Raw genomic sequence first — 70,691 nt, 5'->3', positions numbered from 1 at the left:
AAATTGTTACAGTCAAAAAGTTGTCTCTAATACTATAACAGTTTAAACATGGTCTTGGCCATGTCATTTGGAACCATGTAATGATCCAAAGAGAACTGGTCAATGAAGACTTTCTCCAATATTGAATTCTTAATGTAATAAGTAAACTTTAATGTGCAATATATTATTATCTCTCCTTCTAGAGTTTCATTTCAAATTGAATATATTAAGAGACTTCACCCAGCGTTAACCGTCACCGTAACATGATTAATTAATTAGTATTGTTTTAAAGTTTATAATAGAGCCTCCAAAATGGATGACATGTCAGAAACATTCAATCAAACAGTGAACACAGAAGTACGACCATGAAAATGAACAAGTCAGATAAAAGAGAGGAGAGAATGGTTACGCATTTAACAGTTTCCAATCATTACTTTCCCTCTGCTTTGTCTGGATATTACTATAATATTCAAATGAACTTTATACATAAAATTAAGATATCAAACAGCTACACCAGATAGACATTGGACCTAAAAAAAATACTGTCATTTAAGAAATATAATTGAAATTCAATAAAAAGTCTGTTTAAATTTTATTATATCATCAAGTTTAGTTAAAATTTAGTAATAAATTGCACAAAACTACAATTTATTATGAAAATAGTTAGTAAAACTATATATAAGTTTTTTTTCTACAATATTTATTTAAAATTAAAATAAACCTAAAATGAAGATGATTAAGAAAAAGTGTAGTCCAATATGAATTGAATTCAAATGCTCACCCTATTAATTTGCAACACAAATAATCTATATTCTATTAACTTGTAATCGGAGACATTGAATTCAAATTTAGTTGGATTGATCAAGTTGAGTTTGAATGTAAAGCTAACCTGACGTTATAACAATTGTTCATTTTAAAATATAATACATATTAATTCATCTATCTATGATTTTAATAATAAAACAAGTTTTTAATTCCATGCCATTGCCAACAATGTTAACTTACAATAATAATTTATCATTAGGCAACAAACATTCCACAAGTGTAAATGTCATACCTAAGTACCATTAATATTTAAAAAAAAAAAACTCCAATTTATAAAAAAAAAAAGAAGCTAACTTTAAGTCATTACAAGATATTATTATGTGCTATTAATTTTTTGACTTTGAATCTTATCATTTGAACTCCCAAAATCAATAATAACAAGGATGCAAAATTAGTGATCAATAATAAGAAAAAGTCGCATAGAGAAGAACGAAAAGAAATTACCTAGACTCGTTGTCAATAAAATAAATTTTTGTTTTTTTTGTTAAGACCGAGAAATAGAACCATCAGAAACAAATATCATTCTCTAATTAGAAAGAACTATCTCTCAATCCATTCACTGTCTATCAAAAACAATTTACAAAGTACAAATTTACTAAATAAAATTCTATAACCACAAGTGAATTTTACGTCTGAAGATAACTTCGTCTGAATGGAGTGTAATTATTATTCGTATATGAAATACAAATCCTACATTCTCTTCCCTATAATTTTACATGAAAATGTTTGGGAAAAAAGATGACATAATTTCTTAGCTGTTTTATACAATTACCTAAAAGTTAAACTTTAAATCTAACTCGATCATTTTATAAAGTGAAATTCAAACTTTACGTAAAATTTTTAACATTTTATATGATCAACTAGACTCAGGTATCGTCTCTAGCGCAGGCATCCACAATCCCCGACCAGATTCATGATCTCTGGTGTTCATTAAACGAAGAAGAACTTGCTCCGCAGAACCTCTCACTACTCTCTTCTTATTTACATGTTGTTGCTTCTCCAACAGTTTTTCCAACTCCTTCTTCGAAATCATTATCTTCACCTTCCCATTCGCATCAGCAGAAGCTCTTAGCGACCCCATAACCTTCAATCTCTGCACTTTCGCTAAACTCAGCACATGCCCACCACTTTCGTCAATCACTTTTCCTGAACTCATCTTCTTCGTCGTCAAATCACTCCAGTCCTCTCCGTCCCACTCCATTGTTGATGATACCGGCTTGCAACAGTTTCCTATTTTTTTCTCAGATCAATAAAATATTGCAGATTGTAATTGTTTGTGATGATGATGATGATAGAGAGATTGGTGAGGTTGAAGCTGATTCAATTTGGTAGTTACGTATATATAGGGATATTTTTCACTATTTCATTCTCATGACGGCTCATACAACTAAAGGTGGCTTCTTGACCAAACATCACGTGTATGTCGTGTACGTGTCCTACGACTAAGCTTTAGGGTTTTCATTTTCACTAACCCAGTGAATGGGAACTTACTATATGCTCATCAAATCTTGGAATTCGGGAATCTTTCGTCTTTCATTAATAACTGTCACTTTTGGATTAATCATGGGGTGTCATCTTTGAATAAACACAAATCTTTATTAAATTCCTATTTAAAGTCAACATTTGAAGCTGCTTAGAATAATAAAATTTTTCTACGTTTTTTTTTTCTTCTTTCACCTAGAAAGACATCCTTAACAAGCTATCAAGAATTGCAAAAACAACAATAATTCTTCACGTAATCTTATTTATCCATCACGGATTCCAAGAAAAGGAAACTATAGGCCACCTTTTTTGTCGGCAAATTTTAACATACGTAGATGCAAATAATGTACAAAGGAAATAATTAAAAGAAACATGACCTAGGTAATTAGTTAGTTACGCTAATACTTTCATACTTCTCTTTTTATACTTGAATGATTGAAATTTTTCGCTGCCGTGATGAGCCACTTAATTAATTTTCACGTAGCCAAATTAAATGACTTTTTGATACAAAGATTCTTGGACAAGTCTAGTAATCTGAACTTAGTTTTATATACATCATACGATCTAATTTTGAAAGAGGAAACAAACACTTAAAATGAAGATAATATCTTTGAATATGAAATTAGATAATATAAGAATTTGTATACATTATGAGTCCAGTAGTTTATATGTTCACTTGTTCTATAACTATCGAAAAATATTTTTAACATAAAATTATGAAGATATTATTGAGCTCAAAACTTAAGATTGGGAAATTATTTAAAATTTTTGAAATTTAAATTCGAAAGTTAAACTCTTAGTAGATTCAAATAATTACTTTATTGAGTGTTTTTTTTGCGTAAAGTATATATGAAGAGGAAATTTTCCTAATATATATTCTAAATTTATATTATCATTTTTCTCACAATTTTTTTAGTAAAAATACATGTACGTAATGTAATGTTTTTAAAATTTATTTAAATCAACAGGTTAAGATTATAGACTTTCAAAACATTGACTTAAAATTCATATCTTAATATAGTGTGTTATTAACAAAGATGCTTTTCTTATTCATTTGACTTCTAGAGGCACTATAACGTAATATTTAATTGTGTTTATTAATAATGGCAAATATCAACATGAAGAGGGAAAATATTGAATCTTTTAAATAGATTTTTTTTCTCATGGTATTGTTTCTTGTGGATTTTCGTTTGACAATTGTCCAACATGTATGTGATGAATCAAATTAGCTTTATGCGGATCCTTTGTCAATTAGACTATAGTAAACTTCTCTTTTTCAATCTAACTGTGTCTTGTTTTTAGAATTTCACAAGTAAGATGAAATTAATATGCAAGTCTCTTATGTTGTGAATCAATTTCACAAAAACATATTTAATCCACTGTATTCTCCTTTGATTTGAATTTCAATTGTGTATTTCTTTTCAATAATCCTATTTTTGTATTTTTTGTATTTAAAGATGAGATGATGTATGACAAGTAAAGAAGATGTAGATGGATTGCAGTGATCAATTAGAAATGTAAATTCTAAGAAACTAAATTACCAAGATGAAAACACAAATTGGTAGAAGAAATCTATGAAAGCAGTGATCTAAATTGAAACAATTATCATTAGATTTGTCATTTTTTTTTCTTTACAATATTTTTAGAGTGTTTGAATTGTAACCACAATCTATCACCCTTTCTTTTATATTTGAATTGTCTATTTATATTTTCTCTATTTTTCTGATACATAAACCACAACATAAAGAAATTTAGATAAATTATAATAATTGTCTCAAAACTACCCACGTTGTATGTGTTTTGCTTACTCAGCCCATGTTTTACGGCAGTTATTCTATACTAACTCCCTTTTTGATCCACTTTTCTTTGATTTTGTTTGATATCTTTCTCGATGCTCTCTTGTTGTATTACTCGAATTTGTAATCATTCTTTGTTTAGCTTTCATTTTGATTGTCTTTCTCGATCTCATACATCTTAATTTCTTTTTAAGTATATTTTTATTTACATTATATCATCTTTACGTAGTGTTTCTTTGTGCGGATTACACTATTCAACCTGATTTGAAGAGACGGATAAATTAAAAAATCATATTCATTTTAGTGAATAAACATGAAAAAGCACAAACAGATTCAAAGAAATACCTCACAAATGAATCTCACTACAAATACGAGATTTGTACAAATACATTAACTTTTACTCTTTTGTCCTCATATTTTATCATCATATTATAATTATTAATAATTATTATTATATTAATTATTATATATATATATTATTAATTATTATAATTTATTATATATATATATATAATAAATTATAATAATAATTAAAATATTATTCAAAATATAATATTTAATATATTAATATATAATAACTAATAATATATATATATATATATATATAAAATGATTATTATTATTATTAATTAATAAAAGCATATAATAATTAATAATTATTATAATATTCTTAAAAACTAATAATATATGTATTTATTATTATTAATTTATATATATATAATAATTAATATATAAAAATATAATTAAAATATTCTTAAATTTTAATTTTTTTCATTCATTCAATTGTAATTTTATTAAATTTTTATTATGAAGGGTATTTTAGTAGATTTCAAATTTTATCTACTATAACTTTTTTAATTTATCATATCAATCAAATCATTCACTAACTTTCATAAAATTATCTTCAAATTCATTCATTTTGCCCTCTAAATCTACTAAAAAAACACACATATTTATCTCTTTAAATTCACATAAATTCATCTTCACACTCTCTCTCATTCATCTTATCATACAACACAGCCTTAATGTCTTCATCCTTCTAGATATTCTCCCTTGTCTCGTTTTTCGATGTCCTCAACAAATATACATATTCTTTCACAAAGAAATTGTTTAAGTATGATATTTTGAAAAAGCCTGCCTTAGTTTATATATATATATATATATATATATATATATATATATATATTCTTTCCTTTATTTTTTTTCTCATTCTTAATATTAAAAAATTATTTAAAAGATGACACATTATTTTGTAAGAGAAAGTTGTCAAAATTTAGTAGTCAAAATATCATTGTTCTATATATATATATATATATATAAAGCGTAAAATTATTAGTACAAATTTAAAATAAACTGAATAAGGGTAATTTTACAAACTTTGAAACTCTATGAAGTGTATTAGTAGCCAGATTCAAGAAATCTTGGTCTCAATACAAACGGATAGTAAGCGTAAGGCGAATTAGGGTTTAAATTCCCAAGTTGTGAGTGGAGTAATATAAATCGAAATGGATTGAAATAATTTATTGATATGTCTATCCTACAACTTTACATGAAAATGAATGGATTCTTAACTGTTCTATACAATTACTGTATGCACAGTTGTAGTGTTGAAGGAATCAACTAACCTCAGGAATAGTCTCTAACACGGGTCTCCACAACTCGTGACGAGAATCCTGATATCTTGCTTTTATCAAGCGAAGCAGAACAGCTTCTGCAGAAGTACTTTTCTTACCCAACAGTTGAGCCAGCTCTTTCTTTGAAATCACCATCTTCACCTTCCCATTCGCATCAGGACACGAACCTCTTACCGCTCCCATAAGCTTCTCCTTCTGCACTTTCCCCAAACACAATCCACGGCCACCGTTAGCACCAGATTCATCACACACCTTCTTCGACTTCAAATCACTCCAGTCCTCGCCGTCCCACTCCATCGATGACGCCGCCACGCAACAGTTTCCCATCTTTTCTTAGATGTTTCTTATAATGAATCCTCTGAGTAGGATGTGTATAATTAATAAAACGAAGATGATTATATCAGCGTTATTAAGTCCTTGCTATATATTATGATGAAGTTTTGTGAGGTGTGTGTGTGTTTGAATGTGATGGGTATATATAGAGGGTGGTGTGAGGGAAATGGATGTGGATGATAATTTATAATTGTTGTGACGGCACCTAGAATGTGGTCTGGTTCTTGGTCGTGTCCGCTGCAGGTGGCTTCCTTGACCAAACACTATCATATTATTAAAACACGTGTATGTTATGTCCATGTCTTAGTGTGTGAAATTAAGGAGTCACTAAATAAATGCATGTCACAAATCTTGGATATGTTTATGGTCCAAATACCTGGTCAATCAAGTTTTCCTCTTCAATTTATCCGATATAAAATTTTTATTAATGTATTATTACGGATATATAAATTAATTGCATTAAAATATTGTTATGGCTGCCCTCAATTAATTTCTCATAATGCGAAGTGGTCTCTTGTTACTTTTTCCGTTAAATTTCTACAGCTTTTATTAATTTAATTTTATTGACATGTACAAGGTCCATTCCTTTTTTAATGGTATTTATTTTCCTTTTCAAAAACATATGTACGTACAAGTTCCTAGTAATTATAACTTTCTTGTAATAATATTAGCATACATTTCAAAGAGAGTTACCTCCTAGGTTGAATATGTTTGAACCTCAAACACTTAGTCCACAAAACGACATCGAAGAGTACGAAGAGAACATTAGAGTGGCCATTAGATTGAGACGCCAAGTAGGAAAAAAAGAAGAGTATGTATATATATAATTAATGAGGCAACATGGGTCATTGAATCATTCACTATTATTCTTATTCTTATCTCAATCCAAACATCATTCAATTCTCCATTATTCGGCCATCCAAAGGGAAGAGGTATTACATTTTCAACGCAAATGTAAATAAAACAGTCAAAAGTATTTTGTTTTTTAAAGCATAATATATGTCTATGTTTTTGTCGTGATGCAGTGAAGTTTAATATTTTACAGATACTGTTTTCCTTGTTCGTAGAGGTCATGTGGGCCTGGTCTAAAATAATAATGTATGAATAATGGTTTATGAAGATGAACATAATAAATGAAAATGTCTCTTACAAGGACCACATATTAAAAACACGGAGTTTCACGTGTTTTTGATCTAGGATTTTTCTTTCCCAATGGCCCAAGTAAACAAAAGCTAAATAACCTACTCATTAAGACATGAACGTAAATCCATTTGTGGTTGAATTACTGGATGAACAGGGGTATGGAATTTATTTTGGAGTTCCTTCCAAGTATGTTTTAGTTAGAAAAGTAATAGATTTTTTTTTTCATTTAATTTTTTTCATATGGGTACATGAACGTGATAATAGTAAGTTAAGTTAGGTCGATGAACTGATTGAGTTTTTTTTTTTTTAATTTCAAATTTTAAAAATTCTGATGCTTTATTATACTATAATTGATTTTGCTTTATGATTGACATATACAATAGTGATTTTTTTTTTTATTTCTTTATTTGTTTGGGTTGAAAATTTTCACTTGGTGATAAATGGGCTCGTTTTAATCTAAAGCATAATTTAGAGGGTTAAGATATTAATTTGTTTTGATACCCTAAGTTAATTGAATACAATAGGATGTCAAAAAAATTCGTACTCACGTATAAAATCCGCAATGAGTAAAAAATTTATGTTCGTGGATAATGGGTATGGGTAATTTTTATATCCATATGTTAACGGAGCAAGTACGGGTATCAGGTATCATTCGTACATGTACATGTAGATACTCGTTTCCGCTATACTTTAATTTAAATTAAAAAAATATTATTAAAATATTAACACATCAATTTTGAATTGGTTATTTTTTATTAATTGGTTTTAAAAAAAATCTTCATTTTTTTGTAAATAGTCAACACTATTTAAATAGAATATTTTCACTTTGTTTAAAATTTATGGATGACATACATTGTATTTTTATTTGAGTTTATGGTTAAAATATATTATTAAATATTAATTTTTTCTTTTATAAATACCCACGGGTACATGTGAATATTATAAAATATACGAGTAACCGTATAAGGGATACCTGCATGGATACAAGTACAGAGTGAATATTTATCTAACAGATCAGGTATATAGGAGCTATTACCCGTATCCTACATATCTGATTGACATTCGTAACATATAATAAGAAGAAAAAGGAAAGAAAATAAAAGATAAAAAAATTGCTACCTTTTGTAGTAAAAAATAAGAAAAAAGTTAAATATGTATATAAAATACCATAAATACTCCTCATAAAAAAAATAAAGTATTAACAAAATAAATTTGTTTTAGGTATTTAATTCATCGAACCATCTTATCAGAAATTTGGTGGAAACGACTTATATTTTTTTCCTCCTTTTTTTAACGAAGTAAAGTGAAAATAAAAGAAAAATACATTTTTTTTTCCTTTTCGTTTATCTTGTTTTCTCGTACCAAATACACTGCAAAAGTATAAAGGTACATATATATCAAACCGTGAGTAAGCATAATTTTTCTTAGCAAAATATATCGCAATAGCAATTACTGCATTATTAGTGAGATTAAGTTATGCACACTTTGTTATACATCATCACTTTTTTCATAGAATTTAATTTTGAGCTATGTTATGTAAGGATAAATAAGAGAATTTTAGATTGTTTTCACATTACCTGAATCTTATCCTTTGTGGTGAATATGAGACTGAAAAACTAAGTTTAAAATTTTAGTATACCATTGTCAAATATATATGGACAAAATTCAGGTATTAAAAAATGATTTGACAGAGTAAGATTTTGGTGAATCTGGGTGAGAAAAGCCCTTGAATTTAAGTTTCTACCAACTGCAGTACTCTATTAGTTGTAGCTATGGTCAGAATTAATTGAAATAGGCAGAATTAAGAGAAAGTAGGTGAACAGTGATACCCAACATACACAGAAAATGCATAATAATATCAGAGAATTAAATGACAAATTTGATTAGGCCTGTTTACTTTCATTCATTTGTATCTAAGAAAGAGAGAAGAGAAAAAGAAAATAAAAAGTAGAGATGTTTTATTCCACTCACCAACTCATTCCATGCCTAAAGTTCCAATCGTAGAAAAAGTGAAGAAATTAAGAAAGTGGTGCAATAATGAAAAAAGCAGTGGTTACCTTACCATTTACACCTGCCATCAAAGTGGGAGTTAACATATCTCTATCACATCTGCCTTTACATTCAAACACTTAATTTTCGATATATAATTTTTTTATAAAATTAAATATGATTTTAGTCTTTTAATATTTAAAGAAAATTAAAATTAGTCTGTTCTTAAAAATTTTGATCAATTTAATTTTTTTATTTTTAAAAATATCTGAACTTAATCATTTTAATCAAATTTTATTGAATTGATTTAACATTTCTAACCCGTTTCATGATAACATTTGAGTTATCTATATTATTTGACATATTTTCGTTTTAATGTTAGCTGTGAAATATGTTTAAAACATAAAATAAATTTAACAAAAATTTAATCGAAATAACTAAATTTACGCATTTCTAACATTTTTAAAAATAAAAAAATTAAATTTATTCAAAATTTTGAAAAAATACCCATTCTTATTTTCACTAAAAAGTTAAGAAACTAAAAATATATTTATCTCTTCTTTAAACAACAAACACCAAGTAATTTTATCAATTAAAGACTAATTTTATTGAAACTATATCGTGATTATTAGGTTGATCCTAATAATTATTAGGTTAGTCCTAAGAATTTACAAGCGTGACTTTAAAGCTGAAAAATTGTTTAATTACTACCTAGTTTATTAAATCAAATTTGTCGAGCAACTTGAGTTTATATTGACCTTTTGTTGGTAAAGAAAATAATTTACAAAAATAAGACGGTAACAAAATAAGAAGTGACAAAAAAGTAGAAACAAAACAAATGATTAAAAATATTTGTGGATAGGAATGGTAAGGGGCGGAAGTTTATCCGCTTTTCGGTTATAAAATTTTATTTCATTAATATTTTATTTTGGTTATAATTATATTCATTTTCTTTATTATTTTAATATTAATTATTATTTTTTATAAAATTAAAAAATAATATAATCTTAAACATTTAATATTGAAAATATTTATAAAAATTATAATTAAATAAAACTAAAATATTATATAAAATATTACGTAATTACAAATAAATAAAATTTTACAAGAACTAATAAAATTTTACAAAAATTAAATTTATTATAAAATATTAATGAAACAAAATTGACAAAATAAAAAATATAAAAAAAATAAATATTTTAATTTAAAATAATTCAAACGTTTTTTAATTTTCACTTTCTAAATTATAATAAAGTTATTTTTATCATTAATCAATTATAATATACTACTTAAATAAATTGTACAAGAAAGAAAATTAAACTAATAATAACTCGAATTTAAATATTAAATTTTTAAATTTTTAAATTTTACGAAAATGATATTAAATTATTATATGAATTTTTTTATATGAGATGAATAATTACTATTATGAAAATGAATTACAAAATAAAAATAAGTATACAAAAAGTTATTAAAATAATATTTTACATGATAAAAAAAATAATAAAAATATTAATAACTAAAAAATATTAAATGTGTGTCATAAAAATATTTAATACACCATTAAAGAAAATAAAAAAATAAAAAAAATATTAATAATTAGAAAAGATCTCTTATAAACGATTTAATACATCAAAATTTCACAATATATAAATATATATATATATATATATATTTATATATATATATAATTAAATGTATGATAAGATAAAAGAAATTAAAAAAATATGATAAAATTTTAAAAATATAAAATAAGTGAAATTATTGAAATATAATGAATATTATTTAAACGAAACAAAATTTAAAGAAAAAAAATAAAAATGATAAGTTTTTATATCATCCAATAAATGAAGGCCTATTGTAAAATAAATAAATAATAAAAACATGAAAAAAAAATATAAATAATCAAATGTAAAACCAAAAGTTATTTGATTAACTGAAATTTATAATATACCATCTAAACATAATTAAACATCAAAACTTGTACTTAATATTATGATAAAATTAAAAATATGAATGAATTTAATGAATATATAACAAAGTAAATAATTAAAAGATAAAGGAACAATGTGTAATAAAAGATTCTTTGTAAAAAAAACGAAACGGAATCAAAGAATACTCATAGTAACGAATCTATTTATCATCCTATAGAGCATTTAAATAATTATTTTAACACTAATAAAAACAAAAAATATACAAATACAATAAATAGTTAACATGTTATAACGTTAAATATTTAACGATATAATTAGATGTTTTTAAAAATAAAATATTCAAAAATTATCACTTATAAGTTATAGATGATTTATATTGAATTTTTAGCTTCATTGTGATGTATCTTGAACTTTTGGGTAAAGCATTTCTCATTACAGTGCTTCTGAAATGGAATTATAGAAGTCATGCCTTCACAATTAATCTTCTCCAGTTAATCTGTAGAGACTATATCTAAACAATTTCATATGCCAAGATGTTAAACCTTTTATTTATTTATTTATTTCTTAGCACTTAACTAAGCAACTAAAGTTTGCTTTTTGGACCACAAAAATCAAAGGGATAAAAACAAATATAAACATCAGAAATATATATGTTTTGTCAACATTTTTTTAAATAGTTTAGAGTTGTTAAAAGCAAATGTTAGATGCAAACCATAAGAAGGGACCATTTTCAAATCCATACTTAGAAAAGTTCAATCAACCTTACTATAAATAAGATTATTTTAGATTGTCGTGATTATAACTTTATTATCATGAATATATTTAGTTAAAAAGAAAAAGGGAAACTATTGGAGACACATTCCACCTTCATGTCCATACAATATTGAAGGACAAAAATTTAAAATGAAATAAAGTAAATATTTAATAATGATTCCATATAATTTTAAAACTAAGAATTAAATAAAGTATATGTAATTAAAAATTAAAAAATAAAATTATGGAAGACTACGGACCTTTTTTATTAATATTTCTGATTTCAGGCTATCTTTTTTAAATAGAATTAAATACTAAAAATAGCGCATGCAAAAGAGTGAGGGGTGTGATGAAATTTATGAATGGACACTAACAGAGAGTGACACATTCATTCTCCAACTAAACCAAACAATGAACTACACTCGCAGCAAACATCCCATTTGTTCCGGTGACGTCCCTTCCGCCACTTCTCCGGTCAATTTCCGCCGCTCCACCCCCAAAATTCATCTCTCCGCCAGGAAGCTCGCGACGCGTTTATGGCACTTCCGCTTCTTCCACCGTTGCTCTTCTCACAAGGTACATATTTCTTCACTTCACAACATTCATATTCGTTCACTTTCATACATTCACAAACCTTATTTTCCGTCAAGCTTCAATCCTCTCCACCACCACCACCACCACGTGTCAAGCGCACAGAGGAAGAGGCCGCACAAGGTGATAGCAGGAAGCTTCTCAGAGACGCCAAGTTAAACGGTGGCTCTGTTGTCTCTGTTCTTCTGTCAGAGCTACTTCGGGCTCAAACCTGCATTAACAACCTCAAATCAGAACGCAAATCGTGTAAGAAAAAGCTGGAGGAGGAAAAGTTCCTCTGGAAGCGTCGGGAACTGAAGAAGAACGAAGCAATGTTGGAGGACTTAAGGGATAAGTTAGCCAGGGAAAGGAGAAGCAAAGAGAGGATGGAATCGCTTAACGCCAAATTGGTACATGAGTTGGCCGAAGCAAAACTATATGCCGAGCAATTTATGATTAACTACAAAGAAGAAAGGAGAAAAAGAGAGATAATAGAGGAAGTGTGCAACGAATTGGCGATGCAAATAGGAGAAGACAGAGCCAAGCTGGAGGGGATTCGTGAGGAGATGGAGGAAGAGAGAAAGATGTTTCATATGGCAGAGATGTGGAGAGAGGAGAGCATTCAGATGAAGCTGCTTGATGCCAAACTTGCCCTGGAAGATAAGTATACCCAGATGATCCACTTGATTGCGCATCTGCAAAGTTTCTTGAGGTCAAGAGGTCATGAACTGGGTGCACCTGAATCGCCCAATGTTGAACTTTCATGTGATTTAACAAACTCAAATCATGTTCTCCACACTTTGAACGAGATCAAAGTTAAAGAGAGGGTGATTGGAGTTGAACCCTGCTTCCTCACCACTCTTACTGCTCCCTCTTCCACCGTCCACATTGTTAGTCTTGACGAAGATCATTGCCTCGACAATAATCTTCACAATGTTGACCAAAACGTGAATGGATCAGTGAGTGAAGCAGAATGTTGTGAAAATTCACAGGATGGTTGTTGCAAACACTCTGACTCTGAAGATCCTACTCTTGGTGAGTGTGAAGGCAGACTTGCAACACGTTCTGTGAAGAACCGTGGGTTCAGGCAATGGGAAATATTGGGACCACGAAATTTTGCAGACTCGATGAATCCACACATCACTCGTGGGATGAAAGGGTGCATAGAATGGCCACGAGGCATGCCCAAAATCAATTCCAGGATAATTCCTGTGGAAGAAAGAGTGCGAAAGGAGAAATCTCAGTTGCAACATCTACGTAAGCCACTTGCTTAAGACCGTGTTTGAAAGAGAACAAGTATACAGACAGATTTGAATAAAACTCCATTAATTTAATTTTGTCTAAGGTGGTTTGTGGACAAAATCTGCAGAAGAAACACCACCTCATCACAGATTTTATCTTATATTGTCGAAAATAGCGTTGTGTTATTCATGAATTATTATAAGTGTATGTTGAATCTGTTGTAGAGAGCAAACCATTTTGATAGCAAGAAGTACTGTTATTCCATGATAGTTTAGATTGGGCATGTTACCTTGAAATGATAAATTGGTTGCCTATGATTATAATGATTATGAGATTGAATTATTAAGAGTGATAAGAAGAATGTTGGAGGAGAAGAATCCGGCGCGCCTGATGATGCGCCTATAATTTTTGGTGTCTTTCTTTGCTGGCAGGTATCTTTATGATGGACCCAGCTAATCCACGCCATGAATACCACGCTGCTTCTTCGTTAACACAATTTTGTCTTTTACTTCAAATATATATGATTTAGTTGAAAAAACAAAACATCCAATATACAATTTTTAATGTTTTTTTTATATCTACTTATGTAAATAACCTACAAAGTGAAGTACATCATTCCTTGGTCCTGTATTCGAGTGAGTGAAGTTAAATCGTTCTCCATTATAATAAGGATATGAAGGTTGTCTCAGACACTGTTTCCTCTGTCTACGTCATTGCTTCCATGCCCTGTGAACCCCACAACGAACAACTTTCCTTTCATTCATTCATATCTCTCTAATTTCCTTTTTGTCTTGAAATCGGTGATTTCATCATTACATTTATTGCATAACTCCAATCTTTTCTTCAGAAATTGATATTTTAATTGATATAGTGACCATGAAGCATCTTCCACAAATGACTTAAATTTATACCGAAACAAAAATATAGAGCGATTATTATGTGCATAAAATTGGTGATGCATAGATGTAGATATGAAAAGTGGTAGTAAAGATGTGTAATATTTGAACGTATTCATTGGTGATAGCTGCAATAGGATTTGGTGGACCAATGTTAAGACTATGAGAATGACACATTTTTTTCATGGCCAACTAAAGGAGCCGAAAGAAGGTTAAAAAATCTATCTCAGGACCCAAAAAAAAGAGAAATGTGATATATTTTACAATAGAATTACTATTAACAAGAAGTGAAAAGACTATGTAGTTACTTCTATTATAAATAATAAAGGTGTTAGTGCAAGTATTAGATGGGATGTGATGTGAAAGAAGAATAAAATGAAATTAATTTTGCATAGGAATGGGAAAAAGTACTCAATTTAAATTCAACCCAAAAAAGTGAATGGAAGTATGACTATACCGAATTTAGAAATGGATAACTTTAAAAAGTAAAATGAGAGGATTAATTTGAGCTATTAAAAAGATAACATAAGATGAAAGAATATAAAAATATTATATTCTGAAACTTATTGAGAAAATATATTTGTTTTCGAAAAGGGGTTGAGGTAAAGGTAGCAAAAGAATGGTTAAAGATGAGACAAGGTATATCCTAGGAGCGACAAAACGGTCGTTAAACTCCATTTGTCTTTAATTTACAAAAATGAGTCTAATTGAACTCATTTATCACAAGAAAATGAAGTAAAAATTGTAAATCGTTTCGGCACACAACGGGTTTACAGGCTAATCCACTACTCTTAATTTATACTTATAAAATTTTAACTATATAAATATTTTTTTAACTTTTAATTTATTAATTAATATTTTTAATTAAATAAAATAAATTAATTATTACATCTATATTAATATATTATAATTAATAATTGAAATCTATATGTTAAATTATTCTATTATAATTTCAATTGAAACGTAATTTATGAATGTTAATTGTTTAAATTATAATAATATTGTATAATTTTATCTTTATAAAAATATAATTTTGTTATGAATTAATGATTGTTCATTTATTTGATACATTTACTTATATGATTCATTACTCTTTATGGTAAATATTTGTATTAACTAAGTTGATTTGTTTCCTTTATGGATTACATATTGTATCTATAAATAAGACTCTTCCTATCAATAATAATACACAAATGAGTTGCTCCCTATTCTCTCATTCTCTATTCTCTCTTGTTTCTTCTCTTCTCTATTATCTGTCGTCATTTTCTATGTTATTCGCTTTATTTCATAACGTTATCAGCATGATGCTCCAACGAATTGAGGACTAGTGGAAGCTTTTTCTCTTTAATGATAGTGTTATGCGTGTCTTAATCCAGGCTCTTTCTAATCCTTTCTCAATTTATAGTTTTACCTTATATTCTTCATCTCTTATGATAAGAATTGTTTGAATTTATCAATTTTTATCTCTGTCTTATTATTTTTATTATGATGGTGATTATTATTATTATTATTATTATTATTATTATTATTATTTTGATGATGATTATTATTAATATTATTATTTTATTAGTTCTAAACACGCGAAACTTTGCAAAATTTAGATTTGTGACCCTTGATATTGCAAGGAAGAATTCCTTATATTGGATTTTAAATGTTGAAATACATTTAAGATACAATGGATATTGGGACACCATTAAATAAAGAAATAAAGCATCTAAGCAACTAAAGGATTCACAAATATTATGAATTTATTTCATGCCTATGTATGGCTGGCTGGACAAAGCAATAAAGCTTTTGATGAAAAATCATGAGATCCGCCTAATCTGCTCCATTCCCAGAAGTGAATGCAGCAATCAATATTATGAATTTATTTCATGCCTTTCTATGGCTGAACAAAGCAATAAGCTTTTGATAAAAAATCATGAAACCTGTCCAAATTGGTTCTGCTCCATCCCTAGAAGTGAATGCAACAACATTTTATTTATATTTTCATGATCGATCATGATCTTGATTTTGGACATGGTTATAAAGAAAATTTCAAAGACACATTTTGTCACCAGAAGTGGCACGATAATGTGAAAAAAGGAAAAGGAAAATGTGAAAATATTGACAAAAAGATGAAGGTATATATTATCATTACGATGGTAAAGGCCATTTGAGTTGTACTTATTGTACACCAAAGCATCTTACAAATAATGAGAAGAACATAGAAACACAATTTGCTTATGAAGATGGTGATTCTGATTATGGCCATATGGATGCTACTCATCTTGATATTGTTATTTTCTTTGCTAAAGAAAATGGAAGCATTGATCACCTCATTGATTATGAGAGTGTTACAAAAAAAACTCATATTGAAATTTACGTTTATATAAAAAATGAATGTTTGCACTAGTATCAAATGTGTCTTATTGATAGTGCAACAACTTATATAATTCTCAAGAGTAATACATTTTTCTCTTGTTTGATAATGCGAGACATCAATGTTTGTATTATTTATAGTACTACAAATATATTTGAAGACTCTATAAGAGCTATTATACTTCTACCAAGAAGTTGAATAAAAACTTATTAAGTTTCAATGATATTTGTCTAAATGGATATTATATTGAGACAAACAATGAAAAAGATATGAAATATCTTTATATCTAGATGATTGAGTTGAAAAAGAAAGTGTATTGGAGAAATTATCAACATTCTCTTATAGTTTGTACTACAAGTTTATTAGTACAATTTAAATGCATGTCATGGTAAACCAGAAGTTTACAAATCAAAATGATTGCCTTGTTTGACATGATCAGTTATTATGATGCGGAAAAAAAAAGGGTTGAAAAACTCATGTGAACACGTTTGAAGCGTGGTAGACCTATTGGTTCCAAAGATAAAAACTCTTGAATGAGAAAATGGGCTAATATGCAAAATAACCTAATCGAAAAGGTTGAAATCCCAAAAGATTCATTTGACATAATTAATGATTTGGTTCCAAAAGAACTTCAGGTACCTGAAATTGTTGAAAATGATGAGATCTCAATAAATTATGTCATGAATCATATAATATGGAACCAAAATGAAGTCAACATTGATGAAACTTTTACATATAATATAGCGATGAATGCTATGAATGACAATGAGGATCAATAGCCAATGATCGTTGAAGATTGTCGACAAAGACATGATTGGCCAAAATGAAAATATGCAAAGAAGCATAATTATATTTGCTTGCTAAACGAAAGTTTGTTGGACGTATAGTTCGCACACTTAAAGTTGTGAAACCTGTTGGGTACAAATGGATTTTTGCGCAAAAATCAAATTAAAAATGATAAAATTGTTAGATACAAAGCATAATTGGTTGCTCAAGGTTATTCACAAAACCTTGTATTGATTAGTGAAAAAACATGTTCACTAGTATTGGATGCAACAACATTACAATATTCGATTATCCTAGTTACACAACAAGGTTTGCATTTACATCTAATGTATGATGTTACAACCTATTCGTACGATCCTTTTGAGAATCATATTTATATGAAAATCCCTGAAGGATTTTATTTGCCCAACAAGACAAATTCTAAAGAGGGTTATTCAATAAAATTGAACATGCTCTTTTATTGATTAAAGCAAGGATGTGTGTGGTATAACCATCTTATTGAGTTCTTATTAAAATAAGGATATGGAAATGATCCTTTTTGTCCTTGTATTTATATGAAAATATTAGAAAATCAATTTTTCATAATTATTGTTTATGTAGATGACATAAACATCGTTGAAACTACTAATGAGCTCACAAGGCAATTGAAAGAATTTGAGATGAATGATCTTTGAAGGGCAAAGTCTTGTTTGAAATTAGAAATTGAGTATTTAAATAAAAGTATTTTTATACATCAAGAGGCTTATATGATTAAGGTGCTTAAAATGTTCTAAATGGACAAGTCATGTCCATTATGCACTTCAATAGTTGTGAGGTCCTTAGATGTTGATAAAGACTCTTCTTAGACCTCAAGAAAATGATGAAGATCTTCTTGGTCTAGAAGCACCATATCTTAGTGTCATAGAAACACTAATGTATCTTGCGAATTATACTCGATCTAATATTGCATTTGCTATAAATTTGTTAAGCAAGATATAGTTCTTCAACTACAAGAAGAAAATGGTTTGGAGTAAAACATATACTTCGTTACTTTAAGGGTACTACGAATATGAGCTTATTCCATCCAAATGATTCAGATTCAGACCAATGGGTTATGGATATGCATGTTATTTTACATATTCTTACAATGTCACAATGGTTGATCACAAACAAGATGTTTGTTCACATGTGGTAGCACAATAGTTTCATGAAGGTATATGAAACAAACCATAGTAGCAACATCGTCTAATCATACAAATTACGAGGAAAGTTGTGAATATGTTTGGTTAAGGTTTATAATTCAACATGTGCAAGAAACTTGTGACTATCCCCGAGAAAGATGGAATCAACAACCATATATGAAGACAATAGTGTATTGTTCAATTGAAAGGATGATATAGATATCCAAAAATTCGTTCATCTGAAAATATGACAAGTCTATTTGTAAAGTTTTTGCCAAGAAAAACTTTTGAGCAAATGACTCACAAATTCGGACTCACCTTAATGATGTAAGTTTACATGAGGGGGAGAAATAGAATATGTGATGAACAATATTGTATTAAAGAATACAGAATGTTGTACTATTTTTCCTTCACTAGGTTTTTTATCCCAAAGGGTTTTTCCTAGTAAGGTTTTAACGAGGCACATTCTTTATCAATGGACACTCAAGGGGGAGTGTTATGAATTAATGATTGTCCATTGATTTGATACATTTACTGATATGATTCATTACTCTTTATGGTAAATATTTGTATTAACTAAGTTGATTTGTTTCCTTTATGGATTACATATTGTATCTATAAATAGGACTCTTCCTATCAATCATAATACACAGATGAGTTGCTCCCTATTCTCTCATTCTCTATTCTCTCTTGTTTCTTCTCTTCTCTATTATCTGTCGTCATTCTCTATGTTATTTGCTTTATTTCATAACAAATTTAAAATTTTTTACTTTTTTAATTTATGTAAAATATTTCATTTTGTTTACGTTCAAAACTTGTTTTTTGCTTACATTCTTTCGGTATTTTTAACACACAGTATTTAAAAGTTAGTTTTAAAAATAAAATATATATTTAATATATTTAAAAAAATAATAATAATAATAGTAGTAGTAGTAATATAATATTTATTAGTATAAAAAAAAAGTAATAATAGTTAAGCTTATTTTAGTAAAAAAAATATTTCAGATAGTTAATGTATTGTATTGATATACGTTTAATTTCTTTTTCATTTAATTTTAAGAATATATTAACCGATTTACTTTACAATCAAGAGAAAAATAATTTTAGAAAAATTAAATATAATATATATTTATTTATCATAAATTATGTAGAATAATATTTTAGTTAAATGTTATTTAATAAAAATAGGTAAAACGATCAATTTTTTCTTTTCAATTTCACTATTATTAGAGAAAGTTGTGAAATATAAGTGTGTATAAAGTTAAAATAACAAATATGAGAGATAAATACTTTATTAGAAATAATTCCAAAACATTTTAGTATACAGAATATTAACTTTAATATACTTTTGTGACTTTAAAATATAAATAAAGAGATTAAGATATTATTATAGATATCTATATATAAAAAGTAAATTTATTCTTCTATGTTCGTATTTCATAATTCTAATTTTATCCTAATAATATAATTATTTGTTATTTTTTTTAAAATTAACAATATTTTTTATAAAATTGTCTATTGTCCCCATTTTTTCTTTTTAATAAACAGTTATTTTTTCATCTTTTATTCATTCATCTCACTTTGTTTTTAATAAATATAATTTTATTTTGTATATTAATTTAATAATATTGCAATATCATCACCTGCTAATATAATATTATGTATATTTAAAAAATGCATACACATGTGCAAATATGTGTAATTTTGGTTTAAATAGTTTTTCCGTCTTAATTTCATTGTTTTTTTCAATTTGATTCTTATTTTTGTTTTTGTTCAATTAGGTCCTAATTTCTGTAATTTTTTTTAGTTTGATCCTTTTTGCTAACAACATCTAAATATTTAAAATTGTAAGCAGTACACACCTTGTGTCAGTACCAAGTAAATAAAATATTTATATAAATAAATTATTTCTCACCTTATATATTAAATGTATTTTCATACCAAATACATTGACTTATTATTTTTTTTAATAATTTTTCTTTTTACAATTTCAATCATTCAATAAAATTTATAAAAATAATTATAAATTTTTGATATATAATTTTATATTACTTTTAACAATAGGGATATTCTGAAAATTAAACTTTTTAAATTTATTAAAAGTTGTTTTTAATATATCACATTAGTCTGTCATAACCTCTTACAAACTTTAGTCTATGATTCATGTTAAAATCACATTCAAATCTCTTAAAAAAAAAACAACACCAACTTCACTCTTTAATTCTATTCATCTCAAAAAAACACGGTCTAAATAACGAAGCATAAATTGTAAACTATCTCACCACACAATGAACTCGTAGACTAACACAACACTTGTAAATAAATGTTAAAGTTAATTAACTATATATATTTTTTAAAAATCAATTAATTCATATTTTTAATTAAATAAATTGAAATAATTATTATATTTACATATTAAATTACTATATTATAAATAATAATTAAAACTCATTTTATAAATATTAATTATTTAAATTATAATAATATTACATAATTTTATCTTTATAGAAATATAATTTATAAATATTAATTATTTAAATCATAATAATATTGCATAATTTTATATTTATAAAAATATAATATAAAAATTTTAATATCATGTAGGATATTTCATTTTGTTTGCCTTCAAAACTTGTTTTTTATTTACATTCTTTCGGTATTTTTAACACACAGCATTTAATAAATATATTAGTTTATTTTTTATATTACCTATTTTAATAGAAGTTAGTTTTAAAAATAAACATATATTTGATATTTTTAATAATAATAAGATAATATTTATTATCATAAAAGCAGCAATAGTTGTTAAATTTATTTTAGTAAAAAAAAATATGTGAGACAGTTAATGTCTATTGTATTGATATACGTTTTATTTTTGTATGTTTAATTTTAAGAACATATTAAAGGACCGATTTACTTTAGAAAAATAATTTTAGAAGAAATAAATACAATATACATTTATTTATGATAAATTATGTAGAATAATATTTTAGTTAAATATTATTTAATCAAAAATAGATAAAACGATCATTTTTTTTTCAATTTCACTATTATCAGAGAAAGTGGTGAAATATAAGTGTGTATAATGTTAAAGTAAGAAATGTGAGAGATAAATAATTTATTAGAAATAATTCCAAAACATTCTAGTATGCAGAACATTAATTTTATTCTACTTTTATGACCTTAAAATAAAAATAAGGAGATGAAGATATTATTATGAATATAATCATTTTTAAATAAATGAACAAATATATTTAACATTTTTAATTCTTTTTTTATTCCCTTTCAATCCAAACAATGAAAAGCGTATTTTTTCTGGGGTACGTTGGTTCTTTTGCTTCTTTGCACACGGAAGTGAAAAAAAAATATACAAATATCATATCAATATTGATAATGTACCTTTTTTTTTATTTATTGTAATTTTTCAATAATATGTATTATAAGTTTATCAATTTAATAGTAATTATAAGAAAATTAACATAATACTTTTGTAAAACTAAAACAACATATATCAAAGGACTAAAACATTAGTAAAAGTTAAAAAAAAAAATACTTAAATTTCAGATTTTAAAAAATACACAAACCAAGATTACAATTAATTAAAGCGCAACAAAAAGAAACCAACCACTAGTCTTTTTTTTTTCATTTAAAACTAATTATTAACATTGAAAATAATTTATTTCGTTCATTTTAAACTGAAAAATATTTTTTATTATAAGAAAATACTTGTCATAGAAAGTACAAGAATACACTGACTCAATTTCATTAATAAAAATGCTTAATAAAAAAATTACATTTATTTATAGAAGACAAAATTGAACGTTATAAAAAGACAAAAAAACATCATTTACACTCCCTTGAAATTAATTTAATAAATTTAAGATAAATGATCAAACTATTTTAAAAATAACTCTAAAAAAGCTGTTAGTTTCTTTTTAACTTAGATCAGTTAAATAGTAATTTATTGTAATTAATAAATTAACAGATGAAAATGAAAAATATTGTATCTACTTTAAAAACAAAACTTGTATAATATATATATATATATATATATATATATATATATATATATATTATTAATAAAGATAATTTTTTTGTGCATATAATTATTTCTTAATTTTACTTTTTAAGTAATAACTTTTTAACATTTAAATAACTACTTCCAATAAAAAATTATATATAATTAAATTATTAAAATTATTTAATTTTTAAATTATCTAATCCATGATAACTAATAATTAACATATTATTGATTTATTAATATTTATATATTTAGTAGTATCATAAAAATGTGCAAAACCTTAGACATTCAAGTTTAAGTCTAAGTCCCACATTGGATAGAAATGATGAAGTATATCACTATATAATAATAAAGACTCATAAATCTCATTGTCTTAAGATTTTGGATCGAGAGTGGTGTCCCTTACCTGATTAGGTTCAGGTCTCATTCATGTTTGTTGTCTCCGGTAATATCCCTCCCTATAAACCTAACGACAAATAATTCTATGTGATCTTAAAATGAAATATAAGATATAAATATATTTAAAGGGTATTTATTTATTAGGTTTTACGTATGAAAAAATAGTTAAAAAGTTGAGTGGCAGTTTGTGGAGTGTCGTTGTTGATAAAGATAAAGAAACATAACAGTGAATGATTCTATGAAGCCGCAATGTCTCAACTTTTTCCTTCATGCACTTTATTTTACCCACTCTTCTTCTTTCACTAACAAAACAAACCTCATTGCTATTGCCAAGTACAAATTTCAATAGATGGCTCAGAACAAAACCACAGCATAGGATGCTTGCTTCCACTGAGAGGTCTAAATCTATCAGAGTTGGACCTATGGCCCAGGGGCCCACTCCTCCCATGTCCAACCATTTCCTGTGCTCTGGCCCACTCCACAATCTTAGGCCCATTCAAAACTTGTCACAAACAAACCAACCATTCTCCTCTCATCAATAATCAATACTGCATTTAAAAGATGGCAGTTTGCAGGCACACGCGGAAACTATCACCCAATCCCGCACTTCCGGACCTAACTACAGTTGGCCATTTGGGAAAACCTTCCTCACTCGAAGCGGGCCTGGGCCCAAAGCCCGTGCTCTTAATTCATAAATGTTTTTTATTATTATTATTTGACAGCACCATAATTGTTGGTTTTTCTGTGAGAATACGACATGTGGCACCGTGTGGGTCCCAGACAGAGTGAAACCAAAATTTGGACCGCTGAATGTGGCTCTCTCACGTTGCTTGCTCTTTCTCGCGATTTTGATTTGGTTTTGAAGAAGATGCCTTTTACAAATCCATGGCCACGTCAGCTCGAAATTGTGTTGTTTTGTGAATTGAATTTGGTGTCATTAGCATGATCGATTAAGTATTTCATTATCTTGATCTTCTTCTTCCGAAATCTGCAACCTTATTTTCACAATAAACTACAACCTGTCATTGTGTAGCCACGTGGAGGAGATTGAGACATCATAAACGGGTCCGTTCTTCCAGAATCTTACACGTGGTGGGTTGTAAGAGGTTGCACACACAACAACATAAACTACCCACGTGGACCCTCCCATCTTTATTGCATCTGGCAATTCAATCGTTGTATCTTTTTAATGATGTTCTTCTATCTGTTGCCACCACTGTAACAGTGTCTCGTTTTAATTAACCAACACTTTACTTCAAGTGTGATTTGGTTTTCAAATATTGTTGATTTCTTTTGAAAATGTGAATCCTCAAGTGACCAGAACTGGAAAAGATAAATCTCTTTATGCGAACTATAGTATAGCCACCAACAACAAAAATGGAAATTTGATGGAAAAACCCAACCTGGGTGTAACACCGCCATTACTGCATTATTTTCTCTTTCTTCGTATATCTATCAATGTCAATTTCTGAAATAAACATTATTTTACAAATTTCTTAGTATAGGATGGAGACATATTTTAAAAGATCCTTATTTGAAATGCTACAACAAGTAAGATACTCCTCATTTTATCTCAATCACTTACTGTCTAGTTTATTTATTTTTTATAATAAAAAATAGGCTTTATGGTAACAAACCAACTCTTTAATTATATATTCACAAAATTAATTTGTTTCACTGTTTATATTACGCGTATTTCACGTTTAGCTGGAAAATAATTTTATGTACATGATTTTGTTTTTTGTGAATAAATAAATCATTTTTAGTTAACTTATTCTTGAAAGATAAAATAGTAAATATGCTAGTAATTTTAAATCATTTTTATGATTAAATATATATACACCAATTATTCCAGAAAGTGTAAAAACCAGTAAATTTTTAAATTTCATTTCTTTATTATTATTAACATTTAATAAAACTTCTAAAATTATGAGTCAGAATTGTAAAGAAAAAGTAAGAGCATAAAATTATGATTTTAAAATATTGTTAAATAAAAAAATATATATTCAAAAGATACTAACATTTCTCTTTTAAAAAATGTGATATTTTTATTCAAATATCTATTGAACAATAATTAAGAAATGAAAATAAATATTTTATCAATAAATATAGTCTTTTTTCCTTGACCAATTTATAATATTAATGAGACTTACTTTATATATGTCCTTTTAAGATACTTCTATGATTTTAGTTTTTTATTTTTCTCATTATAAATAAATAAATCAATACTTATATTGTATCCGTTACTCATATAAATAATTAACTGTTTGTATCCTCTCCTATTCACGATAAACCCCAGTAATCCTGTTAAACAAAGTTTGATCGTTTATTGCTTTTAGTTATATTTAACGGGGATTGAGTAAAAATTAACAGAGTCATTGTTACACTAAATTAAACACTAATATCCCCGTTACTTTTTCTTTTAATTGTTTTGGTTCGTTGGCCAGATTTAGTAATAAGAATAATAAATAATCAGGATTTATTAAATATGATTGTTATGTTTAGTTTGAATGAGAGAAAATCCAAATTCAATAAATGAAGTGACGATTTTTAATTAGAGATATTTCTTAAAAAAATATTATTTATTATTATTATTATTATTATAAACATTTCAAACTGACTCCTTTAAAAAATATAGATGGATTAGAATTATGAGTGTACTTTAAATATGTCCCCTAGTTAATTGTTTGAATAATTGATGTACGGAATTTTATCAAAATCGAGTTAATATAAAACAGTGATAATTTGTAAGAAACAAAAGGTGACACATAAATTAGTAATGTTGTTGAATAAAAAGGGAAGGGAAAGTTTAGTTTTGGTATGTACTTCAAAAAATGTTTAGATTAGTTACTTTTGACGGCTTCAGTTTTAACCGGACAGGATGGGAGGAAATGCAGACAAAATGAAGTTGAAACTCAAATTGAAATGAAATTGGAGAGAGAGAAAAAGAGGCTATATAAACACCTCCACCGCTACGCTCAAAGCTTATGCCAAAGCAAAACCAGGTTCCAAACACCAACAGGAACAAGAAGCGCAAATGGCCAAGGGTCGAAAATTCCCCGCCGTGGCCCGAAGCGAGCGCTTCTTGGGAACAATCTACTCATCCCAGGGCTCCGCCGCCGTCGAACCCTCAGAGTTCCGGGAAGAGGACGTGTGGTCCACGCCGGAAGACCGCGAAGGAGACGTCAATGCCTCGCCGGGCCACTGGGAGCCACGCGAGTGGCCGCGGCGTCGGAACAGCAGGGAACAGCAGGGGCACCGTCACGTGGGGGGTTTGTCGTTGGCGTTCGAGGATCCGAATGGGTCAAGTGGCGGTGGTGGTGGTGGTGGTGGTGGCGCCACGAGAATCGTGCACCACCAGTACCGCCCGCAGCACGACACCGTGTCGTCGTCGCCACGTGGACGCCACCACCAAATGGCCACGTCAGCGCCCGTGAACGTGCCCGACTGGAGCAAGATCCTCCGTGTAGACTCGGTCGAGTTGCTGCACGATATGGACGACGCCTTCGACGACAACGACCCCGAGATGGTACCGCCGCACGAGTACCTGGCGCGCAGCCGCCAGATGGCGGCGAACTCAGTATTCGAGGGCGTGGGGCGCACGTTAAAGGGCCGCGACATGAGACGGGTTCGCGAAGCCGTTTGGAGCCAGACCGGGTTCGACGGCTGAGTTGTTTGCTCCGGTTTGGTTTTTGGAACATTCGATCCTTATAGTTAGTTTTCATGGGTGGTGGCTGATTTAAAATTTTTGGGGAAATTCAAAAAAAAAAATTAAACAGATAGATTTAGCGTTTTTTTTGGGTTATTATTATTAAAATTGGATGAGTGATGATTATTGGGTTGGTGGAGTCGGGTTGAGAGAGTCCGACCCGGAGGTAATGAGTTTAAGCATTTGTTGTATTGGAGGTAGCACATGAGATGTTATAAAATCTGTTTTGGGATAATTTGGTATTGTGATTATTCGCACTAAACCCGTAGAATTGAAGTCATAAGAATATTTTGGCAAGAAGCAGAAATTGAATGTTTGGATTTGAAAGTTGGATGAGAAGGAGACAAAGGAGGGAGCATGAAGCATGAAATCTCGATTAACTAAACAAAGTCTCCAACGGAACTTCCGTTGCTTGGTTCTTGTTCAAATGCTCAGAATCACATATATTCTCCGAGAGAAATCACCTTTTTCCAAACAATAACCTATTTTTTCTTTTTTATAAATAATTATCAAACACATATAAGGGCCCAAAAGTCTTTAAGACCATTACTTACTTGTTTGGGAAACAATTCCATTTTTTTATTTCCGTACTTTTACACTCAGTTACATTAAATAAACACTGACGTTACTCATTGATAAGGTAAAAAATATTTATATAATATTCACTGTCAGTTTATTACCGTGGAAGATCCGCACAACCTTCAACATAATTTAAATTATGATTAATGATTTTTGTTCCTTTTATTTTCCACCTATTAATTTACGTACACAAGTTACTTAAGTGTATTCCGTTACATTAGTATCCTCTTCATATACATAATAATAACGATTCATCTTGATCATCGATGCCACTCTATATATAAAAAAAAGAAAAAGAAAAACTCACATGTGATATAAACTGCACTTTATGGTACAGTCGCATATTCCCAGCATCAAATCTTAAACCTTTTATTTTCTTGAAAATAATCTTGTTTAAAAAAAAAGTTGAATATGTGTGTGAAATAATGGAGGACGATAGCCATAAACATAAAATGGAAAAATGATGAGTATATTCCATTAGAATTTATTGTGAAGAAAAAATGACATTAGGAGTAAAGATGGTGAATGAGAAGTTAATGGTGGCACCCTTGTTTTGCATGAAAATGACGCAACTCATAGATGTTGGGCTCACAACTCAGGTGCCTTTATCACCACTGGTTTCGCACTCTTGCTGCCAAACTTTTGACACAGACTTTGGTAGATATAGTTTTGTTTGTGCCACAATCATCGATATCATCGACTTCGGATAAGCACTAAAACCTTTGACCAATGGAACAAAACATTACCACTCCAACTCTCTCTTTCTTTTACAAGGTGGAACCATACCTTTAACAACAAATAACGTTTGTTATCAATTCCCCCTTTGCAATAAAGTGCTTCCATCACACGATCAAAAAGGGGAATAGTGAGTGCTTAAATATGAGGAATCTCCTTCTAAACTCAAAGGATGATTCCCACACTCTTTAACTTTCCCTGCTTTTTCTACTTCTGCTTCTGCTTCTTCCATTTCTACTTCAACCAAAACTTTCATCTTCACAACAATTCAAAGTCTTAACGCATGATATACCATATATAATTTCCTAAAATAAAATAACTTACAATTTTTACGATACAATATGTGTTTTTGTTCTTGGGATTGGATATAACAATACGAAACTAGTAATCTCTAATTCATAATGTTTTTAACTAAAGACGAAATGTTGTTGAACGAGGTTTACAAATGAATTTCAATTAAGTCGCTTTTTTGAACTTCTGAAAACCTTGAAAATTAATTTCAATTAAATTGTAGGGCCCCGAAATAAAATGGATTTGTAAAAGACTATGTAATTCTTTTGACGTGTCTTCTAATTCGATATTTTCTACCTCTTACACTTTTTTCCGCTCAAAGTTCAACATATTGCGTTGAACATTGTAATGGAGGTCTTTCTAATCCTTAATAATATCTTCTGAATTGTATAACTTCAAACTTAACCTTATGTTACATAATTCAGTTTTTTTTAATACAAAAATAATTTCTAAATTGTATAATTTAAAAATAAAAAATTATTTTTGGATCGTACAATTTAAAAAGTAAAAAAAAATGATTTTAGATATACAACCTAAAAGTTTTTTCACGCAAAAATGACTTATGGATTATATAATACAAAAGTTAAATATATGATCCAAAAAGTTACTTTATAAAAAGAATAACTTTCAAATTATATAATTTGAAAATTACTTTTAGTTTTCAAATTTCACATAAAGATTCTTAACTTTGAAAAAACTTTAAACAAGAAAGGTAAAGTGAGGATTTAACATTTATAGGGGTGATGAAGGAAAGTATAAGGGTGCAAAACAAGTCCCTTTAGAGCAATATGCCCTATAGCCCACCCAAAAAAAAAAGATAACGACCCAGATCTAGTGAAGTTGACATTACTTTATGCTTTTCTTCCTGCACCTCCCATGATTTCTTCCTACATCTCCATACTGACAACAAAAAGACTAACATACCCCCTAGATGCACCAGGCTGTTGGCGCTTTTACAACTATTGCCACCACTATATCTTCTTCTTCTCTACAACACCTCTGGAAACAAGAAAGAAGAGATGTTCTTCTGACGCAAGAGACATTAATTGTATCGGAGGTCAAATAAACGTAAGCTAGTTATAGTTAAATTGTAATATTTGGATTGTTGCGCTATCTTTTAAGTAGAAACAATTAAGTAGAAACAATTATGCCTTAACTAATAATTATAATTTTTAACTTAATAATAAATGTTTGATCCTACCACTAATATTCGAGAAAGTGTGTGAGAAAGGTATATTATATTTTATATACGTTATTCGAGAATATTCTCCAAAATTGTTCAATAAAAATATATTTCTAATTTACAAATTTCAAAAACAAGCCTGTTATAATACGGAAATGATATCATATATTTAGAAACCTTATTATGGAAATCCTATTTTTAAAAAATCAAGATAATTAATCCGTACGTTATTATTAAATGTTGGAAATAGTTTAAGTATGAGATAAAAAAGATAAAGTTAAACACTATATAAGATGAAAGATCCATAATTCTATTATCTTTTAAAATTTTGGGTTAAAAATTGTGTCAATTTATATGTCTAAAATATAGAATCACAATTTCTGTAATCCATATGAGAATATATATATATATATATATATATATATATATATATATATATATATATATATATATATATATATATATATATATATATATATATATATATATATATATATATATAGATAATGATACTTTAACCTATTTTTTTTTGATCCACTTTTAACTCATCACTTCAATCACCATTAGATCATCACATCACTAAAAAGAATAGAAAAAGATAATTTAATGATGATTGGAACAATGAATTAAAAGTGAGTAAAAAAAAGTAAGTTAAAATATAATTTTTCTTTCAGTAATTATGGGTGCAGAAAGTAGAAGCCCATAACATTTTAGTTTCCATAAGAGATTTTTTTTCTTGATAATAATAAACCTGAATATTGCACAGTAGGAGCTTGGGAGGGTTGATATGGAGTGAGATTTGCGCGAATGATCTGTAATCAACTAAAACTAAAATCCAAACCAAACCAAATTATTTGCACCAGTCTTTCCTTTTCTCGGGGTGTCATCATCAATCCATTTGATGGTTGATTTATTTATGATTGTATTTGTTAAAAAAAAAAAAAAAAACAAATTGGTCGGATTCGAAAATATTCAATGTTTTTCACAGCGAGTGTTGACAGTGTCACCATCGGTTGGACTTGGACAGTAGCTGCCTTTTATCCCTCTTTTCTACTTTGTGCCCACATCACTGTAAACTACCTCATTCTCTCACTCTTCTCTCAATCTTCTCCCAAATCCTTCCAATCACAAAATGGGTTGTCATGGCAGCAAGGAGAAAAAATCAAACGCAGAATTCAGCACTGCTTATGGATCAGGCACTCGCAGTGGCAGTGGCAGTCAAAACGCTGTTCAACCACCACCTACCACCACTGTTGCTCAGGTTCAAACAGCACCACCACCCAAACCACAAAGACCGTCAGAGGTGGTAGCGAGTCCCCCAAAACCCAAACTTTCTCCGACCCAGAATGCGAGGGCGGTGCAGAAACCCGACACCACGATTCTAGGGAAACCCTTTGAGGATATAAAGAAGTACTACACTCTGGGGAGGGAACTGGGAAGAGGGCAATTCGGGGTAACGTATCTGTGCACGGAGAATGCCACCGGAACGACGTACGCGTGCAAGTCGATTCTCAAGAGGAAGCTGGTGTCGAAGGCGGACAGGGAGGACATGAAGAGGGAGATTCAGATCATGCAGCATTTGTCTGGGCAGAACAACATTGTGGAGTTCAAGGGGGCGTACGAGGACAGGATGTCGGTCCACCTTGTAATGGAACTCTGCGCCGGCGGGGAGCTCTTCGACCGGATCATCGCCCAGGGTCACTACTCCGAGAGAGCCGCCGCTTCTCTCTGCCGCGCCATTGTCAACGTTGTTCACATTTGCCACTTCATGGGAGTCTTGCACCGCGATCTCAAGCCCGAAAATTTCCTGCTCTCTACTAAGGATGACGACGCCACGCTCAAGGCTACTGATTTTGGACTCTCTGTCTTCATTGAAGAAGGTTCCCATCACTTTCACTTTCACCTCTCCTTGCTTTAGATATTCAGGGGGCAGTGAGCGGTGAAGCATGATAGAAATTTTGTTCCTTTTTTCGCTTTGATGTTATTTATTTCTGATTTGTTTATTTGTTGTTTGCGTTGTTGTGCTACTTCGAATGCTGTTTTTTTTTTGTTCCTTAGTTCACTGGTGTACCATTTGGGCATCAAGATTAAGTTGACTCATCAACTCATAAGAACATTGATAGGATAAGTTTTCAGTGTTCTATCGCCAGGTCAAACTTACATATAACATGACCTTTGGGAACTTTAAAGGCCAACACACTCCGTGGACTGTGAGATGTTTGTTTAATATGTAGATATCACCTTGATAGCTGTTGGGTATCCTGTCAAGGATTCTTGGATTTGGAACAGATGATTCTATACTAAGGACTTCTAGGAGTGAGATTGATTCTTGATGTAGGTATCTGATCAGAACAGCCATTGTAAAAAAATATTTGATTTTGTGATGTAGATGACATTTTGTTTGTTTTTTAAGCAAATTTCAGATCCGATGTTACATTGCTTTTTAATTCCTTTTCTGAAGGTGACATTGAAGTGTATCCACAGGATTGAATAATTTTGTCATTTTCGTTTATGTTGAATTATGATTCCATTTGATTGCTATGGTCGTTCTAAAGGACCTACTTATTGTTACCTGATACGGCTATTACTTTCACAATCTGCATTTGATAATTCATAGCATTTTCTAAAATTTTTCAGGGAAGGTATATCATGATATGGTTGGCAGTGCTTACTATGTTGCTCCCGAGGTATTGCGTCGTAGTTATGGAAAAGAAATAGATATTTGGAGTGCAGGTGTCATATTGTATATTCTTCTCAGTGGTGTACCACCTTTTTGGGCTGGTAAGATCTAATTGTAGTTTGGCAATGCTGCATATCTATTGTTTATTGTTGAGTTTCTTATTTAAAAATGAACTATTCAACGTACAATGGGTGTGAGAATATGTTTCGATTATCTTTTGCAGAAACTGAGAAGGGAATATTTAATGCCATATTGGAAGGTGAACTTGATTTTGTAAGTGAACCATGGCCATCCATATCAGACAGCGCTAAAGATCTAGTCAGGAAGATGCTGACACAAGATCCAAAGAAACGGATTACTTCTGCACAAGTACTTGGTATTAGACTACCATTTCTAATTTGACTCAAGTTACTGTCACAATGCTACTTATTTGTTTAAATTAAAAGTGTTATTATTAGGTTAGCAATTTACTTGTCTTCCTTTCCATTTTTATTACAAAATTTTGAGTGTTTCTACTTGCTGTGTCGACCTTCCCAAGTTCTGTATATATAGACAGCGAGAATAGTTTACTTGTGTTTTTAACTGTAAAAGTAAGAACTAGCAAGCAAAATCCTATCCAGGGAAATGTTAATTGTCTACCAACAATAAGTTACTATCAAAATATCATCAACTAAGTAAATTTTCTTATTAGTCATTTGAGTTTGCAGTGTTTTGTCTTTTTTTTTTTCTTCAATCTAAACCTGATTAATTGATGATTTTGTTTGGTAAGAACACCCATGGATGAGAGAAGGTGGGGAGGCATCTGATAAACCAATCGATAGTGCAGTTCTATCCAGAATGAAACAATTCAGGGCAATGAATAAGCTCAAGAAGCTTGCATTAAAGGTATGACATCAAACTTCAATTAAAACATCTACTGTCAATGTCGTTTTCTGATGGTCCTTGATATTGTTGAGGGATTATGATTCCCTTTTGATTGCAGTTGTTATATTGTGTACACAAACAAATTTAAACTTACTCATTCTCAAATATGACTACGGCTACAATATTATTAAAGTACTTCTGTTTGTTTTGTATGGTATATTAGCCTCCGTTGCTTTCACCTGAAACAAGTTAATAATTTCTTTTCACCATGTTTAATACAATAATGTAATGGAATCAGAGACTTGTATCTGAAACTGACATATTGTCTATGTTATTGATATAAATTATTGTACAGCAAAACTGATGTCCTGAAGTTTTCAACTTTTCTACAAGGAAGTACAAACACTTAAGACTTGCCCTTTATTTCATGTTATTTCTAAAAACTGCTGTACCTATATCAGGACCTATGATGACTGTTAATACATCAACACCTATGATGACTTGAGCTCATATTGACAAGTTCAATTCTCTCTCTTGATTAAAGATTTGTGTTTTATAAATATAATTTTATACTTTATACTATGTATTTGCGTTGTATGTGTGCTTCTAGGTTTCTAGAAACTGCTTTTATTAAGTTATCCTCTCAATTCGTTGTATGCCTTTTGAGAAGCATTTTTGAGTTACATATTCCAGTTTTTTATTTCTCTATGTATTTCTCCATTACTGACATTGGTGGAAATTTCTGGAGGTTATCGCTGAAAATTTATCAGAAGAGGAGATTAAAGGTCTGAAAGCAATGTTTGCAAATATGGACACTGACAATAGTGGCACAATTACCTACGAAGAATTGAAGACTGGCTTGGCTCGAATTGGATCAACATTGTCCGAGGCTGAAGTGAAGCAACTCATGGATGCTGTAAGTAGTTAGTAGTTACATATCCTTATCAAGAGCATAGCTAGTTGAACATTTGTGCATTCACTGTATCTTGATCTCAGCGTTGTTGTTATGTATAATTTTTCTCAGGCTGATGTTGATGGAAATGGGTCAATCGACTATCTTGAATTCATTTCAGCTACAATGCATAGGCACAGACTTGAACGCGATGAGCATCTTTACAAAGCATTCCAGTATTTTGATAAGGATAACAGTGGGTGAGTTTTACAAAACTGGTATTTTAGGTGTTTTCCATATTGCAATTTCTTTCTAACCATTTTTTTTCAGACAACTAGATAATGTTGTGTTTAAACTCACCCATCTTCGTAGTTTTTAACTGTTTCATCCTCTGGTTTGATTCTAGTTGAGTTCTTCAATGCTGTTGACAAACTTATGATGAGAATTTGAATTTTTGTCTTCTAGTCTCCAGGTCCATATTAGATAGTACTTTTTATCAGTAACATTTTTATGTTAAACTGATTTAGTTCACTTTAAGACTATCAATAGCATGAGACTTGAGCGTTACACAAGGTTGATGGATAGGAATGGTCTTTAAATTCATTTGTAGGTACATTACTAGAGATGAATTGGAGACTGCTATGACCCAACATGGAATGGGTGATGAAGCAACAATAAAGGAAATAATCTCTGAGGTGGATACAGATAATGTAAGTTGGTTCTAGTTTGTTTAATGACAGTATAGACCGATGATACTGTTACTAACAATTCTCGAACTAACAGGATGGAAGAATAAACTATGAGGAATTTTGTGCAATGATGAGAAGTGGAATGCCACAGCAGGGAGGGACAGCTAATCCACTTATTGGTTGAGTACTGACTTATTCCTGTTGGGAAAAAGCACTATCTCCGGGAATGTGACAGTTCACTTCATGCATTGAGATGATATTTCTTTGCAATCCCAATTTATTACAAGGTTCCTGTTGTGTCTGTTGGATTGCGTGTTCTGTAATTTTTATAAGTTCAGCTGTCACATTTTACAAACATGGAAAACTGAATTTTTATATCAGGATACTTTTGTACTATATAGAGTTATCATTTTTATTGTGACCAAGTAACAAGTAATCAAGGAGTAAACTATTTTCCTTAACCTTTATATTGAAGTGTAAACTTGAACTTTTTTCGCATAATGTTCTGACAATTTAATCTTGTGTGTTAATGCTATATTTCCTTCTTTTTTATTCCTATTGATTAGAGCTATAATAAGAGGTAAATCACCTCTTGTTTTAATGCGTCATATGTTGTGGCTTATCTTATACCATTGGACATGTTTATGTCTATTACTTTATTCTGGGTAGTTTATCCCTGCTGCTTAAATGTAAGTAATCTCAATTACTAAAATGCTCTGAATATTCTTATGTATTTTGTATATTTTCATTTTTTTAATTTGACTGGCAAAAAATAATAAATAGTGGGTTAGATGGTTACTCTATACCTAATATAGTAGAGATGAGTTTATGTGAGATATTTGATAAGTTAGTTGATTACATTTGAAGTACGGCTAAAAATAGCATTTAAATTAGTTGATATAATATTTTAAAATAATTATAGCTTTATATACTTTGTTTTATTTTAAATTAATTTTATCTAAAACTTAGAATTTGAATTTTAATAGAAAAAGCTAAATTAGAACATAAATATGAAATGGCTTGTGCTTTCTTTTTCTTATAAATAAATATATTCCATGCATTCTCATGTATTGCTTATGTTTCCATGTTTACTTTACAAGTGGTCCTCTAGACATATTAGTGCTCTAGACTCAGCAGTATCTTTTATCAAGATAATAATGTAATGGTAACATGCCACAACATCTATAAGTGTGAACTTTTAGTTTTGTAAGTGAAATATGTATAATACTTTTTGGCTTTTGTTTGAGAGAGGATAAAATAAGACTTTAATTAAGATAGCTGAGGATAAACATGAGAGAAAAAACAGTAATGTGTACATCATAAGCTCAAACATTACTACTTTAAAAGTAGTGTATTAAAAAGACCAGAAGTGAGTGAAAAAATGCTAGCCAAGTCCCCTGCAACCTCAGTTTGACCTTGCTAAACTAAATAGACTCTGTACAAATATAAATAGGAAAGTCACATCAATTGAATGAGTATTTTTTTTATCTTTATAATGATTCATATTCAGTTTTGAAATTTTGATTCTCCCATTGAATTTTAGATTTAGTCTTTATATTAATTTTACATATTATGTTACAGTGATGTCGGTATATTGTGACTTCTAAAGTTAACCTAATGTATATATTATATGGTATGTTACATGTGTCCAGTACATTTTGGTTTTCTGTCTCAAATGTGAAAAAATTAACTCGGTTAATGTCAATTTACTGAGCATCTGCCAAAGAATGACCTTGATGACCAGAAAGTGCAGTAGTACACACAGAACAGCTGCATTTTATGATCTGTTGCAAAAACATTGTTGTAGACTTTAGACAGAATCAGGCAAAAGAAACTAGAAATGCAGTGATCATAAGGTTTTTGTTTCTTTCTTTTCTGTAGTTTTTAAATAATCTTGAGAGTCAGTAGAATCGTGGGTCCGAAGTTTCACATATTTTCATTTCTTGGGGTAACCTCAAAGTAAACTGGTCACAGCTCCAAAGAATAATCAAAGGGCGTACCAATTGTTGCAAAAGGAGAAATTCCTGACGCTAATCAAGTTTGTTTAATATTAATAAGATGGTATCCAAGGTTTTAGCTTCATATTCCCCTGACAAATATTGTATTAAGAGACAACAATTTAAGTTACTCATCCACGTGAGATTGTTTTTTATACTGCCTATTATGCACCCCACCAACTATAATATAATATTATATATATATATATATATATATATATATATATATATATATATATATATATATATATATGCACGTGTGCACCCCTTTCCTTTGTATCTGTGTGTCTTGGAAAGAGAAATTATTATTATATAGTAATAATTTACAACAAACAGAGAAATATGAGTTAAGAGAAAAAAGGCCTCTCAGAGACTCTAAACTTACTAAAGTTATGAAAACATCAAAGATGAGAAGCTTTTTAAAGGGTTGGCATCTTTCTGTGGCCAAAGGGTGGAAGTGGAAATGGAACATTTGACATTGTAAGTTTGAAACAGCAACGCAGTGTACAGAGTTGAATTAAACAATACAATAATATATGTGAATGGTGCCTCGGATGCTCCAAACTGTTAACATGGTAACAGCCTCACACTTTATAGAAAAGACAACGCAATGCAACTGTAATTAAAACATGACGGTGAGTTGTCATGACCAGTAGCAGAGAAGATTAATGCATTGTCCATAAAAAAAATGAAGCCACCAAGCTATGTATGCTGCAGGTTAATTAAACCTTACCAAGCACCAAAGGTGCACATTCTCTTCTATGCGTTTCAGCTGCATTTTTTTTTTCATTAAACTTGGTCTACTATTATCCCAAAGTTAATAACTAACTAATAATATGTACTCACAGTACATGGCTTAATAATATAGAACTACAATATGATTTAAGCTTCTGGGATGGTGAATTCGTGAGACAAACCTGTTAAAGATTTCGCTTTTCTGCGATCTGAAGATAATAGCAAAAGTGTGGCTCGGAATACAATGATATAGAGAGAGAAGCGCACGTGGTGATGCTAATGCATGCCACTCCTCTCGCTGTGCTCCTTTTCTTTTACGAAACTGAAAAGTGATATTTATCAAAAATCAAAACAAAAAGGACTCCGTTCTTGCCTTGCATTGAGATCACTATCATGCGATTTGCATCTGTCTATTGGCATTGGCTAATGAGTTTAACTTCTCTTCTAGGCCTCCACTCAGAGTGAAACCTCTTCTCTTCTATATATCCGTTTTGTTTCCACTGCATACACTTTTGTGTTTCCCAGACAAATGGTCCATTTCAGAATGATTTTCCATGCCAACAATGAACTGTTGGGAATATATATGTTTTAGCAAAAGACCTTAACGTTTTGCTGCTGCTATTAGTTCTGCTTTGGCACTACAATTTTCTCTTTTACTATTATTAATCAGTGGTTTATATAGGGTATCTATCTGTCACTTTACGTAATCATTTGACTTAATTCCCAATGGTGCAACTCCAATCTTGTGCTGCTTTGGTCAATGCCTCATCATTGTGTGCTATAGAACAAGAAGTGAGAGGAGATAGCGTCAATGTTGTTGCTGAGATTTCGGCCGAGCTGGAGAGGGAAAGGAAGAAGAATGCAGAGCTCATGGAGAGAATATCAATGCTCGAAGCTCAGTTAAGAGAAAGAAACAAAGAATCTCAAGTACGGTTAGTCATTAAATAATTAATGACTAGTTTTTCTTGTTTGCAATTGTATTTTTGCTTAAATAAACACATGCTTGTTTAAACTTAGAGTTATGTATGAAAAGGCATTTCCTAATTTGATGAACCGGCTGCAATATGCTTATACGTATCTACACATTGCATGCTGAAATCTAAGTATAGTTGTACTCAATGACACATTAGGAACATTATCACCATGATGCCGCTTTTCATTATTATTCATGTTCCTTGTTTGTTGAAGTTTTCATCCGTTTAATCATTAAAGGTGAAAATATCTCCCTTGGTATCAGGAAAATCATCAGCATGCAGTTGCAAGAAGCTTGAAGAATTTCAAGAGGCAGAAGATAGAAATGGTAGATGATGAGAAAAATAGGAATACTGTGAAAAGTGAAACGGCCTCAGAGTACAAGACTGATACTGAAGGCACTGTTCCTAAGCAGATTGATCGAGCAAAGCGCTTAGTTAATTGGATGAGCATGGACAATGGCCAAAGTTTGTACGCTGAAAAATTTAAAGACTGCAACTCTGTTGCAGATTTCAATGAAACGGATAGTGATGATGCCTGTGATGAAAATTTTGATGATGATACGGAAAATAGCCATAGACATGAGGAAGTTGATGACAAAAATGAAGCCTTTAGTGCTGAAAAAGGTTACCGAGCTGATCATGTTTGCGAGGAATCAAATACATCATGCATGGGAATTATTTCTGGTGATTCTGTGAGACAAGAAGATCATGAAAATCAAAAGACAAGTTGCATATTGGTAGCTCCATTATCTGAGAAGAGTGAAGTCAAAACATTCCAAGGGAAAGAAATTAAGGAGAGTGCAGCATTTACAGGAGCAGCTGAGGTCCATTCCTCAGGATCAGAACGCATATCACATAATAGAAAGCCTCTGAAGTTAGCTTTCTGTCCAAAAGAAGTGAAAAGGATAATTGAGTCTGAAGCCCTTCTACAAAAAAATGCTCAGTCCCACACTATAAGGAAAATCATAGTTTTTGCATCACTTGGCATAAGGCATGGATGTGATGATATGTACGAACTGGACTTCAATCATTTTAGCATTCTGAACAAAGGAGAACCATACGTGTCTCCAGAAAGCCCTGGGGTAAGAGCAATCCTTAGAATGCTATTTCTCTGATGCAGCAAATCAATTAAAATAAGAGATAATTTTTTGTCACATTGTTACCTCTAGTTCTGGTTTTCATTTTTGCGTCATGCTCTTTGCATCCAGCAGTTTTAATTGTTTTCCTATACAATCTGATTTTTCTGAATTGAACAAATTAAACTTTTGTTTCTTCAAATTTTATGATGATCAGAGATTACAGTTGCCTCGTCTGCATAGAAACTTGAGTATATGAAGTGTAATGAAACCACAACTTTCTGTATTTTTCTACTAATACCTCACTACTATACTTTAACTAGTAATGATTTATTTTTCAATGTATGTAGGAGCATGTTTTATACGAGAATCCTGGTGTTCGGAGGAAAATATTTTATCCAAATCGACAAAACCCTGTATTATGTCCTGTTCAGATACTAGAAGAAGAAAGAGCCATGCGTCCATCAGATGCTAGTTGCCCATCATGCTTATTCTTGTGCATTAAATATGGTGGAAGGACAAGAAATCTTCCTCAAAATGAGTAAGTTTTGGAATGATAATGGTCCAATGTTACTTCCTTTTTTCATAGTAGTTTCCTATATTATAATTGGCATTGGCTTTAATGAATATTTTACTTCAAAACATTTATATGCAGTCTAATATGGAGTAAATTTTTGATTGAATAATACAGATATGTGAGACAGAGGATGGGAAGAAACAAACTGAAGTCTTTTGGTCCACTCATGTGCCGAATGGCAGTGTTGGTTCATTGTCGCAGTGGAAGCTTTTTCTTCAAGGCTTTGGGCATCACACTCCTGTTTATGGCAGGATTTCCTGATTATCTAGTTCAAAGCGAAACCAAATACCGGAACTTAGATTTGCTTCAGAAATATTACAGGTTTATCTAATTATATGCAACAAGCAATCATAAAAGAAGCAGCAAGATACATATATTCCTAATTAAAGAACAGCACAATCTTTTAGGAGCATTGATCTAAATCAAAAGATGTGTAATTTAAATAGGAAAACATTTAATGTAAACCAGAATATTCTCAGAAAAAAGTACTTACCATTACCACCAATGTGTAAAGCTATATTCAATGAATGAAAAAAAGTGGAATACAATGTTGCCGAGTTCATCTAACACATAATTTTTCCTTTGCAGGACTGATGAGGATGCTGAAGGCGAGGAGTTGTTTCTTCCACATTCAATCGCATGTGACAATGTAAGAATATGAATCTCATGTAATGCACTGTTCTTTGTATGAGTCACCTGTCTGTTGTTTTTCTTAAGGAACAAATTCTAAAACCAAATTGAGTGACTAAACTCAACTATCACATTCTCATATAATAGCTGCAATTTTATCACACTTCTATTGGTTTTGGTGGCTTCAAAATAGCTTTTTGTTCTTGGTGTCACATATTTGTTAGCTTTTTGAAGCTTTTTACACTGTATTGTTCTAGCAGGGTACTAATGAACCCCACAACTTAACCAAAAAGACACTTCCTGCAAAATCCAAAGGAAAAAAGCACCCTAATGCCATCATCAAGTCTCACAACTCACAGAAGATCTCACCTCAACAGACAGCACCAACAAGTTCAGCAGCTACTCAATTTGGTTTAACAGGCTATTCCTCAGCTTACACATATGCAATGGCAGCATTTCATTCAATGCCATCTCAGGTTTCTTCCCAAGACATTTCTCACATCCTAAATCCAGCTTTTGCCAATTCCTTTACCAATGCCTCTGGTAATCATGGTATGCTGCCACCACAGCCAGCAAGTTCATTTGTGCCAGTGATGTATTGGCCTCCACCAAATGCATTTCTTCCTGGACCCTATACTTCCACATATGGATACCATTCTTTTCCTGCTGCTGCAAACTACGTCTCAATCCAAACACAACCTTATTTCAATCATCCAAAGTCATTAGTAGATAGTGGAAAGAATGAGAATGATTTAGTGTCACATGAAACTAACAGTGACACTGATAGCAGCACTTCAGCCTGAGTCCTGCATTCCACAAATGATGGACTCATTCCACAAACTGATGATGTACTTGGAATGTAATAATCTTGTAGATGCTTGGAGTGACATGATGCATAGCATAGCTTTTCTGTGCAGTTTGTAACAAAACATTACCAGCCTTAATATGTTCTTACCCTCTTCTATATTTCACTTTTTTAGTTGCTCTACAGTTAAGCAATTCTTTAATTACATCTTTCCATAAGCACACTTAACACTGCATGTTTGAATTAGATTAGTAAGAATATTTTTAAATTCTGCAGCAATCTTAAACACCAAGAAATTAGGAGCTGAGCCATTGCTATCAGAACAATAATTGCAGTCTTTTTCTCTGGAATGTGCAAGAGCATTGATGGCCGTAGCTTGCTCTACATAATGAAACCATAGACGTGCTATTAATATTGCAACTAAGCTTTCATCACAGTTAAATAAACACATTATTTTATTCTATTTATAATTATATGTGTGGACAATTAGGATAGAGGAAAATTGAGATATTTTAACCAAAAATTGATGTTATAGAAAGTGACTTTTTAGTAAAATAAAGTTTAAACTTTTACTTGAATTAATTTGAAGTTGAATTGAATTGAATATATATATATATATATATATATATATATATATATATATATATATATATATATATATATATATATATATATATATAAGTTTTAAATTAGATTTGATAGGATAACTGAAAATATAGGTAGGATAAAATCAGTAAAAGGGTGAAATTTGTTTAGTTCTAAGAAAAAAAGAACGACACTTAATAAAAATGCATATTTAAGAATAAAAAGTTATAATTTAAGAATAAAAAAATTAATTACTCAACAAAAACTTAAAAGCAAAAATTAAAAAAATCCAAATTAAGAATATTTATTGTTTGAAATGATTGTTTTAAAAAAATTAAAAAAATATATTTAAATTAACTAAATCTAACTTGAAACAGTATTTTATGTAAAATTATTTTATACTAAAATTTAAAAAACAGAAATGAACTTAATTTCGAAAGTCGAGAGGTTTGAAAAAAAAATGAAAAAAGAAAGTCTTTTGAGGAAAAGAAGTTTTTGAAAAACATAAATGGACATTTTTGTTTAATAACTTATGATTAAACATAAACAATAAGATATTACTTCTTACACCCTATTAAACTTCTCACTGCACGCCATCAAAAGTTTCTCATAATAGAAATGGGGTGATCAGGTACTTTTACAAAAGTGGGTGAATTTGACATATTTATTACAAAAATAGATCAATTTATTAATTAATTATATGTTAGGGTCATTTTGATTTATTTATTATAAAGATGGTTAGTTTACTAATTAATTATATCGTAAATTTGACTAACGATTTGATCTTTCTCTATTTGTTTTTTAATTTTTGTTATAATTTCTAAAGTTTTATATATATATTTTAAATAATTTTTTAATAATTTGATTAAAAATATTTTAAATAAAATTTTATGATTGTAAATTTTATAATAAAATGAAACAATAAAATTTAAAATATAAGTTTTAAAATATCAAAATTTTTATAAAATTTTATTTAAAATATTTTTAATCAAATTTTATTATTGTAAATTTTATAATAAAATGTAATAATAAAATCTAAAATATTAAGTTTTAAAATATCAAAATTTTAATAATTTTTCTAAAATATTTTTAATCAAATTTTATAATGAAATGTAATAATAAAATTTAAAATATAAAGAATTAAAATATCAAAATTTTAATAAAATTTTATTTAAAATATTTTTAATCAAATTATTAAAAATTTATTTCTTAAAAAATATATAAAACTTTAGAAATTATATAAAAATTAAAAATAAATAAAAAGAAATCAAATCATTAATAAATTGATCCTGTAATTAATTAATAAATTGATCCATTTTTATAATAAAAGAGTCAAAATTATCCAATTTTGTAAAAGAACCGTGATTATCCGTGTTCCGAAAATAAAATCCAAGAATGAAATAGTGTCAAAGGAGATTTTATACTAAAATGATTTTTTAACAAATATTTTTATTAAGTTAACAAGATTTATTTTTTATAAAAGTTACATAATAAATAAAGTAAAAATATTTTTACCAAAAATAATTGGTTGTAAAAATTTATCATAATATCATTATTTCTCGATTTCATAGTACAGGAAGTAATGTCCAAAAAACAGTACTAATATTTGCATAGTTATTATGGTCCACGTATAACAGATTGCTTTATCTTAAGAACCTTATCCGTTTTTGGGAAAGACTCATTTTCTCAAACTTATTGTTCTATTTGCCGCAATCAATTTCAATTTTGGTCTCAGTCGGAATAATATTACTAATATTCTTTACTGGTTTTTTTGTCCTTAAACATTAAAAGTATTATGTTGTTATTTTAAATATTTTTTTAATATATTTTAAAATGTTAAAATTGATGATAATTAAGTGTATTATGAAAATACTAGAGAAACAATAAAAAAAAAACTAGCAAAGAATCTAAATTCAATATTTAACTCACCAGGAGTCAATTTGCTAAGACTTACTAACCAAAACCTGCATACTGATTAACTGAATGCTTAATCAGTATGCTAACCCTCAAATAAAATCACATAAGATTAATATAAAAAATTGTTAGATACTTGTTTCTTCAGATTTGTATGGTTGTGATCATATTTAAAACTAATACTGTGAACTCTCATCTCAAATGGTGTGGTAGGTGCATAAGCCTCTGAATCCTAGACATTAATAACAATACTTTTCTAAAAGACTTTATCTTTATAACCTTTCGCAAAAGTAAAGTATTTTACTTTTTATACCATGGCAGTGTTAGGGTGGCTAGTTTAAACTCTTAATCACCATAGACCCTTTCAATATCCTATTTACCTACTCATCAAATATCATATACTCTTGCTATGCTGTTTACCAAATAACTTACCAAGAATCATCAAGAAAAAAATCTACATTTCTCATCAGTTTTTGTGACAGAAACATGGTAACCAGAACGTGATCTTGTTCTGGCATTTTCTCCCTTATAGCAGCTCATTGCCAATGGCCATTTTCGAAGAAAACATTTCAAATCCATTCTTATCTTTCAAATATCGAACTGGTTTGGCCCACAACAATGGACCACCACTCTTGTTTTACTTCATCTTTCCTTTTGGACCACTTTATACAATCTATGAGCAATTATTTTAGTCTGCAATTATGCATTTGCTTGGCTTAATCTTTTTGCCAACCTACATTCAAAATAAATGTGCATTTGTTACTCCTTAGATACCTAAACTTTGCTTCATCTAGTCTCTATCCTGGGGCCTATTTGAATAGGATTGTGAATACCCATGATTTATGTTGAAAGAAAGAACAAACTTTTGAGTGTGGATACCATAAACATTGTTGTCACTGCCATAGAAGACAGCACTCACATGCATACATTGATATATCATAATTAACACCGTGAACATACCCTTCTACCCAACAACTCCTACTTGCGTACTAAATATAACATCCTTATTCAAATAAAAAAAACAACAACAACAACACAGTCACATCTCAGTCCTCACATCCCCACGAACCTGCCGACAAGGTTCAAGCAGCGGTCTGGATGGGTTCATTCATATGACTCAACCAAACCTAAAATAAAACACAGCATGCCCCTTAATTATTTTTGCATAATATTTTACAGATTTTTCTTCCTCACACAGAAGGAGGAAGAAAGCACTCATGGCTCCTCATGGTGCTTGTTGGCAACATTGCACTGCTTTCTGATCTCTCCCTTTGTGCCAGTGAGAGGATTGTTCTCAGAGAGCAAGGTGATGGCTCTAGAAAACTCCTTGAAGAAATAGTCTTGGCTCTTGGCCATTTTCTTCACATAAGGCTTCGTCCTCTTGTCATTCGCCAGTTGGTGATCCACTATCAGCAACCCCTTGTTGTCCAATATGTTTCTGTAGTAGTTGTTGTCCAGAATCATGGGGGTTCCACGGTCGTTTCTCACATACTGCACAGCCTTCGGGTCTGGAATGGCATCAGGGCACTTCTTCAGCATGTGAGGGACATGGTCAGGGTTCAGTGCTGAATCAATCTCCGGGTACAAACGATGCACCAGCTTCACACAATGAGTTCTACCAACACTGTGTGCTCCTGTTCAGTTCAACAAAATACCTCAATCATTAAAACTTAAATCTGCAAGCAACAACCCCACATACATTCATGAATATGTTTATACAGGGACCACTGAGGTCACAAAGTCCAAGTTTTATTAAATATTTGTTATGGTAGTGCATACCAAGCAATGCAACCACTCCAGGAGTGTCAATTCCCATGGCACCAAACTTGTCAAGAACTGAAGAAATGGATTCATTGTGGTCTGGGAGGAATGTTTCAACTACATCAGCTCTGCTTCTTCTACCATCCCTTCTCCCAGTTTTAAGAGGGATATAGGGTCCTCCTAGCTGCAACACATTAAATTTGGAAGCTTGCATCAAAATAATTAACTACAAGAATAATTTGTTGCAGAACATTGAAAGCAGTTGACATATATGGGAGGATAGCATAGAAAAGTGAAGTTCCTTAAAAGATGAAAAAGGAAGTAGCAAATGAGAGATCTAATGGAAGAAAAGAAAAGAAAAAGAAAGGACAAGGAGTTTAATTACCGAAACAATGCCATCTCTGGCAGAGAGAACGAGTATATCAGCACAGGAAACAACTCCTGGGCACTCCCTTTCCACAGCTTCTTTGATTGTCTCAATGTACCTGAAATTCCTCAAACCAAAGCTTCTGTCTGTCTCCTTTTCAGACAAGCTCCTTCTTGTGGAGTCCAGCAACAGTGAAGCATCACAACTCTACCCAAAAACAAAGACCAAACTCTTTGATTAAAGATTAAAAAGTCCAACACCATGCAACTTGCAGAGAAAAGGAAAAAAGTAAGATTAATGACCTGAACAGCACAGTCATGGAAGATGTTTCTGAGCCAAGAGAAAGCAGTGTTCTTGTGGCGCTTGTAGAGAAGCTTGACTTGTTCTTTGATGATGTCTTCAGCCTGAGGACATGCTTCCTTGTAGAAGTTCATGACGAGGCCATTGTTATCTGAGTCTTGTGCATGAGAAGGACTCAGTGACAGTGCTGAAATGGATAACACGGCCAAAAGGATTAGAAACTTGGGAGCCATTCTCACTCACTCTCCTACTTACACTCTTCTCTTCTCTGCTTCTTCTTAAATAAAGGTCAAGTGCAAATGCAATACCACTCTGGTTTTTCGGCTTTAGGTTAAACCGGGTTGAGTCATCATCATGGTGATGGCTTCATCATGATCCAAAGCCACTCACTCACAACCATTTACTAAATTAATTACTGAGCATGTGCCTATGCTACGTGCAACTTTTCTTTTCCTATTTCTGGCTTCCAAACTTGGACTTTGTGACACGCCGTTTAATTTCTTCCGTCATTCAATTAATTTATTATAAATTGTTCGTGTGATTAATAATAAAAAACCTATTATTATTTGTGAATTTAACATTACATAAAAAAATCTTCGGATATGATATGAGAATCAAACTCATGCCACGTGTGGAGCACAAATGCGAGGGGCATCTTCCACCTTTCTCTCTCAGTCTCAAAATTCAATCTCACTCTCTTAAGATTCTTTTTCTTCTACAAATTCAAAAGCCCTCATGCGTCAAGATTCTATTCTTCCCGTAATAGTGTAAGGATTATTTTACCGACTAATTTGGGAGATCCGTTATTGAAAACAGTCAAGCTATTTATTTTCTCAACATTAGTTAATTAGATGTGTTACTGGTTTCGAGATAATGTCTACCACCAAGGATTAAGTATTGTAATCTCAATTATATCTAATTACCTAAGCATTGATTGAACATTAATTAGGACGATTTCACTTATGTCCGACTTATTAAAAATTTATTAAAATATTATAAATAAGTAAAGATTTTAAGACGACCATTATTTATATATATTTATCTTTAATGAAATAAATAATTTAAACAATTAATTAAAATAAAAAAATACATTAAATAATATAATATTTTATTGATATATATAAAGTTTAATTTATTAAGATTTGATGATATTTTTTAATTTAAAATTATTTTAACTTTAATTTTTAATTTGGACATATTTTACATCTACTTATTTTTAAAAAATATTTTTGTAAATTATTTTTAAACATATCCTATATGTATTATTATTACGTCCATGAAAATTATTACAAATTTTATTATTTATTTCTCTTAATTCACAGAATTTCATTCTTTATTTCTTTCCATTTTCAACTCCTGAGAGAGAATTTCAGTTTCTGATGGCTGGCTGAGTCTGAAGCCGAGTCTGGCTCAGTGGGACCATCAGAGCCTCTACCACCGACAGTCACTAATAATGGATGGAATGGAGTTGAACCTGTCTTATCTTTTTTCTCATATCGTCACATATCTAAACATAATCCAAGTATAAATGTACTTTACTCCACGCATCAACCTCTTTGCTTCCTTAGCTTCGGTAACATTTATTGTCAGAATTAAGTGAAAAATTAAAGTAGAATTGAGAAGAAGAAAAAACAGTTTATTTTTTTATTTATCCACGCCATTCAATTTGGCAACGCCTTCATGCAAGTTTTACCACAACTATCATTAACGTCTTATTGGCATCAATGTCTTTTTTCACTCAGAAAGTCAGAAATTGACATTCTCAGGTGTCTCGTAGCAAAGAAATATTTCCACTATCAAACCAAACGACAAAATTTTGTTGCTGTATCATTATCGAGAGAGCGTTATATCATTTTCTGTATTACACACTACCTTAGTAGGAGTGGAGGAGAAATAAAGGACATAGGCCTGTGCTTCAAAAGCAAATTCACAATTTTAAAACCTCTGTTAATATACTGCAATTACCAGCTTTTTTCCACTTAGGATTTAACAAAAAATTACACCAGTAGGGCTTTCTGTTCAACAAGAAAGTTAATGATCAACATAACCCGTTTGCTGATGTGAAAACAACAACCAATAAGAGATTAAGTGCGCTTAGGATACATTATAAATGTGGAATTTTAGTTCTTGAAAACCAGAACAGCATCAAATGTTTGTCAAGCAAAATGAAATTACCCTAGCTAGAAAATGATTAACGTTCGGCATTAAACTAGGTTTTGGGATTTCCACTTCCCACCTGTATTCCATCAAGGAGAATTGTGATTCTTACAAATTTTGGGTTACAATTAAAAATATACCTTGATAACTTCATTTAATACAGTACAACAATAACAATGAGATTATATAAAATACCTGTATAGAATCCCAAAAAAACAACTATCAGTATGGGCTTTCATTGTAGCCCAAACTAACTAATACAAACAATTGAGCTAGCTTAATATTTCATAATATGAAGCATTCCTCTCCAAAATTTTGAAATCATAAAATTATCTCCAAAACATGATGCATAAAAAGTATGCAGAGGTTGTCATTACTAAATCCAATACCTATCATCCACTCCTCAACCTCTTCCACGTACAATATCTGCCAATCCGAACGAATAGTTTCTGAACTTCAGAGATCCAGACTCGGCATTACACTGATTGCATTCAGAGAGCAGTGTTTAACCTCAAATACCAGCTCATTCACTATCTTTGGATTTGTCTGCATCTTACATCCACCACAACGTGACGAATATGTGGAGCATACCATTTTACCCTCTCAACATGTTCTATAGAAATCTCCCAGCAATAACCTGTAGGTTGACCAGTCGTAATTCCCAAAATTAGATCTTCACAGTTGCAGTGGGACAATACAAATATTGAATAATTTAAAAGTATAATATAAAATTATGCTACCTTCCGATCTAGCAATGTCATTTATTGATTTTGCCACATGATCAATCCACTGACTCTCCTCTGAGTCTTTTGTATTCCCATGGACATGTAACACTCCACCCTCTCTTCTGCAACGTTAATTCAATGAGAGAATGAAATCGACAATGAAAGTAGAGGTCAAGAAGTACAATCGTACCAGAATTAAGTTAGTCATATTATATTCACAATTGTCTTTCTTTTCAAGGTTCATACATTGATTCCAATATAGTAAGATTTCAGAGTCATCAACTGAATTAAGAAACATAAATTTGGTTAGTTACTACAGTTTCAAAATGTAGAGCCTTTTTAGGCAATTAAAATACATGAGACGTGAACCACGGCTTTCGGGATCATTATGATTAAAATTGGTTGAATTAGTAGACAAGGCAAACAAGCCAATTTGAAAATTAAACCGAAACCAGAAAGCAAAGACAAAATACCTTAAATATGATGAAAGCAATGATACATATTAGTATTTCCAATTACCTTAAAGCCCTCACAGCTGTGACCCAGCTAAGTTCACTAGATGGAATGAGACCAAGACAAACTCTATCAGCCACACTCTGTAAATCGAAAAAAAAAAATCAAACAACTCCATTAAAATATTTCCTCTCACAAACATCAGTGTCAAGAATCAACGAATCCATTTTCCTTAGACATCACAATTTCATAGTCAGTGTTCACAATGATTGGCTTTGATCATGTTTCCTTCATGTTTATCTTATAACCAAACAAAATGATTAAAAATTCCCAATTTCTCTTCATCTTCCTTGTATCCAAAAAAGGGAAGAATATTACAATCTTTACATAATTCCTCTAGACAATTTTCTTCCCCTTCACATAATTCCTCCTTTCATCTTTAATTCTTTAATAATATCACAGAAATGCTCATTTATGTGCTCATGTGTTTGGGGATAATACAGAGGCTAATAATAAATTATCTTAATATTACTGGTACGTACTACAGTCAAGTTTTATTGCGAGTAAACTACACAGTTTTCTAATAACCGAGAGTCCTTTTTATGAAGAGTCAACAAAAAATGGCTAATCAAATATACGTATTGCAAGAGAATAATACTCTATCTCTGTTTTGACTGATAGCTGTTGTAGTCGGTTACAAGTTAAAGCTGTCTTCTTGTATTGGCTGACAGCTGTTTTTTATTCTACAGTTATAACTATCATCATGACAGTTATATATCTGTTACAGCTGTCACCTTGCCAGATGTAGCTTCTCATCTATAAATACTTTGCACAGAGAAGCTCAGCACCTCTCTGTAATCTTTTACATCAAGACATACAATAACATACTTCTTTTCTTTCTATCTCTCTATATTCGATATATATTAACCACCTCAGAATGTTGGCGATCAATCTTTTGATTAATCCTCCTAAATGAGAAATATGTTTACCACCAATAGGGAGGGAACCTGAGGACAATCAAAGCATTGCTGACAAAGGGTGAGGGGTGTCTGATTTGTGACAGATGAAAAATTGATCATTAGCTTCTACACAGTTGAATTTGTAAGTTAATGTGAAGTGCAGAGATGTTTATCAGTGACGTAAAACACAGTTTTAGATGGATTATTGCTGAGAATGATTGTTAGGTGGTGAACCAAGCTCATTGAAAGAATTCAACAGGATGATGGCAATGGTAAATGCAATTTCTCTTTGCAGGGTGCCTACATATGAATAGTTAAAATACAAATACTATACCCTGGGAGCGGTAATTCGGTTATCTCCTTCAAGTATGATACAGCGATCAGCCACAGAATTTGCTTGGAGATTATGTCGGAGTGCTTCTACTGCATGGGGATTCCACTCACAAGCATATACAAATTTTGCCGTGGCCCTGCTTGAGATGAAAAAACAATATGAATAAATATAGGGCTAACATTATTAAATATATACATATATTAGAAAACCTCAGAAGCAAGCAATGCTGGAAAATAGATTATTAGAACTCTTGGTATTTGAGCTTAGGACTTAGGCCCAACTCTATTTCATAAAATTGGTTCGTAAGGTAAATAGTGAAAACTGTCCAAGCTTTATCAACACACCCCCTCACACCTAGGAATAGACATTTTGAGCATATACAAATGCAGGTTAACCAATAACAAGAGCATATACAAATACTTTGATACCATCTTAGAATATCAATCTAACCTAACTTCACAAAACAGATTTGTATGTTGAAGACTGCTTAAGCCTGATAAAGACAATATTGACCATATTTCTAGTTAACATGGCATGTCAACAAGAAAATATTTCCAAACCTCAAACGCTGTTTAATAGAAGTTCAGGAGGCATGTCCCATTCCAGCCACAAAATGTTCATATTTAGATCCAGAATGTATTTTATGGTGTTTGCAAAAAATAAATTATCAAATTTTGTTGACAGTGTGGACCCATATCGTCCATACAGCACTACAAAACTTTAAAATGTCAAAATATAATTAGAGATTAAGTTCAATCCAAAGCTATGCAGCCAACAGATAGAATACCTGACGAGGAAAGGAAGCACAAAGTAGCCAATGCCCGCAAAAAGGTCAACTACAACCTCCTCTCTACAATCCAGACTGGCCATCCGGATTTTCTCAGAAAGATTACCCCATGAAAACATGCATTTTGTAGCATCAAAAGAATAGAGTACTCCATTTTCTCGATGATTGACCCAGCCACCATCTCCAACAAGAATCTGCAATGTGCTATCTCTTGTACCAGTTGCAGCAACTGGGCCCTATAATATCCCAACATATGTCATAAATAAATGAATTCATTGCAAAGATATTTCAGGAAGAATTGGAAACAACAGTGACTAATAAACTAAAGATATAAAACAAAATGACTCGGGAATAAAGTATTACTCGTAATTCTGAGAGTTTTCCCATCAAAAAGATCAACTACTACAAAACATTCATGGTTTGCATTGCATCTGAATAAGAAATTCCAATTCAGTCCTGTTTTAACTTAGCCTTCATTGTCATTGTCTAGACTAGACATGATTCTTTTTATCTTGGAAGAAGATGCTAAAATCAGATTCCATCCTAGACAGAATTTCTATATTGTATTATTATAAGAGAATAGTATCCTTTAACCTTTACAAATTATTTGTTATTAGAAACTTCAGTATTTCATAGACTTAACAAAATTCCATCATCATAGTTATTTTTCAAATACATTCGATATGTACTGTATACTAAACAGGAAAGATAAATAAACCATGTATTAGTAAAAATAAGAATCAGAATGATGAATCCTTCCTTAGGACAAGCAAACACAAATTAATGTATTTGTTAATAATGCATGTATCACATTACCTGGCGAGCAAGACGATGAGCCTTGAGTGATTTGGCAACAATGGGCCAAAGCTCTCCTGCAATGGAGTCCCACAAGGAATCCTTAAAAGAATTAATTGGAAGTATAATAATATCTCCAAGCCGATCCCATCTGGAAGAATAAAGAATGAGTCCATACATAGAACACAACATTAAAGGGATCGCCCACAAGGGGAAATTTCAAGAAAATAGGAAATAAGCAAAGATTGAAAAAAGTTAGTAAGCAAGCACTAATGGTATGTTTGTTTTTCTATTGAAACATGATTAAATGAGGATTTTCCACCTCTCGAGACAAAGGTAGGACTCAAGAATGTGAAGGGGGATTCAGTTGGGTTCAACTGACAAAAAAAAATGCAACCGCTAAGCAGGCACCATTAAAGTAATTTTAATAAAATAAAAAAAAAAAACCTTGTAGGCAGTTCCTCTAGAAGCCACACTGGTAGGCCTTTATGCTCAATCAAAGACGTTACTGCTTCAGTCATCATTTTTAAAGGAGATTTGGCAGCTTTTCTTTCTTCAACAACCTTGTCTTCAAGAAGAATGGCACCATACTCATGGAGAATGGTCAATGCTTCAGAATAGGATAACTCATTTAACAAGTATTTATGTTGATTACGTGGATCTAAAAAGGGAGCTTCATTTTTTCCATCTGATGCATCTACCAAATGATGATTCCTTTCATGAAATAGGGCAAAAAAATCTTGATGAACAGGAAAACAGATATGTACTCCACCCTCTTCAGTGCGTGCCTTCCTCCCCAAGTCTAACCATCCAAATTTCTTCAATATATCCTTTCCCAATTTTGCATATTCCTTCTTCAGTTGCAAAATATAATGCAATGCAATCATATGACTTTGGTCATTCAAGCAGGGCAGGTTATCATTAGAACATAAACTTTCATCTTCAAATACATTTGGTCCAAGTTCAAGTTGGGGTTGACATGAACTTTCAATGTTATTCACGTTCGTTCCTTCATCTTGGTTAATCACACATTTTTTATTTTTGACAGACATATGCCCATCACGTGAATGGATTATATGGAGCAAGTTGACTTTTGCTGGCTCACTGAACTTTGTTCCAAATGCGTAGCATGATGCACCACCACCAACAATGACAAGATCGTCACCAACAACATTGATTGTACTACGCACAAACAAATCTTTACCTACAGAATTGATTGTTACATGCTTCCATAGACGAAGCTTCAAATCAAGTAAAGCCAACTCTTCAAAGTGTTGTCTAACAGGACAACCACCGAGGACTCCAAGATAATTCTTATGGACAAAAATTGAATGGGAGAATCTGGCATGTGGATTCCTTCCGGTTGTCCTTTCCTTTGTCCATTGACCCTTCTGAACATCAAAACTATACAAATCCCCAAGTGCTTTCCCACCATTGTATCCACCAAACATGAAAATTTGAGAATCAGATGCCACCATAGCATGTGAGTGACGCGCACATGGCCAATCTCCAGACACTGGTATTTCTTTCCAGTGTAAAGTTTTTGTGTCAAAAACATAAAAGGAAGAAAAGATAGTATCATTATCAAGGCCCCCAAATACATAAATGTTGGAACCCATGATAGCTGCAGCATGACGATGCCTATTGAACACAAAAATAACTATGTATTATACATACAGTGTTTAAAATAATATGGTAAACCCAAACCAGTGCCCTAAGGTTAAAGAATTAAAAGGGGAAAGATTTTTATTGGGCATATGTCATAATTTCTAATACACACCCTAATTCCTTAACCAGTGCTGGGTACTGGTAACACCAAAATAATAATAGCAAATCAATCAACAGCAAGTAATGTCACTACGCCTTATGATATAGTTACGATACAATATAAAATTGAATAAGTAGTAATTGTAAGCATGTATGCACATGAATTAAAATACTGATACCATAACTCATCCAACACATAAAGTCGTCTTAAAAACAAGTGTACAATTTTTTTTCATTACTGAAAAGTTGCTTCATCAGTGGGCTTTCTTTTGAGCAGGAAAGGAGCTGAAAGTTGTAACACAAGAATGCTGTTAAGCATTACCTCGGAGGAAATAAATTCTCAGTGCATTGCAGTAACTTCCAAGAATTCATTGTTGTATCTAGGATCCACACATCACTAAGAATTTTGTCAGGACCAGTCCGACCTCCAATCACAAACATGCTATTTCCAACCATAGAAGCTGTATGGCCCAATCGTGGAGTGGGAGAAGCACAACCAACAGTGCTAAGAATCTCAAGATTGCCAGAATATGGATCAAGCAGCAACAAATCATTTCTCCTGGCATGTCTCCCCAAGCCTCCAAAGCCACCAAAAATGATAAGTTTCTTGTCACCAGCTTTGTTCAATCCACAAGCTGAGTGGCCCCAAAGGAAAAGCATCCCAGCTGGTTCACCAACAATATCAAAATGGCTAATTGATAGACCAGAACCAGGAGAACTCACAGACCCTGCCAACCATTCAAAGATTCAGACTTTTGATTGATATTAAAAGGAAAGTTTACCTGCAATCAGATACATACCAATATGCATCAGTACAGATTTCATTACTCAAACACATGCATTATGATGGTGGAACATTCACAAACCCTGTAAAGTATCAAGTCAGCATCAGATGTAACATAGAGCATCTCCATTGGACATGCGTTGTCAGACTTTCCACAACTTTGTCACAGTTAAAATAGTTTTTTCAGTTCAAACACCTCTTTGACATAGCTTGGACACCTATCCGACACTTAAGCAAGATTTAGAGTAAAGCAATACCTATACTTAGTTAAACACACTTAGACACTCCTATCATGAAAAAATAAGAAAAAAGTCTATTTATATTAGAAATATCGCAAGACTCAGTTTTCCGTAGGACAAAACCAGTTGTTTTGACCATTAACAGATGTTCTTTTAGTAGTATTCTATCAGTGAAAAACCGAAAATCTTAACAACAAATTCGCACTTAGAATGTGAATTATACAAATCTTAATTCCCAATTTAGTCTTCTGCAATGTTGACTGTATAAGAGAGAGAGAGAGAGAGAGAGAGAGAATGAGTTGATTTTATATACAACAATTCTTATCACTCCAATGGAGAAACTACATATGAGCTGCTTCTTAAGTATAAGAATCCCATAGTCAACTCATATTGTAGATGCTCTACTAACAATCCCTCACTACTGCAAAAGTTGACTAAATTTAACAGTTCAAGAAAACCGTTGACTAAAATGAAAAAGCATACTATACCTTCAGAGGTTTCCGCATTCCCGTTTCCCAACTGAGATTCATCTTCGAGTTGAAGATGGTTGCAAGCTTCATTCGTCGACAACAAACGGTCCCCGTTATCGGCAATCAAGGAACCAGTGGACTGCATAACTTGGAAAAATCTCTGAGTTCTCTTCCTGTTAGCTTCCATCTTCTCATTTGCGACCTGAACGAGATAACGAACATACTCGGGCGTGACCATGACAGTGCGCGTATCCCCCAACGGCACCTCCATGCGAATGGAACAGCGAATGGCGATGATGACGCGCTTCTTGGCATTGGTAATGCCACTCTCTCTGAAGCCGCAGGAGATGGCGAGGGAAACGAGGGAGTGAGCGGCGGAGAGGTCTCTGCACTCGAGAGCAATTATGAGTGGCTCAAATCGGAAGACGAGTTCGGAGACGAAGGGGGAGCGAGTTGGCTCGGAGGGGAAGAGGAGGGAGAGGACCGAGTCGGGATCGGCGGGGTCGTGTGAAACGAATAGCCACGTGCCGCCTCTGGCTTTCTTTTTAGGGTTTGGAACTTCGGAGATGGGTTGAGAGAGGATGGAGATTCGGCCGGAGCAGGAACTTGTGGTGAAGTAAGAAGGGTTTTGGTTTAGAGCGTTCAAGAGAGGAACTATGGGTGCGTCTAACGAACCCTTCGGGGATTTGTCTGATTCCGTTGAAACCAGTGAGGCCAGTGTCGCGGCTTTTCTCTTTTCGAACTCCATGGTTTTCCTCTCAGAACCGTAAACCCACCAAAAACCTCTCCGCAGATCAAAACTAACGGGGCCCTTGTTAGACTCGGGCGGGTTATGGGGTTATGGGCTCCTCAACTTGGGCCACTATGGATTCAGCCCAAGAAACGAAATATATTAAGACCGAACCGAACTGCACTAAACCGAACCGAATCAGATCAGATCGAACCGAATCGCATTGAATCGAACCGAACTGAACCACACTAAATTGAACTGAACCGAAACGAACCGAACTGAACCGAAACGAATCTCATGAACTAAACCGAACCATATTGAATCGAACCTAATCGCATTGAATCAAACCGAACCGCACTGAACTGAAACAGATCGAATCGAATTGGACCAGATCGAACCAAACTCTACCGGACCGGACCGAACCAGACCGAACCAAACTGTATCGAAACGAACTGAACCGGACCAAATCGAACCGAAATGGATCAAATCGAACTAAACCATACCAGATCGAACATAACCGAATCAAACTAAACTGGACCTGACTGAACCGAACCGCACTAAACCTAACCAAACTAGACTGAACTGAACCGAACTAGACCAGACTGAACCAAATCATACCGAACTGAACCGGACCGTATCGGACAAAAGTGAACCGTATCGAACTGAACCGAACCGCACTGAACCAACACATCAAACCGAAATGAACCAGACCAGACCGAACTGAACTAAATCGGACCAAACCGAACTACACAAAACCTAACCGGATAAGACCGAACTAAATCAGACCGAATCGAACCGGTATGGACCGAACCGAACTAAACCACATTGAATCGAATTAAACCACATTGAACCGAAACGTATCAAATTGAACCGAACCGGACCAGACCGAACTGAATCGAAGTAAACGGGACCGTACCGTACCAAACCAAACTGAACCACATTGAACCAAATCAAAACGCACATAACCGAAATGAATCAAACCGAATCGGACTAGACCGAACCGAACCAAATCGAATCGAACCAAACTGAACCGGACTAGATCGAACTAAACCACACTAAACCGAACCAGACTGGACCAAACTGAACCAAACCGAACTGAATCGGACCGGACCGAACCACATTGAACCAAACCGAACCAAACCGAACCACATTGAACCGAATCGAACCGTACTGAACCGAAATGTATAGAACCAAACGGGACCGGACCGGACCGAACTGAACCAAACTGAACTGCATTGAATCGAATCAAACTGAAACGGATCGAATCGAACCGGACTAGACCGAATCAAACCGGACCAGGCCGAACTTAATTGGACCAAACTGAACCGTATTGAACCAAATCAAACCAAACTGAACCACATTGAATCGAATTAAACCGCACTGAACTGAAACGTATCGAACCGAACAGAACCGGACCGGACCAAACCGAACCAAACTGAACTTTATCGAACCAAACTTAACTGAACTGTATTGAAATACTCTTTAGTTGTGTTGAATTTTAAAGCACCTTTAAAAAAGGAAAAAATTTAAAGGAAAAATTTACACTTTCATAATAAGTTAAAATAGAGTAAAAGGAAAGTCGCTTTGTAATATGCATAAAAAATGTTACACCCAAAAGTTTTTAAGTTCCAACATAACACTCGTGAAGTTCCTTTTAAACAATTGGAACATAATATTCTTCTTTAAATTAAATAGAACTAGGGTATAAATAATAACATAAATAAACTTTATACTTTTAATAAAAAGAAAATTCAAAGGACAAACTTAAATTGATTTGTATTCACCTTTCACACAAATAATTATTTTTTCAAAATGAAGAACGTAAAGTTTCGAAATTGGTAAAAACCTAAATTTTTAAGAAAAATATTATAAGATGATGAAAAAAAATAAAATTAGAGTAACGAAGGATTGAGTATAAAAAATAAAAAATGCAAAAGATAAATAAGAAAAGAATAAAATGTTAGTTAGGTTATACTTCAAAAATAGATAATAGACATACCTGGTGTTATTAAATACTCAAAATAGACATACCAGTCGTTTTTAAATAAAATATTCTAATGGTCGATATTTGTACAACTCTTATGCAACAAACTTGGATGGTAACAGAATGTCGTACAATATGATACCTGAGAGGAATTAGTAAAACAAATGTAATCATTTAATATCGTATGAGATAAAAGTAAGATGTATGTAAGAAGTTAAATAAAAATGTAAGTCTAATATAAAATAAAACTGTAATATTAATAGTAATATAAATATAGATAAATACACGACTAAAACTTGGATCCACGATTGATTCAGCCAAGTGTAAAAACTATTTTTGAGTTTTTTTAAAACAAAATATTCCACTGTTCGATATTTATGCAAGTCTTATTCAACAAACTTAGATGATAAGAGGGCCAGGTACAATGTGGTCCCTAAGAAGAATTAATAAAATGAATGTAATATTAATAATAACAATAATAATTATTTTACAAATACTAACAATAATATTTAAATAATATTAATATGAGTACAACTACTAATAATATCACTAATAATAATACAAAAAATCATACAAATATAGATAAATACAAAAACTAAAATTTGGATCCACGATAAATTCAGCCAAATAATAAAATATATTTTTGATTTTTTTTTTAACAAAATATCTCACTATCTCACTTGTCAATATTTGTGCAAGTCTTATGGAACAAACTTGAATTGAAATGTAACAGAAGGACGTTCAATATGGTTCCTAGGAGAAATTAGTGCAAGTCCACGAAGATCGTCCGCACGTGGCTTGTTTGAATTTGTTCTGTGTAAAGTGTGACCAAAGTAACTGCTAGAGTGGCTACAAAATCTCATTTTCCCACACTAATAATCACTGCTCACACCTCTCTACTCTGTTACAATATGGACATGTCTTTGCATTTCAACTGCAAAACGCCGTTCGCCAATGTCAAGACGTCCTTCGGAGCTGGCTTGTTATTCCCTATCACTGTCCAAAGAAATCAATCACCTAAGGTATGTTAGGGTTATCTCAATATGTTTATGCTTTTATGCGTATTGATAAATATAACAAAGTCAGTTTTTGTTGTTCATTGTACACTGCAGGGTAAGCTCAAGAATGGTTGGCACTCTATCTCCATCAATGCTAGTGCAGGTTTATTAGCTACTTTTGTTAAATTTATTTACACTTTCTATGCCAAATCATAGATCTTATTTACTCCCATACCCTTTTAATTTTGAAAAAAAAAATGCTTAAATATAATAGAGCATCATCTTCTGGCAGATTTTTCAAGTAGAAAAGAAAAGAAGATCTTCATTGCAATGCCCAAGGGTCATGATAATGATTCCAAGGATTTCGTCCTAATACCATCTACTGGAACAAGTAATCTAGGTGGAGAAAATGAAAAGGCTTATATATTTAACAAGAAAGATATCGTTGAAGCTTCAAAGGGAGAGGTTGAATATTTGGATGAAAAGTTAGTCGATTATCCAAAAATCATAACAATTATTGAAGAATCAAATGTTACTGGCAGTGACTATAAAGTAAATAGAGAAGTTGTGATTGGAAAAATAGATTATCACGTTGATGATATATTAAACGATGAAGTTACTCAGTTGTTGAAGTTACAATTAGAAGAAAGGTTTCACAGACAAGAAATAGAGAGGATTGCTGAGGAAAATGTGTCACTCGAAAACAAGTTATTTATATATCCTCCTGTGGTTACGCCTGATCAAGAGATTGAAGTGTTTCTTAACAAGAGTCTTTCAACTCTGTGTATTGAGTCAGATATTTTTATTAAAGGAGGTTTTAATGATTGGAGATGGAAACCTTTCACTGAGAGATTGAATAAATCAGACCTACTCGGTGGTGATTGGTGGTCTTGTCGATTACACGTTCCAAAAGAAGCCTATAGAGTGGACTTTGTGTTGTTCAATGGGAAAAGTGTTTATGACAATAATGACGAAAAGGATTTCTCCATACATGTCGATGGTGGAATTACTGCATTTGAGTTTGAAGATTTCTTGCTCGAGGAAAAACGTATAGAATTAGAAAAACTTGCTACGGAGCAAGCTGAAAAAGAAGAGCAAGAAAAAATTGCGAGAAAAATAGAGGCTGAGAAGGCTGCGAGAGAGGAAGATAGATCATTGGCTATGGCAAAGGTAGAATCGAAGAAAAAATTGTTGCAAAAGTTGACAAAAAACGCAGTAAGATCTGTTAAAAATCTTTGGTACATAGAACCTATTAAGTTTGGAGGAAAAAGTTTGGTGAGATTATATTATAATAGAAAATCAGGTCCTCTTGCAAAAGTTCAAGAAGTATGGCTTCATGGTGGGTACAATGATTGGATGGACAAATTATCATTTGTTAAAAGGCTTGTCAAAATTGGTCCAAAAGATGGTGATTGGTGGTGTGCTGATGGTATGCTCATTTATTTTTTTATGTTCATTCATTTATTTGAAGATGGTAATTTATTTTTTGGATAATGATATTCTGACTCATTTTTTTTGACTTACTATTTCAATCATTTTTAGATTATCACATTAGTAAAAGAAATTAAAATAGATGATCTAAGGGTGAGGCAAATTAATAAAGGGTAAAAAAAAGTGGGTCAAAATATCATTATCCTTTAGTATTTTATCAATATCTAACTTGAAGTAAGCAATATTTTTTAAAATCAAATTACATTTGATGCAGTTGTTGTCCCAGAGCAAGCAATTGTCATAGATTGGGTTTTTGCTAATGGTCCACCTAGAAATGCAAGTGTGTATGATAACAACAATGGTAAAGACTTTCGTGCTCTTGTGAATAAGAGCATACCAGATGAAAAGACTTGGATTTGGGAACAAGAAAGGACATATATAAAATTGCAAGAGCAAAGAAGGTTAAGAGAAGAAGCTCTGGCTGTGAAGGTTAGTTTTCAAAGAAAAATGTCTTTTAAAAGGATGTATTATCACACATATAATTGATTTGGACTTGATATATACTGTTTACAGGTTGAAAAAACAGCTATTATGAAAGCTGAAACAAAGAACAAAACTTTGCAGAGATTTTTACATTCTCAAAAGCATGTTGTCTTCACTCAACCTCTTCGTGTTGAGGCAGGGAGTACAATAACTGTGCTTTATAATCCCTGCAACACGATCCTAAATGGAAAACCAGAGGTTTGGTTTACACATTCATTTAATCGTTGGACTCATCGAAATGGTTTATTTCCACCTCAAAAAATGTTGTCTTCAAACAATGAAACTTATGTCAAAACCTCCGGTGAGTCTTTCATATAATTTACTTTTGAAAAAACAAAAGGAATATTCAATTACATAAATTGGTTCCTTTTAAATTAACAATGTCACATTTTCCTTGTACAGTTAAGGTTCCATTGGATGCATATATGATAGATTTTGTATTCTCCGACAAAGAAGACGGTGGGGTTTTTGACAATAACAATACGATGGATTATCATATACCTGTTTCAGGCAGTATTGTAAAGGAAACAACCATGCATATTGTTCATATTTCTGTTGAGATGGCCCCTATTGCGAAGGTAATTAATATTTTCATTAATAACTTCATCTAAAATTTCTTATTACATTTTATAATAAAAAGTACATATAAAATTTCTTATTACATTTCAAGAGTAATTTTACACATTTTAGGTTGAATGATTGATACTTTTATTTTTTTGTAGGTTGGAGGGCTTGGTGACGTTGTTACTAGCCTATCACGAGCAATTGAAGAACTAGATCACCATGTAGATATTATTCTTCCAAAGTACGATTGTTTGAACCTTAGCAATGTAAGTTTTTTTGTTATTACTTTGTCACTTAAGATATATCACCATACATCGAATAACTACACTTTATTCCTTAAATAAGCATTTTGATCATTCATATCGAGAAAACATGATATTATATATGATTATTATTTGTAAAAGTGTTATAAATTGAGCTTACTTCGTCATCAAATGAGAAAAACACAAATACCATGAAATTGTTTTAGTTATTTTTTAACATGCTTCTTAATGATGTTTGCTGAGAACAAATATTGATGGCCCTCTTGTGCTTTTAAATTTTGTTTGATGTACATACAAAAGTTTTAATTTTGTTTTAAATGTATGTCTCTTGATGCAGGTAAAAGATTTTCGATATCACAGAAACTATTTTTGGAATGGAACTGAAATAAAAGTATGGCATGGAAAGGTGGAAGGTCTCTCGGTGTACTTCTTAGAACCTCATAATGAGTAAGAAATTTAGCTCTAAAACTTGAAAACATTTTACTATCTAGTAAAGTGAATTATGTTGGAACAATAATTATATTCTTTTATGCAGTTTCTTTCGTGTTGGTCGTATCTATGGTTGTGAGAATGATGCAGAAAGATTTGGTTTCTTTTGTCATGCAGCTCTTGAATATTTATTTCAAGATGGATTTCAACCGGTAATTAATATATATATATATATATATATATATATATATCATTCAAGTAGTAATTGAATTGTCATTTAATTACTCTTTAATTTAATTATTTATGAATGGTTATGTTATGAACAGGATATCATCCATTGCCATGATTGGTCGAGTGCACCAGTTACATGGTTATGCAAAGAACAATACAGACATTGCAATCTAAGCAAAGCAGGGGTTGTGTTTACAATTCATAACCTTGAATTTGGAGCTCATTTAATTGGAAAAGCAATGGCATACACAAACAAGGCTACAACTGTAAGACTGCTACTAAATGGTTCTTTCAGAAATATTTTTTCTCTGTTGAGGAATTTTATTAATCATGTGTTTTTTTATTATCAGGTTTCCCCAACTTATTCTAGAGAGGTTTGTGAAAATCCTGCAATTGGTCCTCATTTTGACAAGTTTCACGGTATCTTAAATGGAATTGACCCTGATATATGGGATCCATTTAATGACAAGTTCTTACCTGTAAGTATGCATATACACAATTTTCCTTTTTTTATGCATAAATTATTATAACTGAAATATTCTATTGTTTTCACAGATATCGTACACATCTGAAAACGTTGTTGAAGGTAAAAAAGCTGCCAAGGAAGCCTTGCAAGATAGACTTGGTTTAAAAAGAGTTGATCGTCCTTTATTAGGGGTTATTTCTCGATTGACTCATCAAAAAGGAATTCATCTCATCAAACATGCTATACATCGCACCCTAGAACGTGGTGGACAGGTTTTTATTCTTCTTCAATTTTGTATTGTTTATATTTGTCGGTGTTTGGAATCCAAGTGTGAACACCATAAACCTATTGCTTAAAGGTTTTGGGTTAAGAGTGATGTCAATCCCTTATGTCTGGATTAAACTCGTGTCTTATTGATGTATCTCTTTCGAAAGATCCAACAATTCTTTCTGCTAAAGAACATTCGTGTGAACAATGAAATGTTTTGGTGCAGGTTGTGTTACTTGGCTCAGCTCCAGACCCTTGTATCCAAAAAGATTTTGAAAATTTGGCTAATGAATTACATTCTGTTCATCATGATCGTGTTAGACTTTGTCTTGTATACGACGAGCCCTTATCACACTTGGTAATTCATGACTGATATCTTTTATGCGCATAAGCATAATAAAGAATATTATAGATTGATTTGAAATGTGTTGTTGAAGATATATGCTGGAGCTGATTTCGTTGCAGTTCCTTCAATCTTTGAGCCATGTGGACTAACTCAACTTATAGCAATGAGATATGGTTCAATACCTGTTGTTCGAAAAACAGGAGGTTTGTACATGTTTTATTTATTTTTCACTCGAAGTACTAAATGATTTCGTTGGTTGTTATGTTTTTTATAAATATGACAGTACATTTTGTAAAGTTATTATTTTTATCTTCATAAATGTGTAGGACTATATGATACTGTATATGACGTTGACCATGATAAAGATAGAGCACATGCACAAGATCTTGAACCGAATGGATTCAGTTTCGATGGAAGTGATGCTACTGGTGTTGATTATGCCCTCAATAGGTGAGTTATATGTTGTGTAATGGTATTATAGTATAACATTTGCATCTGAACATAAGAGATCTAATATTAAAAGTTTACTTTTTTAGGGCAATATCAAGATGGTACGAGGATCGTAATTGGTTTGACAATTTATGCAAAACAGTGATGGAGCAAGATTGGTCATGGAATCGTCCAGCTCTTGATTATTTAGAGCTTTACCATGTTGCACGTAAGGCAGCATGAGATTTGATCAAAATAGATTTTTGTTCTTTTCCTCTTGTATACACCATTTGTTGGTGATTATTTAGTTTAAAACACTTGATTATTGCAAATGGTGAGTTAGACAAAGTAATAATAATTATTATGACACAATGTTATTAAAAATGTTTTTCAATTGGTTCATGCTTATTCTTTTAATCAAACAGTAAAGTAAGTTATTTTATCACGGTTTTAGACGTGTTAAAAAAAAATTATCTTATAATTTGAAAAACTCATTAATTATAACATCAATAACATTGCAAAACAGTCATGCAAGGTCTTTTGCTCGACAAAATCAAAAATTAAGTGTAAAGTTTTATTTTTCTTATTTTTTTATGATAATAATTTTTTTTATAATTTTATTATAAATATTTTTATTTATTTTATAGGAAGTTTTATAATTAAAGAAATAGTTAAGTTAAAAAAAAGTATTAAATTGAAAAAAAAATGATTAAATTATTAAAAAAATTAAAATTAATAAAATAATATTTTTGTTTTAAAAAAATATTTAAATGATAGAATTGAAAAACAAATATGGATTAAAAAGGAATCCTTTTTATATATAAGATATATAAATAAATATGTGCTATTTATAATAATTTATAGCATTATTTATATTTACTTTTGTAATAGTAATAGTTTCATTATCATCTTTAATTATGAAAAGATAAATAGACATACGTATAGAATATAAATCACTAATTTACGAGAATTCTAATAAAAAAAAATATATGCAGACTAAAATGCATGAAATCGTGACTAATTTATGAGAACGCAAACATAATGTCCGTATTAACCTGATTAAAATAAAATAAAAGTTTAAGAAAATCAAACTCGTGTAAAAAAAAAATCAAATAAGATTTAAGTGGTTTTATAAGCAGTTATTAAACAAAAAACTTCATATTTATCTATATAAAAATTGAACTCAAAACTAATTATATCCTATATTATTCATTCTCAGTTTCGTATTCCTTCTGCCTGATAAGAAAATAAAACGTTATTAAATTAAGCATGAAATTGCTAAATGGTGATTTGTAAAAGATACAATAGTAAAGCCTCTCCAACGGCTAGTTCTGCGATCGAAAAATCCAACGGCTCTGATCCGTCGACCGTTTGAACAACGTCTAGAAATATAGCCGTTACCAACATTTTCTCTGCCTCCGATCTCCTATAAATCTTTGAAATCCTTGCCTTCTATTCACTTCGCCTTTTCTTTCTTCAGTGTACTCCAAGCTTCCATTTCCATGTCCTCTAACAAGCCATCACCATCTTCAATGCCTTCAAGCCCTAATCCAAGAAGTTCCGAAATCAGTAACCCCATTAGAAGGAGTTTCACCGGAAACCCCTTCGGCAAACCCTCAATTGTCCCAAGCCATGGAGCCAAAACTCCCGCCAACAGCCCTTTAGGTATCTCTCTCTCTCTCTCTCTCTCTCTCTCTCTCTCTCTCTCTCTCTATTTACATTTGTACTTGGTATTAGAAAGTGTTCCCTTTAGGTATCTCTCTCTCTCTCTCTCTCTCTATTTACATTTGTACTTGGTATTAGAAAGTGTTACAACATTAAAGATTATATGTTGATGGATTTAGGGTTTGGTATTCTGCAGATTTTTCTAGAAGAGGTTCTGGTGGGGTTCGCGAAAGCGGAGGGTCGCTGAGGGACTCCTTGGATGACAAAGAAAATTGGAAAGATCAAATTTTGAAACCGGTGAAGGTTCGATCACCAGCTGTTTGCTCAAAGGGCTCAAAGAATTTCATGTCTCCAACCATTTCTGCTTCCTGCAAGATCAACGAGTCTCCCCGAAAGAGAGTCCTGACTGAGCGGAACGAGATGGTTCCAAGTCCCGTGGATTCGAAAAGCCACGTTCGTAAGGTAAGTTTTGCTGATCCCTTGGAGGAAGGCCCCAGGTCTTCCTTGACTAGTGAGGATTTGAGTGGTGACAGTGAAACTTTGATGTCAAAGAATGATACAGATTCGTCTGTTGAAACTTTCAGTAGCCTGAGTGTGAATAATCTTCTGGTTACAGAGGATGACATTCACACTGAACCATCGTTTGAAAATGAGCCTGATTGTGTTAACCTTGACCCTACTTTTAAGCTTAGCCCCACTGCCACTCCTCCTGTTTCATTGAAAGCTACCGTGGTGGCCCCTCTTGGTGCAGATCCCTTGATACCTCCTTATGACCCTAAAACCAACTACCTCTCCCCTAGACCGCAGTTTCTTCACTACAAACCTAAATCACGAATTGAAATCTTCAGGGAAAGGGAATTAGAGGACTGTTTCATATCTGGAAGCTTTTCGGATTCAGAAATCACGGAGGATACCCAATCTGAAGGCTCGCAGAAGGAATCGGATGTTTCTTCGGATGTAATTGTGAAGGAAGAAGAGTGTGGCCAGATCTCCGAACCGAGTCCTGCTAAGGAGACTCTCATGCCAGTGGAGTTTGCTGAAGCAAAAGAAGTGCCAAAACCACGTTTCACGGTGAGAGCAAAGGCTGCTGCTCTGATTTTGCTTCTTGCAGTTGCTTTTGTATCGATCTCGGTCACAGATTCTCCTGTGATTGATCGAACTGTGTTTGAAGACCCCTACAAGGTATCTTCTGAATTTTCAGTGTTTGCAAGAGCTAAATTTGATCAACTCACCCAGTTTGCAGAAACAAATTTTGATGAGATAACTCAAAATTTGCAAATTTGGTTTACCAAGTTGCTGTTATCGTTATCTGAATTTGTTTCGGATATTAGAGGGATACACAACTTGGCCAAGTTGCAATATTATAATTTGACGGTTCAGCAGGACTATTCCATGGTGAATCAGTATCCTATATTTGGTGGCGGTGAAAATGAAATAGGTGAGACTCATGCACCAATATGGGACATCGAAGAAAGTGTTGTTGCCGCAGATATTGTCAGTGATATTGAGGAGGATATTTCCGAGGAGCATTATAAAGTACATGAAGAAGAAGTTCGGCGCGATATTGCTAGAGTTACTGAAGTTGAAAATGTTTTGCATGCTCCAGAATCAGAGCAGCTGGCTGAAGCAGGAAGCTTGGATATTGCTACCATTAGTGGAGTTACTGAAGTTGAAAATGTTTTGCATGCTCCAGAATCAGAGCAGCTGGCTGAAGCAGGAAGCTTAGATATTGCTATCATTACTGGAGATGAAAATGTTTTGGATGCTCCAGAATCAGACGAAGTACTCAATATGGTAGAATCAGAGCAACTGGCTGAAGCAGGAAGCTTAGATATTGCTACAATTACTGGAGTTGAAAATGTTTTGGATGCTCCAGAATCAGATGAAGTACTCAATATTGTAGAATCAGATCATCGGGCAGGAAACTTGGAAGCAAACCTGGCACAAGAAGCTGAGACTAACTTAAATGTTGAAAACCAGCCAAGTTTGAATTCGGAGGTTGCTGAAATTAGTATTGAAGCGTATGACTCAGATACAAGTCCGGCACAAGAATATGATGTCAACAGGCAAAATTTGGATTTTGATGTTGCAGAGGAAAAATCAACAAGCATAGATGCTGCAATCAAAGGGGATGAAGGGCAATTAGAAGCAATTCAAGTCCATTCACATGTGGTGCTATATTTACTGCTAGGTGCTGGTACTGTTATAATTGCAGGTGCAGGTATCAACTGGTCTAGGAAGGGTAAAAGCAAAAGCTCAAGCTCGATGAAGCAACCTCTGCAGTTGCATAAGGTCTCCTTTCCATCTAATAACCAGCAGATTTCGCCAGAGAAGTCATGTGGGCCCATAGAAATGGACGTGATTGAAGATTCATCGTGTCCTTCAGATACGGGCAGCTTTCAGCAAAGCTCGTTCTACAGCGAAAAAGTAGCGAATGAAGGTGACAAACCAGTCCCTGAGAAGAAGCGTAAGAGTAACTACAGGAGAGAATCTTTAGCCTCTTCTTCATCAGACTATTCCATGGATTCCTCATCGTATGGAAGCTTAACTGTGTACGAGAAAATTTCAATGAAGCAGGTAAGTTTTCTTTTAAAAACATTTGTTATTTTTTCCCTTAGGATTGCATCAATAAACTATTTTCTCTTATTCTTGGTTTTGTTTTTTCAGGGACATGGGGATGATAAGGTGATCACTACTCCTGTAAGGCGTTCAAGTAGAATTAGAAACCAAGTCACTTCTCCTTCTTAGACGGATTTTGGGTTAGTGAGTGTTTAGTTTTTAGTTTGCAATTGTTGAACCGATCCATGGGTGTGCAACTGTCATTGAATGGAAAACCAACACAATCCCTAGTGTTAGTTAACGTAGGATTAGAAAGCTTTGCCAATTTCTCTTTTGTAAGCTGACCAGCATAAGCTGTTACTGTGTAAGCAGAAGTGTCTATCTTCTGAATCTTGACGGTGCAGCAGAAAAAATTTATTGTTGAGCGAATCACTGATTATTTATTGATTTATTATATATGACTACTGCATTTTACTTCTTATTTTGAAATGAGTTGTGCGCATATCTTCTGACTAGTGAAGAAGATGGTGATGATGTTTGTTTGTATGCATATTCTACTAAAATTTGTTTGTTCAAAAATTGGTATTTCAAAAATAAATTTGCTTCTTCAATACGGAACAATATTTGCGACGAATACAAGTTTGTTTAACCCTAATTTGTCGTACCAAAGAAATTGAAGAAGGTAAAATGAAGATTTTCTATTGTTCTCTTAATGTGTCTTCTAATTGTTTTTTTTTTTTTTTAATTTTCGTAGTCTTTATATTTTTCAATTTGGTCTATTTTAAAAAATTAGATGGAATTAGCATTTTTTATTTTTAATTTATTTATTTTAAAAAAATTAAAACTTAGCTCACGTCAATCCATTATAGTTCGGTCTCTCTAGTTTGTCGATCTGTGTCTTTTCATTTTTAAAAATTAAAAACAATTAAAAAATAATAATTTTTATATTATGTAAATAAATTTATTTATAAATATATATATATATATATAATATTTTATAAACAAAAATTTTAAAAATTAAAATTAAAAAATTAAAAATTTAAAACAATTAAAAAAAGGTGGCATATTTCTTCAAATAAACAAAAATTAACTTTTATATATCAATTGTATTTTTATTAAATTTGATATTTTTATTATATATTTTTAACAAAACTAAATTAATTTAAATTTGTATTTCACATTATTTTTAAATCTTTAAATTTGTTTTAATAAACTTGGCTAAAATTATTTTCAAATTTATGTAATTTGTTTTTAACACCAACTCAATACACATTTTAAAATGTACAATTATTTGAAATATGAAATTTAAATAGAAAACAATATTAAGTATGATGTAACAAAATATTAATAATTTATTGATTTTTTTTCTATTAATATTATTTTCTACTAACAATTTAACACCAACTCAATACACATTTTAAAAAGTACAATTATTTGAAATATGAAATTTAAATAGAAAACAATATTAAATATGATGTAATAAAATATTAATAATTTATTGATTTTTTTCTATTAATATTATTTTCTACTAACAATTTAAAGCAATTTTAAATACGATGTAAATTTAAATAAAGTAATCTTATTAAAAATATTTCCTAAAAATATCAATTTTGGTAGATATTTTTGTGTATCATTTATATAAAAATTAAATTTATTAAACTAAAATTGA

The 70,691-nt window shown here is 31.4% G+C and overlaps 10 protein-coding genes across 11 annotated transcripts; 6 read left to right on the top strand and 4 right to left on the bottom strand.

Annotated features, from left to right (window-relative positions):
- Positions 1–1,456: 1,456 nt before the first annotated feature.
- LOC114179979 lies at positions 1,457–2,100 on the bottom strand. The gene has a single exon (XM_028066495.1). The coding sequence runs from the start codon at positions 2,003–2,005 to the stop codon at positions 1,661–1,663; it is 345 nt and encodes a 114-aa protein (XP_027922296.1). The 5' UTR covers positions 2,006–2,100; the 3' UTR covers positions 1,457–1,660.
- Positions 2,101–5,460: 3,360 nt separating this feature from the next.
- Positions 5,461–6,153, bottom strand: LOC114179668. Its single transcript, XM_028066080.1, has one exon. It carries the CDS (start codon positions 6,041–6,043, stop codon positions 5,699–5,701), a length of 345 nt encoding a protein of 114 aa, XP_027921881.1. The 5' UTR covers positions 6,044–6,153; the 3' UTR covers positions 5,461–5,698.
- Positions 6,154–12,174: 6,021 nt separating this feature from the next.
- LOC114177170 lies at positions 12,175–13,949 on the top strand. Its single transcript, XM_028062425.1, has 2 exons — positions 12,175–12,444; positions 12,519–13,949. The coding sequence occupies exons 1-2, from the start codon at positions 12,196–12,198 to the stop codon at positions 13,710–13,712; spliced, it is 1,443 nt and encodes a 480-aa protein (XP_027918226.1). The 5' UTR covers positions 12,175–12,195; the 3' UTR covers positions 13,713–13,949.
- Positions 13,950–26,273: 12,324 nt separating this feature from the next.
- LOC114176553 lies at positions 26,274–27,441 on the top strand. The gene has a single exon (XM_028061626.1). The coding sequence runs from the start codon at positions 26,342–26,344 to the stop codon at positions 26,972–26,974; it is 633 nt and encodes a 210-aa protein (XP_027917427.1). The 5' UTR covers positions 26,274–26,341; the 3' UTR covers positions 26,975–27,441.
- Positions 27,442–30,812: 3,371 nt separating this feature from the next.
- LOC114178331 (calcium-dependent protein kinase 2-like) lies at positions 30,813–35,417 on the top strand. Its single transcript, XM_028064172.1, has 8 exons — positions 30,813–31,681; positions 32,439–32,582; positions 32,705–32,857; positions 33,251–33,366; positions 34,094–34,261; positions 34,370–34,497; positions 34,848–34,947; positions 35,021–35,417. Exons 1-8 carry the CDS (start codon positions 30,934–30,936, stop codon positions 35,108–35,110), a joined length of 1,647 nt encoding a protein of 548 aa, XP_027919973.1. The 5' UTR covers positions 30,813–30,933; the 3' UTR covers positions 35,111–35,417.
- A 2,106-nt stretch (positions 35,418–37,523) lies between these two features.
- Positions 37,524–41,868, top strand: LOC114179480. The gene is made up of 6 exons (XM_028065830.1): positions 37,524–38,585; positions 38,896–39,714; positions 40,059–40,249; positions 40,400–40,606; positions 40,874–40,934; positions 41,176–41,868. Exons 1-6 carry the CDS (start codon positions 38,385–38,387, stop codon positions 41,716–41,718), a joined length of 2,022 nt encoding a protein of 673 aa, XP_027921631.1. The 5' UTR covers positions 37,524–38,384; the 3' UTR covers positions 41,719–41,868.
- Positions 41,869–45,058: 3,190 nt separating this feature from the next.
- LOC114176448 (peroxidase 42) lies at positions 45,059–46,958 on the bottom strand. The gene is made up of 4 exons (XM_028061492.1): positions 46,650–46,958; positions 46,366–46,554; positions 45,999–46,164; positions 45,059–45,853 (listed from the first exon to the last, which is right to left on the bottom strand). The coding sequence occupies exons 1-4, from the start codon at positions 46,878–46,880 to the stop codon at positions 45,435–45,437; spliced, it is 1,005 nt and encodes a 334-aa protein (XP_027917293.1). The 5' UTR covers positions 46,881–46,958; the 3' UTR covers positions 45,059–45,434.
- A 1,968-nt stretch (positions 46,959–48,926) lies between these two features.
- LOC114177956 (tRNA wybutosine-synthesizing protein 2/3/4) lies at positions 48,927–56,931 on the bottom strand. Its single transcript, XM_028063576.1, has 9 exons — positions 56,136–56,931; positions 54,947–55,352; positions 53,305–54,498; positions 52,879–53,008; positions 52,063–52,298; positions 51,276–51,411; positions 50,049–50,125; positions 49,545–49,651; positions 48,927–49,441 (listed from the first exon to the last, which is right to left on the bottom strand). Exons 1-9 carry the CDS (start codon positions 56,863–56,865, stop codon positions 49,335–49,337), a joined length of 3,123 nt encoding a protein of 1,040 aa, XP_027919377.1. The 5' UTR covers positions 56,866–56,931; the 3' UTR covers positions 48,927–49,334.
- Positions 56,932–60,127: 3,196 nt separating this feature from the next.
- Positions 60,128–65,045, top strand: LOC114179964 (soluble starch synthase 3, chloroplastic/amyloplastic-like). The gene is made up of 14 exons (XM_028066483.1): positions 60,128–61,258; positions 61,535–61,749; positions 61,834–62,104; positions 62,206–62,381; positions 62,526–62,633; positions 62,968–63,077; positions 63,166–63,271; positions 63,386–63,556; positions 63,641–63,769; positions 63,846–64,028; positions 64,250–64,381; positions 64,461–64,572; positions 64,696–64,819; positions 64,906–65,045. The coding sequence occupies exons 1-14, from the start codon at positions 60,160–60,162 to the stop codon at positions 65,039–65,041; spliced, it is 3,072 nt and encodes a 1,023-aa protein (XP_027922284.1). The 5' UTR covers positions 60,128–60,159; the 3' UTR covers positions 65,042–65,045.
- Positions 65,046–66,237: 1,192 nt separating this feature from the next.
- Positions 66,238–69,503, top strand: LOC114178325. 2 transcript variants are annotated; one of them, XM_028064164.1, is made up of 4 exons: positions 66,238–66,463; positions 66,660–68,051; positions 68,139–69,040; positions 69,131–69,503. In XM_028064164.1, exons 1-4 carry the CDS (start codon positions 66,301–66,303, stop codon positions 69,209–69,211), a joined length of 2,538 nt encoding a protein of 845 aa, XP_027919965.1. In that variant the 5' UTR covers positions 66,238–66,300; the 3' UTR covers positions 69,212–69,503. The 2 variants fall into 2 exon arrangements, with proteins under 2 accessions (XP_027919965.1, XP_027919964.1); XM_028064163.1 differs by having other exon boundaries at positions 66,660–69,040.
- The last annotated feature ends 1,188 nt before the right edge of the window (positions 69,504–70,691 follow it).

The sequence above is a fragment of the Vigna unguiculata genome, chromosome 3 (assembly GCF_004118075.2).
Source record: "Vigna unguiculata cultivar IT97K-499-35 chromosome 3, ASM411807v1, whole genome shotgun sequence".
Taxonomy (NCBI): domain Eukaryota; kingdom Viridiplantae; phylum Streptophyta; class Magnoliopsida; order Fabales; family Fabaceae; genus Vigna; species Vigna unguiculata.
This window is presented reverse-complemented; position numbering and strand designations above follow the sequence as displayed.

What these genes read in the sequence shown, in the direction of transcription:
- LOC114178325 (XM_028064163.1), top strand. Translation starts at nt 66,301, where the DNA reads ATGTCCTCTAACAAGCCATCACCATCTTCAATGCCTTCAAGCCCTAAT. An exon ending in TCCCGCCAACAGCCCTTTAG is followed by an intron (nt 66,464 to 66,659) that starts GTATCTCTCTCT and finishes GGTATTCTGCAG; the next exon opens with ATTTTTCTAGAAGAGGTTCT. An exon ending in AGAAAATTTCAATGAAGCAG is followed by an intron (nt 69,041 to 69,130) that starts GTAAGTTTTCTT and finishes TTGTTTTTTCAG; the next exon opens with GGACATGGGGATGATAAGGT.
- LOC114179979 (XM_028066495.1), bottom strand. Translation starts at nt 2,005, where the DNA reads ATGGAGTGGGACGGAGAGGACTGGAGTGATTTGACGACGAAGAAGATG.
- LOC114176448 (XM_028061492.1), bottom strand. Translation starts at nt 46,880, where the DNA reads ATGGCTCCCAAGTTTCTAATCCTTTTGGCCGTGTTATCCATTTCAGCA. An exon ending in TCCATGACTGTGCTGTTCAG is followed by an intron (nt 46,555 to 46,649) that starts GTCATTAATCTT and finishes GTTTTTGGGTAG; the next exon opens with AGTTGTGATGCTTCACTGTT. An exon ending in CCAGAGATGGCATTGTTTCG is followed by an intron (nt 46,165 to 46,365) that starts GTAATTAAACTC and finishes AATGTGTTGCAG; the next exon opens with CTAGGAGGACCCTATATCCC.
- LOC114178331 (XM_028064172.1), top strand. Translation starts at nt 30,934, where the DNA reads ATGGGTTGTCATGGCAGCAAGGAGAAAAAATCAAACGCAGAATTCAGC. An exon ending in TACTTCTGCACAAGTACTTG is followed by an intron (nt 32,858 to 33,250) that starts GTATTAGACTAC and finishes TTGTTTGGTAAG; the next exon opens with AACACCCATGGATGAGAGAA. An exon ending in TGAAGCAACTCATGGATGCT is followed by an intron (nt 34,262 to 34,369) that starts GTAAGTAGTTAG and finishes AATTTTTCTCAG; the next exon opens with GCTGATGTTGATGGAAATGG.
- LOC114179480 (XM_028065830.1), top strand. Translation starts at nt 38,385, where the DNA reads ATGGTGCAACTCCAATCTTGTGCTGCTTTGGTCAATGCCTCATCATTG. An exon ending in TTGCTTCAGAAATATTACAG is followed by an intron (nt 40,607 to 40,873) that starts GTTTATCTAATT and finishes TTTCCTTTGCAG; the next exon opens with GACTGATGAGGATGCTGAAG. An exon ending in ATTCAATCGCATGTGACAAT is followed by an intron (nt 40,935 to 41,175) that starts GTAAGAATATGA and finishes TTGTTCTAGCAG; the next exon opens with GGTACTAATGAACCCCACAA.
- LOC114177170 (XM_028062425.1), top strand. Translation starts at nt 12,196, where the DNA reads ATGCAAAAGAGTGAGGGGTGTGATGAAATTTATGAATGGACACTAACA. An exon ending in ACCGTTGCTCTTCTCACAAG is followed by an intron (nt 12,445 to 12,518) that starts GTACATATTTCT and finishes TTTTCCGTCAAG; the next exon opens with CTTCAATCCTCTCCACCACC.
- LOC114179964 (XM_028066483.1), top strand. Translation starts at nt 60,160, where the DNA reads ATGCCCAAGGGTCATGATAATGATTCCAAGGATTTCGTCCTAATACCA. An exon ending in AAGAAGCTCTGGCTGTGAAG is followed by an intron (nt 61,750 to 61,833) that starts GTTAGTTTTCAA and finishes TACTGTTTACAG; the next exon opens with GTTGAAAAAACAGCTATTAT. An exon ending in GTTGATTATGCCCTCAATAG is followed by an intron (nt 64,820 to 64,905) that starts GTGAGTTATATG and finishes TTACTTTTTTAG; the next exon opens with GGCAATATCAAGATGGTACG.
- LOC114177956 (XM_028063576.1), bottom strand. Translation starts at nt 56,865, where the DNA reads ATGGAGTTCGAAAAGAGAAAAGCCGCGACACTGGCCTCACTGGTTTCA. An exon ending in GAGAATTTATTTCCTCCGAG is followed by an intron (nt 54,499 to 54,946) that starts GTAATGCTTAAC and finishes TGTGTTCAATAG; the next exon opens with GCATCGTCATGCTGCAGCTA. An exon ending in TGACATTGCTAGATCGGAAG is followed by an intron (nt 49,442 to 49,544) that starts GTAGCATAATTT and finishes GTCAACCTACAG; the next exon opens with GTTATTGCTGGGAGATTTCT.
- LOC114179668 (XM_028066080.1), bottom strand. Translation starts at nt 6,043, where the DNA reads ATGGGAAACTGTTGCGTGGCGGCGTCATCGATGGAGTGGGACGGCGAG.
- LOC114176553 (XM_028061626.1), top strand. Translation starts at nt 26,342, where the DNA reads ATGGCCAAGGGTCGAAAATTCCCCGCCGTGGCCCGAAGCGAGCGCTTC.